The sequence below is a fragment of the Mustela erminea genome, chromosome 8 (genome assembly GCF_009829155.1).
Source record: "Mustela erminea isolate mMusErm1 chromosome 8, mMusErm1.Pri, whole genome shotgun sequence".
NCBI classification, from domain to species: domain Eukaryota; kingdom Metazoa; phylum Chordata; class Mammalia; order Carnivora; family Mustelidae; genus Mustela; species Mustela erminea.
The window spans coordinates 91,562,904-91,634,992 of NC_045621.1; the positions used below are offsets into that span (position 1 = coordinate 91,562,904).

General features: G+C 36.4%; 1 pseudogene; it reads left to right on the top strand.

Annotated features, from left to right (window-relative positions):
• Nucleotides 1-70,396: 70,396 nt before the first annotated feature.
• Nucleotides 70,397-71,303, top strand: LOC116597092 (annotated as a pseudogene).
• Nucleotides 71,304-72,089: the final 786 nt, after the last annotated feature.

Consider the following 72,089-nt stretch of genomic DNA (forward strand, 5'->3'; position numbering starts at 1 on the left):
CAAACTATATTTACATGCTAGATGAAATGAGTCAAGTTATGCTTATAGTGCTTGGGTAAAATTATTTTAATACCAGTTCAGCTTCTGCTAAGTCAGATGGGAACAAGGAAGGACAGAAGTAAAGAGGATCTCCAAATTAGGGGGCTTCCTTTTTAGGATTCTTAGAGTGTATTGGGTTACTTACATAACCAAGGGCCTTGAGGAACTTGGGAGACCTAAGAAAGGATTACCAATTGCAAAAGAAGAAATCATACTAACCTTTGGATAGTTTTGCTTAGGGCTGATCCTGTTCTTTTGTGTAACTTATCCAATTAAGTAAGAGATAATGCCTGTAAACTCGAGGTCATATATTTTTAAAAAATATACCTATAAGCTTTTGAAGTATTTTTAAGGATTTCACTCTAAAATTTTTGGTATATTGTAACTCAGGTAGTGCTTTTGACTGATGGAATTAGTAAGAACAAATGAAATAAAATAAACCCAGTCTTTCAACTCAGATTTTTACAGTTTCTTGAAAAGTACAAAACAGATTTCTTTATCCCTGGATTATATGATTAATTTAGTAACAATTAAAATTGAGGGCCCCTGGGTAGCTCAGTTGGTTGGGCATCTGCCTTCGGCTCAGGTCATGATCCTGGAGTCCTGGGATTGAGTCCTGCATCTGGCTCCCAGCTCCATGGGGAGTCTGATTCTACCTCTGACCTTCTCCCTTCTCATGCTCTCTCTCTCTCTCACTCTCTCAAATAAATAAATAAAATCTTAAAAATAATAATAATTAAAGTTGAATTTTTAAGCAACAACTTAAGGCATTAAAGCATCTCTATTTTCAGATGATGTGATTATATGATTAAAAACCTCAAAGACCTGTGTAAAACATACTGCAAGCAATGGTATAATTTAATTAAGATAGACAGATGAAAGTTGAATAAACTTCATACATATATATTTAAATGTGTATATATAAACAAAAACGATTTGAAGTTATAATGCATTAGAAGAACCAATTCATGATTACACACACACACACACACACACACACACACACACACACACACATACAGATATACCTAGGCATAAGCTTAGTAAGAAATTGCCAAAGCCTCGGTAAGAAAAACTATAAATCACTGTTGAAAGATTTAAAGGTACACTTGAAAAAATCCAAGATATGTTTTTGGACAGGACAGCTTAACATCATAAAGATGTCAGTTATTTTTAGGTTAATATATTTAATACAATTTCAATAAAAGTGCCATTATTATTTTTCTTTCCTGATGCTAGAAATGTTGTCTATAAAACTGATCTGAAGGAAAAAAATGAGAATAGACATGTAAATCTCACAAAAAGGAAAAGCACAATAAGAGGAACCTAATCCTACGATACATTAAATCATACTACAAAACTTCTATAATTAAAATAGTATAGCATTATAGCATAAGTACAAGGAAGAAATAGACTCAAGTACATATGAAAATGTAGTCTAAAATAATTTCATATAAATAGGGAAAAGGTGAACTCATATTTATTTAAAAACTGGTATTGACATAAGTGGATGATAATAGAGATAAAGAGAAAATTGGTCCCAGTTTCTATCATGCACACTAGAACAAATTCCAAATGTGACAGAGAGTTAAATCAAATCACAGCAGTATTAGAACAAAACATGGGTGAAAATCATAGCTTAGGCATAGGAGAAACTGCCAAACTATAATAATGCAAGACATAAAAGCATTAAGAGAAAATATTGATAATTTCACAGCATAAAATATTAAAAATGACAACAAACCTTTGCATGACAAAAACAAGTAAATAAAGAATACTTACCACGAGTGAAGTACAAATGACAAAATGGGAAAAATATTTGCAATTTATATTATGGACAAAGCTTAATAATCTTAATATATAAAGAACTCACACAGAAGAAAAACATTCTATAGGTCCTATAGAAAAATGGGTAAGAGCTTTAAATTGACAGATAATAAACAAGAAATAAAAATAGCCCTTATTTGCAAAGATGCTCAACATCACTGGATACTCAAAAGACAATTTAAAGCTATACTGAGATCCTATTTTCCACTTATGCTATAGTATGCAGCTGTTAAAAGATATGAGAAGGATCATTATATACTACTATGAAATTCTGTCACTGGAACTAAGATTGAGAGACTTGAGAGACATAGCCAGTCATTATAATGAACAGATCTTATTCATGAGTTGGCATAATCTGTTAAGTTCCAGATTAGTAAATATTTTAGGCTTTGTGTCATGCAATCTGTCACAACTATTCAACTCCGTCTTGGTAATGCAAAAACAGCCATAGATAATTTGTAAACAGATGGGCTGGATGTGACTGTGTTCCCCAACTTTACTTACAAAAACTTTACTTACAAAAATGGACAACAGCTGGATTCAGACTGCAGGCTATAGTTTGCTGACCTGAAAACTATTCAAATACATGAGACAAGCTGAACACTAACTGGATGGAAGAATAGGGACAGGATAACCAGAGTAAGCTCTTCTATTTGGAAAGGCACAGAACAGTTACTGGACCATACAAATTCTGAAAACCTATTGAGCAAGATCTTTCTGCTCTGAATGGGGACTATTCTAAGTTTACATACTGGTTTCTGTTCCTTTGAGTAGATTTTGTTTGTTATATTTTCTGACTGTTAGCTCTACCTTCTGGGAGTCATATCTTTTCCATTCTTCTTGGTAACATCTGAAAAATACTCTTCTTGGGAGCTAAGCAGACCTTCAGACTGTGCTGAATTGTCTATTGTTGGTGTGTGAACTCCTGGCTAAGGTTGGGAACTACTTTTCTAGAATCCTCTTCTCTGTACAGTTATGGGATAGAGCTGGCCAGTTAGATGAACTTTTATTCTGTGAAAGTTATAATGGTCAGACACGATGTGTAGCGAGGTGCCTGGTGGACTGCCTGTTCTCTCCTCCGGATCCAGTTCATCTTAGTTTCTGGCCATGCTGACCAACAGCTGCTTCAACCCACAAAAGCTTGGCTACAGGCCCACAGAAGCTTGTATGGAACTCTCCACAAGCTCTTCCCTTGCCAGGTCCTCTCTGGCAGTGAGTTACACAGTCTTCTTATATTTTCCTGCAAGTTCTAACTTGTCTCTGTGCCAGTGCTTCAGATGAAAGTCATTAGTAACTATTCCTCTGATCTTACAACTCCTGCTTCCAAGCCCTTCACTTTCCTAGGTCCACCTACATTTAAATAACTTGTAATTCTCGTATTTTATCCCTCATTCCTTGTAACACTCAACAGTTCCTCTGGTTTCCTGACTTAGCCTCAACTGATAGACTGTCCATTGAAAATTGAAGGCTAAGACCTTTTTATGTGTCAAATGGTCATTCTTTTTAGTTCTCTCCAATAAAGGGGCAGATAATATTTTGACTGATAATATAATCTATTTTATTTTACATCATCTCAAAAGGAACTTGGTATCAGTTTTATGCCTGTTTTCCAACTATATTTTAACTGACCAACTAGATTCTAAAACCCAGGATGCCAGATACTACCTTTTGTCCAATTAAAAAAGAAAAATCCTACTCTGAATTAAACATGAATTAAATTGAAAAATACTATACATCTTTTGAAAAACAATTATTCATCCAAGGAATTCCATTATAAGAAATTGCTGCCTGGTGATTAATATTAAATGTTAATATTAACATTTTTTTCCTAAAAAATGTTTGTCTATTGAGTATGGCATGACACCTAGTTTTTCACAGATTTTCTCTTTGGGAAAGAAAACAAACAAAAAAAAAATTCAAAATATGCAAATGCCTGAAGATATAGAGTTAGAAATGGAATGTTTATAAATTATATTTTATCCTCCAAGCTTAAATTCACAACTATACAAATGCTTAGCTATTTTACTGTTATTTGTGAATTTGCTTAAAAGGAAGCCTTTTAGTGTTTAGTTAGACAGTACAACTTTCAGTAGTATATACTATTTTATGGCAGATTCGGGAGCTGAACTATATTCATTTTTTTAATCTACTGAAACATTTGTTTGGTACTTATTTTTGCAAAAGGTGACATTAATTTGTGATAGGCTTTTAATTATACTTTTTTTTTTAAATATTACTACTTTTCCCAAGAAGCAAATTTTAAAATACCCAAGCCAAGCCATGAAAATAAGCCTGTGCCAAAATTCCAAAGTCAAAGTAGGGTGATTGAACAGGAAGAACTGTGCCTTTGAGTGAGGTACATTGAATAAGTAATCCCAAATCTTCCTTTGCTCCAGTAAAATAATCTATTTATTCCTTTGTCATGGCTTTGTTTTATTTTTAGATAGAATGTGCTTCCTGTCTCCTTGACTTTGTATTTTGCTATATTACTTATTTTAACCTAAAAGAAATTAGCAAATATGGTGAAAGCTTGCTAGATTGGTATCACTTTCTGAGCTTTTCTATCACCAGAAGGGCGTCCCTTGTTGTTCCTAGATGTTCCTCTAGCAGGTCCTTGCTGTACCTCTAGCATGTGAACTGGAATGAGACATGGAAATAGAGCTGCCCAGCCCACCTACAGGCACATGAGCCCAAAATACATGCTATGAAAGTTGTGTTTATAAGAATAGGAAGACAAAACAATTTATGTAACAGTTTTAGATTGATTTATAACAAGCACTTAAACATATGGCATATGGGCTTCTATTTATTTTTATTGTTATTACTATTTTTAATCTTGCCCTGGACTTTGCAAAAGTTAAAGGCTGGTCTGCAGTAAGATAAAATTCCATCATTCCAGACTTCTATTTGTAGTGTGCACACACTTTCTGCCTCTGTGGGTGTGTGCATGTGTGTGTGTATGTGTGCATGTGCATGCTAGGACTGTGTGGAGACCTCTAAAGTGCTGGTCCTAGAGGGAAACCTGGACTGTTTGTGGGGAGGAGAGGTGAAATAGTAAGGTCATTCCCAACATTCATGTTCATTTTGAAGGCATTGAGTTGTGGGTCTTTTAGTTGTGTTTTTGAAGGTTTTTAACACGTTGGAAGGAATTGGCCAGAACTATCACTTAAATCTTCGAATTTCAAAGAAAAATATAGTGAGTGCTATAGACTGTTTGTGTTCCCCCAGATTCATATGTGGAAACCTAATCCCTGACTTGATGGTATTTGGAATGGAACTCTTGGGAGGTGATTAAATCACTAGTATGGAGCACTCACAAATTGGATTAATGCTCTTATAAAAGAGGTCCTACAGAGCCCACATCCTTTCTGCCATGTGAGGCAGCTGCTGTGAGCCAGGGAGTAGGTTCTCCCGAGACACTGGATCAGCTATTGGACTTTCCAGCCTCCAGAACTGTGAGAAATAAATGTCGTTTATAAGCCACCCAGTATCTGGTATTTTTTATAGCAGCCCTGATGGACTAAACTAGCAAGTCTAAGGTGTCTCTTTTCCTTTCCCTATATAACAGCCACTCCTCTGAGGTGCCCCACTGCATGCTGTTCTTTGCCCTGATGTAGCTTCTGTTCTCTTTCAAAGTTAAGACCAATGTCTATTTAAATTTAAATTTGATTACTGAGTAGAAATGCTGGAAAACAGAAGACCTAATGAAATGTTTTATTCTAGGCCTTGAAGTCCTGGAGATTTTTTTAGTTCATTCTCTGTAAACAACAACAACAATATCAAAACTCCCAAAACCAAAACGTTCTCCTCTGCATCAGATAACCCCAGAATACAGACAAGGCAGATTTCCTCTCTTAGCCTAGAAAAATTCTTGATACTTAATTCTGGTTCTCTCTCTGATAGTTTTGGTGGAGCCATAACCCACTTAGCTGGATTTTAAGGATCACCTTCATTCTAGATACACATGTAATGTTAAGGATATTCCCAGAACATACACCAAAAGAAAAACAGGGGTGTGGGGGGAACACATTCACATTGCAGGATGATCACATATGCTTGAGCTTAGTCAAATTCGCAGTTTACCAAAGTCATTGAACAAATGAATTGCTTTTGCATACTGAAACTCTGATTTAAATTTTCAAGCCTCCATAATTTTAAAATCAATAAACATTTATTATTATTCCTACTTGTTCCTCCAAATAAATCACTGTATAATTTTACCTCCTAATTCTCAAAGGTGTAATATAAAAATATTGATTTTAGTAGTTTTTGTGTGCTTCTAAAAAGGATATTTATTTATACATACACAACCCTTTGGCATGATGCCTAAGGCAATGGAGATTATTGCTACAAATAATGTATGAAAAGCTTTAATTTTAAAAATCTTTTATAGAATATAACAGTCTTACAGAAAAGTACACACAAAGTTTTTGGGTTGATGGATTTTTGCAAAGTGAACATACATGAACACTCAGCCTCCAGATTCAAAAATGATAGAATATGCCAGTACCCCAGAAACTTCCCTCTTTCCCCTCCCAGTCACTATCCCCTGAAAAAGATAACTGAAGTCATATTTCTACACCATTGATGAATTTAGTTTGATATTGGACTTTATATAAGTTGAACCCCACAATAGGAAAACTGTTGTGCCTGCTCTAAAAAACAGCAGCAACAACAAAAAAAAAAAAAAAAAAAAAACCCAAATCCCCTCAACATTGTGCCTATGCATTTCACCCATGTTTTTGGATTTAGCAAGAATTTGTTCATTATTGTATAATATGCTTCCACATGAACATGCCACAATATCATCCATTTTCTGTTAATGGACATTTGTTTCCAGATTTTAGCTATTATGGAAATGGGATTATGAATATTCTTGTATATGTCCTTTGATGAACACACGAATGGATGCATAGCCAAGAATTGATGCTAGGTCAAAGAACATGCCTGTTTACAACTTTAGTTGGTACCACGGGGCAGTTTTCTAAAGTGATTGTATCAATTTATACTCCTAGTAGCAGTGCATTCTTATTTACTTCCTCAAATACTTCGTCAACACTTGTTTTTCTCCATCTTTTTCATTTTAGCCATTCTGGTGGCTATGTAGTGGTAGCTTATTTTGGTTTTAATATGCATCATTTTTTTTGATATTAATGATGTTGTACACATTATCATACACTTATTGGCTCTGGAGATCCCTTTCTCTGAAGGACTTGGTCAAGTCTTCTACCCAATCTTCTGTTGGAATATTTGTACTTATTTTAAAAAAAAATTGAGTTGCAGAAGTTTTTAAAGACTTAAACTTTTTAAAGACATTTTGAAAACATTTAAAAAATATCTGGAATTGAGTCTTTTATATATGCTACATATTTTTCTCCCACTCTGTGGTTTACCTTTTCTCTTTCTTAATGATGTTTCTTGATAAACAGGAATCCTTAATTTTAATATCGTAGTAATGTATCCAATTTTCCTTTACTAGTGCTTGTTATCTGTTTAAGACTTCTTTGCCTGACCCTAAGTGATGAAGATACTCTCTAATATTTTCTTTTTTTTAAAGACTTTTTTGTTGTTGTTGTTGTTGTTCATTTTGGAGAGATACAGAGACAGAGAATGAGAGAGCACAAGCAGGAGGAGAGGCAGAGGGAGAGGGAGAAGCAGAATCCTTGTTGAGCAGACAGCTGGACATGGGGCTCCATCCCAGGACCTGGAGATAATGACCTGAGTCAAAGGCAGATGATTAACCATCTGAGCCACCCAGGTACCCCTTTCCAATATTTTCTTTTAGAAGTATGTATAAGATAGCTTCTTTAAAAGAATTTTTTTAAAAATACTGTTTATTTGTCAGAGACAGGTCATGATCCCCTGGGAACATGACCTGAGCCGAAGGAAGAAGCTTAACTGACTAAGCCACACAGGCATCCCAAGACAGATTTACTTTTTAGAAATAACTTCCTTATTTAGTATAATAAAATAATACAGCCAAGTGCCAATAGTATCTTGCTAGGTTAAAGGTCCTTCAGTGAGCAAGCACAGAATAAATAAATGGCCAGAACTGAAAAGATGTGATATATATAGATAGATAGATAGATAGATAATGGTAATTTAATCAGATAGTTAATATGAATTGTGACCAAGAAGTTACTGACTTTTAAGTCTTAAAAAGCAAAAGCAGAAAACATAAGTCTAAATGCATGTCATTTTCTACAAAGTAGTTGAATTAACTAGCACTTTTCAAGTTATATTAACAGAAATCTAGCCTGTTTAAGCCCAAAGAGACATAAGGTGACTTGGGTATTTCATGGAATCTAAGGGGCATAGTATCAGATAGGCTTTGGGAACCAGTGGGAACTTAAGTGTGTCACTGCACAGCGACCCAGGTAATTCTCTCAGTTCCTATTTATCAGTTTTGCCTCTCAAGCATATCTTGTTCATTCTCCTCTCTTTCTGTAGAATGGAACCTTAGTCTGCTCATTTGGGCTGTTACAACAAATATAGACTGGGTAGCTTATAAACAGGAGGAGTGTATTCTTTACAGTTCTGGAGGCTAGAATTGCAAGATCAGTGTGACAGATTCTGGGGAGAACCCTCTTCTGGTTTGTGGATTGCTTACTTCTCTTTGTATCCTCACATGGCAGATAGAGAGCAAGAGAGTTATCTGGGGTCCTTTTATAAGATCACTAATACCATTCATGAGGGCTCCACAATCATGACCTTATCACCCTCCAAGGCCCACCACCTAATATTATCACATTCAGGATTAGAAATTCAACATATTGGGGATATATGCACGTTCAGTCTGTAACAAGTTGCTTCCCTGTTTCCCAGACCAGATATTAGAAAATAAATTCTAAGTGCTTGTAAATAGATTTCCTCCACTCAAGAGATCAGACAGATGTATCTGGAATCCCATATCCCTAGAGAGAGGTGCTCATTGGCTTTGTTTGGGCAAGTGTCCATTCCTAGTCCAATCAGTTATGACAGGATAACGCATAGGAGGCATGTGGCAGGAAATATCACATTTATTAATGTGATTTCTTAGAGCCTTCCCATTATAACCAAAGGGATATTTGAGTCTGGGGAGGAAGTTGTTTATCAATTCAAAAGGTGTCAGCTTCAGAAGACTCTGGTGAAAGCTAACTTGAGGATATAATATCGAGGATAATTTATTGATCATGTTAAGCAGGTTAGATCCTTGTTTTGTTTTGTAACTTTTTATCTTAAAATGATTATAGATTTACAGAAGAGTTGTACAGATAGTACACAGAACTCCTGAATACAGTTCATCCAGTCTCCCCTAAAGCTAACATCTTATATAGCTATGGCACATTTACTAAAACTAAGAATTAACATTATACATTATTATCTAAACTGTGGACTTTAACCTGGTTGCACCAGAGTTCCAAATAATGACCTTTTTCCATTCTAGGATCTGAACCAGGATACCACACAGTATATTTAGTCATCACGTTGCCATGTTCTTCTCCAATAAATGACAATTTCTCAGTATTCCCTTGTTCTTTGTTATCTTGGCTCTTTTGAAGAGTACTGGTCAAGAATTTGTAGAACGTCCATCAGTTTGGGTTTATTTATTATTTTCTCATGATTAGATTGAGGTTATGGGTGGAGAGAATACCAGAGAGGCAATATGTTCTTTGTTCATATAACGGTCATCTTAGCAGGGGAACAGGATAGAGACATGACTTATAACAGGATGTAAGCTTTCATCACTTGGTTAAGGTGGTGTCTGCCAGGTTTCATCACTGAGAAGTTACTATAAATTTGGAAGCAAATGTTAAAACCGGCACAGTAAATAATGAGTATTTCAGGGGCAATAGTTTGAAAGTGAGGGAAGTATCTTCTTACTTCATAAAGTTTCACCCATTTGAGCATTAATCTATGGATCTTGCTTGCAGCAGTTTTTGTGTCTAATGGTGATGTTCTTTTCCATTAGTCTTCATTTATGCTTTGCAATGATTTTGGAAAGTGTGTTTATTTCTTCTCCCTAGTTTATTAGTGGATTTAATCATTTATGTAGATCAGTATGGGCACATGGGTGTTTATTTTTTGGATCATAATCCAATACTAAATTTATTTATTGTGCTGTCCAAATTGTTCCAGTTTTGGCCATCTGAACTCTTTCAAATTGGCTTTTATGTCCTTTTGCCATGTACTCATTCTTTTCTTCTCCCTCTCAAGGCATTTTATTTTACATCTTTAAAAAAATGGCCAGATTCATCAGTATTTACCTTGTTCAAGTTCTAGAATCTTCCATTTCTCCAGGAAATCCTAGTTCCTTCTATTGGGGAATGGTATTTAGAAATTCAGATCTGGATCTTAGGCATGCTGATGGCTATGGGAGCATTACTGTTTCTAGGTCCTTTCTGCTCACAGAGTTAGGAAATATCTGTATGTATTTCAAGTCATGTGTGGACAGATATCTATAATTACTCCTAGTATCTATCTTCAAACATATAAAAATAAACATGAGTTCATACTGATATCTCTGACTCCAGTATTGTACCTCTGGATTTGTTTCAGTTTTCCCCTTTTACTCATTTGTAATTTTATTCTCCAACAGTAAGAAAACTCATGCCAGGTTCTTTTTCTGTGATATCATAATAAGTTGTTTCAGCTATGCTTTGAGGATTATCTCCATTTTACTGATGAGGAAACAGTTAACTTAATAAGCTTAAATGATTGTCTGTATGCACAAAGAAAAACGGTAGAGCCCGTGGATTCAATGTTACCTAAGTGTCATGATTACTCATCGACTTATGGTTAAGGATATATGCTTACTATGATAAAACTATCTTGTTCAAAGTATTTTTAGAGCTGGTCTTTTTAAATAACAACTTCACTGAGATATAATTCACATCTTATAAAATTCACCCATTTAATCCTTACAAGTCTTGGCTCTTTAGTATATTCACAGAGTTGTGCAATCATCACCATTATTTAATTTTAGAACATTTTCATCACCTTCCCATTCCCCCAAATCTACAGTCATTAGCACTAACTATCCATTACCCCTGACCTCAGGCCATGGCAACCACTAATCTGCCTATGTCTCAATAGATTTGCCATTTGGAGATATTTCAAGTAAATGGAACTATACAATGACTGACTTTTTCACTTAGCATAATGTTTTCAAGGTTCAAACATGTTGTAGCAAGAATCAGTACCGAATTTCTTTTTTTAAAAAATAGATTTTAAACTGAGGGTTCCTGGGGGGAGGTGGGTTGGGCGAAGGGGGGTGGGGTTATGGACATTGGGGAGGGTATGTGCTATGGTGAGTGCTATGAAGTGTGTAAACCTGGTGATTCACAGACCTATACCCCTGGGGATAAAAATATATTATATGTTTATAAAAAATAAAAAATTTTTTTAAAAGATAAAAAAATAGATTTTATTTTTTTAGAGCACTTTTAGGTTCACAGAAAAGAGGAACAGAAAGTACAGAGAGTTTTCATGTATCCCCTGCTCTACTCAGCCTCCACCACTATCAGCACCCTGCCCCAAACACGTACTTTTGCTATAATCAATGAATATACGTTGGCACATCGTTATTACCCAAAGTCCACAGTTTATGTTAGGGTTCACTCTTGTTATATATATTTTATGTATAATGACATGTATCCACCATTAAGTATCATACAGACTTGCTTCACCATCCTAAAAATCCTCTGTGCTCCACCTAGTCATCCCTCCATATCCCTGACTCCTATCAACCAGATCTTTTTACTTTCTCCATAGTTTTGTCTTTTACTAAACATAATCTTTTTGGACTCATATACTATGCATTTTTTTCAGGGTAGCTTCTTTCATTGAGTAATATGCATTTAATTTTCCTCCATGTGTTTGCATTGTTTGATTGTGTATTGCATTTTAGTGCTGAAAAATACTCCATTGTCTGGATGCACCACAGTTTACATCTCCTAAAGGACATTTTGGTTGCTTCCATGTTTTAGCAATTAAGAATAAAACTGGTAAAACATTCATGCACAGGTTTGTGTGTGGAGGTGTTTTCAGCTCCTTTGAGTCAATACCAAGGAGCATTATTGCTGAATCATATGAATCATTTTTTTTTAAATTATTTTTATTAACATATAATGTATTACTTGCCCCAGGGGTACAAGTCTGTGGATCATTAGGCTTACACATTTCACAGTACTCACCATAGCACGTACCCTCCCCAATATCCATAACCCAACCATCCTATCCCTACCTCCCGCCCACCAGCAACCCTCAGTTTGTTTTGTGAGATTAAGAGTCTCTTATGGTTTGTCTCCCTCCTGATCCCGTCTTGAAGAGTATGTTTAGTTTTGTAAGAAACTGTCAAATTATCTTCCAAAGTGGCTGTACCATTTTGCATTCATACCAACAATGTATGAGAGAGTTCCTGTTGCTCTACCAGCATTTGGTTTTGTCAGAATTTTGGATTTTGGCCATTTTAATAGATATCTCATTGCTTTAATTTGCAATTATTTTTTTTTTTTTTTTTTTTTTACTTTTTTTTTTATTTCCAGCATAACAGTATTCATTATTTTTGCACCACACCCCGTGCTCCATGCAATCCGTGCCCTCTATAATACCCACCACCTGGTACCCCAACCTCCCACCCCCCGTCCCTTCAAAACCCTCAGATTGTTTTTCAGAGTCCATAGTCTCTCATGGTTCACCTCCCCTTCCAATTTCCCCCAACTCCCTTCTCCACTCTAAGTCCCCATGTCCTCCATGCTATTTGTTATGCTCCACAAATAAGTGAAACCATATGATAATTGACTCTCTCTGCTTGACTTATTTCACTCAGCATAATCTCTTCCAGTCCCGTCCATGTTGCTACAAAAGTTGGGTATTCATCCTTTCTGATGGAGGCATAATACTCTATCCCCAGGGGTACAGGTCTGTGAATCACCAGGTTTACACACTTCATAGCACTCACCAAAGCACATACCCTCCCCAATGTCCATAATCCCACCCCCTTCTCCCAAACCCCCTCCCCCCAGCAACCCTCAGTTTGTTTTGTGAGATTAAAAGTCACTTATGGTTTGTCTCCCTCCCAATCCCATCTTGTTTCATTGATTCTTCTCCTACCCACTTAAGCCCCCATGTTGCATCACCACTTCCTCATATCAAGGAGATCATATGATAGTTGTCTTTCTCTGCTTGACTTATTTCGCTAAGCATGATACGCTCTAGTTGCATCCATGTTGTCGCAAATGGCAAGATTTCATTTCTTTTGATGGCTGCATAGTATTCCATTGTGTATATATACCACATCTTCTTGATCCATTCATCTGTTGATGGACATCTAGGTTCTTTCCATAGTTTGGCTATTGTGGACATTGCTGCTATAAACATTCGGGTGCACGTGCCCCTTTGGATCACTACGTTTGTATCCTTAGGGTAAATACCCAATAGTGCAATTGCTGGGTCATAGGGCAGTTCTATTTTCAACATTTTGAGGAACCTCCATGCTGTTTTCCAGAGTGGCTGCACCAGCTTGCATTCCCACCAACAGTGTAGGAGGGTTCCCCTTTCTCCGCATCCTCGCCAGCATCTGTCATTTCCTGACTTGTTTATTTTAGCCATTCTGACTGGTGTGAGGTGATATCTCATTGTGGTTTTGATTTGTATTTCCCTGATGCCGAGTGATATGGAGCACTTTTTCATGTGTCTGTTGGCCATCTGGATGTCTTCTTTGCAGAAATGTCTGTTCATGTCCTCTGCCCATTTCTTGATTGGATTATTTGGTCTTTGGGTGTTGAGTTTGCTAAGTTCTTTATAGATTCTGGACACTAGTCCTTTATCTGATATGTCATTTGCAAATATCTTCTCCCATTCTGTCAGTTGTCTTTTGATTTTGTTAACCGTTTCCTTTGCTGTGCAAAAGCTTTTGATCTTGATGAAATCCCAATAGTTCATTTTTGCCCTTGCTTCCCTTGCCTTTTGCGTTGTTCCTAGGAAGATGTTGCTGCGGTTGAGGTCAAAGAGGTTGCTGCCTGTGTTCTCCTCAAGGATTTTGATGGATTCCTTTCGCACATTGAGGTCCTTCATCCATTTTGAGTCTATTTTTGTGTGTGGTGTAAGGAAATGGTCCAATTTCATTTTTCTGCATGTGGCTGTCCAATTTTCCCAGCACCATTTATTGAAGAGGCTGTCTTTTTGCCATTGGACATTCTTTCCTGCTTTGTCGAAGATTAGTTGACCATAGAGTTGAGGGTCTATTTCTGGGCTCTCTATTCTGTTCCATTGATCTATGTGTCTGTTTTTGTGCCAGTACCATGCTGTCTTGATGACGACAGCTTTGTAATAGAGCTTGAAGTCCGGAATTGTGATGCCACCAACGTTGGCTTTCTTTTTCAATATCCCTTTGGCTATTCGAGGTCTTTTCTGGTTCCATATAAATTTTAGCATTATTTGTTCCATTTCTTTGAAAAAGATGGATGGTACTTTGATAGGAATTGCATTAAATGTGTAGATTGCTTTAGGTAGCATAGACATTTTCACAATATTTATTCTTCCAATCCAGGAGCATGGAACATTTTTCCATTTCTTTGTGTCTTCCTCAATTTCTTTCATGAGTACTTTATAGTTTTCTGAGTATAGATTCTGTGTCTCTTTGGTTAGGTTTATTCCTAGGTATCTTATGGTTTTGGGTGCAATTGTAAATGGGATTGACTCCTTAATTTCTCTTTCTTCTGTCTTGCTGTTGGTGTAGAGAAATGCAACTGATTTCTGTGCATTGATTTTATATCCTGACACTTTACTGAATTCCTGTATAAGTTCTAGCAGTTTTGGAGTGGAGTCTTTTGGGTTTTCCACATATAGTATCATATCATCTGCGAAGAGTGATAATTTGACTTCTTCTTTGCCGATTTGGATGCCTTTAATTTCCTTTTGTTGTCTGATTGCTGAGGCTAGGACTTCTAGTACTATGTTGAATAGCAGTGGTGATAATGGACATCCCTGCCGTGTTCCTGACCTTAGCGGAAAAGCTTTCAGTTTTTCTCCATTGAGAATGATATTTGCGGTGGGTTTTTCATAGATGGCTTTGATGATATTGAGGTATGTGCCCTCTATCCCTACACTTTGAAGAGTTTTGATCAGGAAGGGATGCTGTACTTTGTCAAATGCTTTTTCAGCATCTATTGAGAGTATCATATGGTTCTTGTTCTTTCTTTTATTGATGTGTTGTATCACATTGACTGATTTGCGGATGTTGAACCAACCTTGCAGCCCTGGAATAAATCCCACTTGGTCGTGGTGAATAATCTTTTTAATGTACTGTTGAATCCTATTGGCTAGTATTTTGTTGAGTATTTTCGCATCTGTGTTCATCAAGGATATCGGTCTATAGCTCTCTTTTTTGGTGGGATCCTTGTCTGGTTTTGGGATCAAGGTGATGCTGGCCTCATAAAATGAGTTTGGAAGTTTTCCTTCCATTTCTATTTTTTGGAACAGTTTCAGGAGAATAGGAATTAGTTCTTCTTTAAATGTTTGGTAGAATTCCCCCGGGAAGCCGTCTGGCCCTGGGCTTTTGTTTGTTTGGAGATTTTTAATGACTGTTTCAATCTCCTTACTGGTTATGGGTCTGTTCAGGCTTTCTATTTCTTCCTGGTTCAGTTGTGGTAGTTTATATGTTTCTAGGAATGCATCCATTTCTTCCAGATTGTCAAATTTATTGGCGTAGAGTTGCTCATAGTATGTTCTTATAATAGTTTGTATTTCTTTGGTGTTAGTTGTGATCTCTCCTCTTTCATTCATGATTTTATTTATTTGGGTCCTTTCTCTTTTCTTTTTGATAAGTCGGGCCAGGGGTTTATCAATTTTATTAATTCTTTCAAAGAACCAGCTCCTAGTTTCGTTGATTTGTTCTATTGTTTTTTTGGTTTCTATTTCATTGATTTCTGCTCTGATCTTTATGATTTCTCTTCTCCTGCTGGGCTTAGGGTTTCTTTCTTGTTCTTTCTCTAGCTCCTTTAAGTGTAGGGTTAGGTTGTGTACCTGAGATCTTTCTTGTTTCTTGAGAAAGGCTTGTACCGCTATATATTTTCCTCTCAGGACTGCCTTTGTTGTGTCCCACAGATTTTGAACCGTTGTATTTTCATTATCATTTGTTTCCATGATTTTTTTCAATTCTTCTTTAATTTCCTGGTTGACCCATTCATTCTTTAGAAGGATGCTGTTTAGTCTCCATGTATTTGGGTTCTTTCCAAACTTCCTTTTGTGGTTGAGTTCTAGCTTTAGAGCATTGTGGTCTGAAAATATGCAGGGAATGATCCCAATCTTTTGATACCGGTTGAGTCCTGATTTAGGACCGAGGATGTGATCTATTCTGGAGAATGTTCCATGTGCACTAGAGAAGAATGTGTATTCTGTTGCTTTGGGATGAAATATTCTGAATATATCTGTGATGTCCATCTGGTCCAGTGTGTCGTTTAAGGCCTTTATTTCCTTGCTGATCTTTTGCTTGGATGATCTGTCCATTTCAGTGAGGGGAGTGTTAAAGTCCCCTACTATTATTGTATTATTGTTGATGTGTTTCTTTGATTTTGTTATTAATTGGTTTATATAGTTGGCTGCTCCCACGTTGGGGGCATAGATATTTAAAATTGTTAGATCTTCTTGTTGGACAGACCCTTTGAGTATGATATAGTGTCCATCCTCATCTCTTATTATAGTCTTTGGCTTAAAATCTAATTGATCTGATATAAGGATTGCCACTCCTGCTTTCTTCTGATGTCCATTAGCATGGTAAATTCTTTTCCACCCCCTCACTTTAAATCTGGAGGTGTCTTCGGGCTTAAAATGAGTTTCTTGGAGGCAACATATAGATGGGTTTTGTTTCTTTATCCATTCTGATAGCCTGTGTCTTTTGACAGGGGCATTTAGCCCATTAACATTCAGGGTAACTATTGAGAGATATGAATTTAGTGCCATTGTATTGCCTGTAAGTTGACTGTTACTGTATATGGTCTCTGTTCCTTTCTGATCTACCACTTGTAGGCTCTCTCTTTGCTTAGAGGACCCCTTTCAATATTTCCTGTAGAGCTGGTTTGGTATTTGCAAATTCTTTCAGTTTTTGTTTGTCCTGGAAGCTTTTAATCTCTCCTTCTATTTTCAATGATAGCCTAGCTGGATATAGTATTCTTGGCTGCATGTTTTTCTCGTTTAGTGCTCTGAATATATCATGCCAGCTCTTTCTGGCCTGCCAGGTCTCTGTGGATAAGTCAGCTGCCAATCTAATATTTTTACCATTGTATGTTACAGACTTCTTTTCCCGGGCTGCTTTCAGGATTTTCTCTTTGTCACTGAGACTTGTAAATTTTACTATTAGGTGACGGGGTGTGGGCCTATTCCTATTGATTTTGAGGGGCGTTCTCTGAACCTCCTGAATTTTGATGCTCGTTCCCTTTGCCATATTGGGGAAATTCTCCCCAATAATTCTCTCCAGTATACCTTCTGCTCCCCTCTCTCTTTCTTCTTCTTCTGGAATCCCAATTATTCTAATGTTGTTTCGTCTTATGGTGTCACTTATCTCTCGAATTCTCCCCTCGTGGTCCAGTAGCTGTTTGTCCCTCTTTTGCTCAGCTTCTTTATTCTCTGTCATTTGGTCTTCTATATCACTAATTCTTTCTTCTGCCTCATTTATCCTAGCAGTGAGAGCCTCCATTTTTGATTGCACTTCATTAATAGCTTTTTTTATTTCAACTTGGTTAGATTTTAGTTCTTTTATTTCTCCAGAAAGGGCTTTTATATCTCTCGAGAGGGTTTCTCTAATATCTTCCATGCCTTTTTCGAGCCCGGCTAGAACCTTGAGAATTGTCATTCTGAACTCTAGATCTGACATATTACCAATGTCTGTATTGATTAGGTCCCTAGCCTTCGGTACTGCCTCTTGTTCTTTTTTTTGTGTTGAATTTTTCCGTCTTGTCATTTTGTCCAGATAAGAGTATATGAAGGCGCAAGTAAAATACTAAAAGGGTGGCAACAACCCCAGGAAAAAATGCTTTAACCAAATTAGAAGAGATCCAAAATCGTGAGGGGGGAGAAAGGGGATAAAAAGAGGTTCAAAAAGGAAGAAAAAAAAAAAAAAAAAAAAAGAAAAAAGAAAAGAAAAGAATTAAAAAATAAAAAAAAAGGAAAACACCTAAGAAAAATGTAAAAAAGAAAAAATATATATATTAGATAAACTAGTAAAAAATCGTTAAAAAAGAAAAAGGTAACAGTTAAAAAAAAAAAATTTTACCCGAAGGCGAGAAAAAAAAAAAATGAAAAAGAAAAAAATTAAATTAACTGCTAGACTAAAAAAAAATCACAGGGAAAAAGCCATGAGTTCCGTGCTTGGCTTTCTCCTCCTCCGAATTCTGCTGCTCTCCTTGGTATTGAAACCGCACTCCTTGGTAGGTGAACTTGGTCTCGGCTGGATTTCTTGTTGATCTTCTGGGGGAGGGGCCTGTTGTAGTGATTCTCAAGTGTCTTTGCCCCAGGCGGAATTACACCGCCCTTACCCGGGCCGGGGTGAGTAATCCGCTCGGGTTTGCTTTCAGGAGCTTTTGTTCCCTGAGCGCTTTCCGTAGAGTTCCGGAGGACGGGAATACAAATGGCGGCCTCCTGGTCTCCGGCCCGGAGGAGCCGAGAGCCCAGGGCCGCACTCCTCAGTGCGCCCTCCGAGAACAGCGCCCAGTTACTCCCGTCTGCCTGACCTCCGGCCGCGTTCCGAGCTCTCCGAGCCTGCGACCAGTTCAAGGTAACACCGAGCTGTGAGCTTACTGTCGGCTCTGTCTCTGTAGCCGGCTTTCCCGTTCCAAACAAAACAAAACAAAACACCCTTGCCTCAATTCTTAGAATTCTATCAAAATGCTTAAAGGCAAAGCCTGTTCATGATACTTTAACCTGTATGCTTTTAGATTTAGAGAATTTTTATAAGCTTGAAGAATTCTAACTTTTAAAAAAATTTTAAATTTTTTGATAACTTCAAATTTGAGGAATATTCCTGTGTAAAAAGTCTATACTTTTGACTAATATATAATTACAGCAGCTAAATTATTCCCTGACATTTCTGTCATTCATTCGATGTATTATACTGAGTGCATTCTATGTATCAGATTTTCAAACAGGCATATAGAGCCCTAAACACGTGTGTTCTCTGTTCTCATGAAGCTTTTAATCTAGCCATTATTTTCTGGCAAGACCATCTGACAACAGGTTAGGCTAGGTTTCTCAGGAAACCCAAGGTAGGGATATTTTTGGAAAGTGAGCATGTTTTTATTAAAAAGAAATCATAATAAATATTTTAAAATAATGAAATATTTATTGATACACATGAAATGTGAAAATTTCCCCGTCATTACCATCTCCTTGCGACAGTCCTGCTAGTTACTTAGAAGTAAAAGTAATTGACAATTTAGTGAGTATCCTCACAAATCTATTTCTATGCATTGAGAGACATAGAGTTCTATAGTTCACTTAAAACAGCTAACAGTGTATCACAGATATTATCTTGTGTCAGTCCAGTTAGATTTCCTCATTCCTTTTTAACAACTACTTAGTATTTTTTTCTATGTATTACAATTTACTTAACCATTGATGTACATTTTAAAACTTTGCAAAGTTTTTCCTTTTACATATAAACTGTAAACATCCATGTACAAGTTATTATTTGCTTATGTTAACTATAGTAATAAGACAGTAGATGGGAAGAGAAATACATAGGTGAAAATGTGCACATTAAAAATTTGTTCAGAGGGCACCTGGGTAGTTCAGCTGATTGTCTGCCTTCTGCTCAGATCATGATCCCAGGGTCCTGGGATTGAACCCCGTATCAGGCTCCCTGTTCCGTAGGGAGCCTGCTTCTCCCTCTGCCTGCTGCTCTGCCTGCTTGTGCTCTCTCTCTCTCTCTCTGTGTCAAATTAATAAAATCTTTAAAAAAAATTAAAAAGTAAGACAAAAATTTTTTAGACACTGCTAAATCTCTTCTTTCAAAGTTTGGACCAATTTATAGTTCCACAAGGTGTTACAGGTACATTTTTTAACCTCTGTGACAACACTGGATTTTATTCATCTTTGTTTTATAACAATCAGTTGGATAAAACAGGAGATACACACACACACACACACACACACACACACACACACACGCGCATACATATATTTACTTATTTATTTATTTTTTGAAAATTTATTGTTTTGTCCACATAATAATTATGTTAATAAACTCTCCAATACGTAAGACAGGATCTTAAACATCTTAACACTCCAATGCACAAAATAAACCCTATAATTTATGGGTGTTAAAATGCCTGCATAATCTAACTTTTTTTTATTTAAATTCAATTAGCCAACATCTAGTACATAATTACTTTCAGATGTAGTGTTCAATAATTTATCAATTGCATATAACACCCAGTACTCATCACAGACATGATATCTTTATATTTGTCTGAATTTTAGCATTATATGTAGACCATTAAATCTACCTGTCTTTGTTCCTTTCTTCCTTACTAACAACTACAAATATTAAAATATTATTGAATACAGTGAAGAAGGCAATTTCTCCAGTGTCATGCTCATTTCAACCCAATTCTTTTCTTTCTTTCTTCTTTCTTTCTTTCTTCTTTCTTTCTTTCTTTCTTTCTTTCTTTCTGTCTTTCTTTCTGTCTTTCTCTCCCTCTCTCTCTCTTTCTTTTTCTCTAAGGTTTTTATTTATTTATTTGTCAGAGAGAGAGAGCAAATCAGGGGAAGCAGCAGGCAGAGGGAGAAGTAGGCAGAGGGAGAAGCAGGCTCTCTGCTGAGCAAGGAGCCTGAAGCAAGACTCACTCCCAAGAGCCTGGAATCATGACCTGAGCAAAGGTAGCCACTTAATGGACTGACCCACCCGGGCATCCCAGGGAATCTATTTCTAATCCGAAAGTTACTTACACCAAGCTGATAGAACTGCGAAGTTCCTTTATGCAAAGTTACACATGTGATATCTTTCCATACAATCATCTGCTTTTAGAATTAGTCTTATTACTTTAAATTTATACATATTATAAAAGTGATGTACTTTGCTCCTGCAAAACAGCATCACATTGGGAATTAAAAGATTGGTGTTCCACTTTACACTCTGCCACACACTAACTCTGTGGTCTTGAATGTCTTTTAATCTTCTTGGAACTAAGGTCCAATAATTGTTTAAAAGAAGATGTTGGAAATGATTTTGAAAGTATTAAACTATTATCATTATAATCCCTCACATAACTTTTGGTAATTGGCACATGGTAGATAGTCAGTGTTTTAATGGAAGAATGAATTCAATAATATTTCTTGTAAGGTGCAGTTAAACGTCCCATAAGATAACCTACTGAATGATCTTGATGTTCTCATTCCTAGAGTGTTTGATGGAGAAAGAAAGGATCAAAATAGTGTGGTTAAATCAGTAAACATTAATTAAGCCTTCATATGTGTCACACCATGCTAGCTACTGGAATTCCGGGAAGAGGTAGGGAGAATGTTTGCTCATAGGTATTTGTGTCTGTTTTGATCCATAAAAGGAAACCCATACTATTTACTGATAGGTTTTCTGTTCCTCATATATTCTGTGAAATGTTAGGACTATTTAGAACCATTAGAATTATTGAGCTTTAAGTTCTGATCAACTGCATAAACAATTCTTATCAATTGGATTTGGTTTTAAACATTTATTTTAATTCAGTAAAGCCAGGTTCACAATGCACGAGTTAGTCAGTCCTTCTAAAACAGTGGGTTGTAACCAGGCTCTTCGTTGGAATTATCTGGGGAAATTTAACCACCACCAGTTCCTGGTTGTCTGCTTTGGTCCTGAGCATCAGTCTTTTTTTTAAACTCCACAAGTGATTCTAATATGTGCATGAATATGAATCGAGAACCACTGCTTTGAGGATTTTCTTGATATATTTATTCTGTGCCTTTCAGGAGAAACTAATTTCACATGCATATTTAAAATTCTTTTTTTTAGGGCACCTGGGTGGCTCAGTGGGTTAAGCCTCTGCCTTCGGCTCAGGTCATGATCTCGAGGTCCTGGGATCAGTCCTGCTCAGGCTCTCGGCTCAGTGGTGAGCCTGCATCCCCCGCCCCCCCGCCTGTCTCTCTGCCTCCTTGTGATCTCTGTCTGTCAAATAAATGAATAAAATATTTAAAAATCATTATAATTTTTTTTTTTTTATGAAGAGGATTGCATTCCTATTTGGTCTTTAATAACCAACAGTGATTAGTACTGCTGGTACCACAAGTGAATTCTGCCCCCTAAGCAGTGCAGCCTGGCAACCTAAAGCCCTTTGGTCAGGAGGTCTCTGAACATGTGCAATTTTTAAACTGGAAAACTCTTGGATCACAGTCCATTGGTCCTAATCCTGTTAGAACCCACTCCTCATAATGCAAGGAAAAAAATATTTTTTTTGGGCTGGCGTCTAGGAGGATCATTGGTCTTCAGTGGTTCCCTGAAATTTAATGCAACATTTTCTATGTAGGTATTAGTGGGTATTTTTGGAAGGGAAGTTCTCTACTTTAAATCAGATATTCAAAGGAGACTGTGAACTTATCTAGAAATGTTGAAAGAACCATGGCTTATTAATATAAAAACATGGAATACCTCGTGTTTGGAGAAGAAAGTGCTTAGGTTTGATGTCTCCCTAAAAACCAGTCTGATAAGAGTTAGGAGGGTGGTTCTTGACACTCCAGAAAAAATTTGAGAATGCCTCCTACTTCTTCCCACTGCGTTTCTAAGAATGACTCCACGGCAGAGGAAGGTGAATGTGAAAGGCTTCAATATATCCAAGTATCTTTCTTTTCTGGAAATGAGTCATTACAGTTTCTTCTTATTGCACTTTCTGTTCCTTCAGAATTTAAAGAAAACTTTTTTCATTTCCCGCATTTTGAAACTTTGCCTTATACTTATTGTTGTTTGGTATTATAACTATGTATATTAGTTTTTTATTGTCTATTTTGTTCATAGCTAAGCGCCATGTGGTATGGATGCTGTCTTATTACAATTACTCTGTTTTTTACTGATGCTGTTTAGGATGGTGCTTGACATGTATTAGGTGCTCATGAAAGGTTTGCCAAATGAAACATAAATCAATATCCACTTCTTTACTTGACTCTGTGGAAATTATTACAATGTCCTTTCACTGTCTCCATTCATGGATATTTGTAGCCAAGACAATTCCAAAAGGTATAATTCAGTTTATAGTCTAAACAAATAAATACATATGGCAGCATAACTAGCATATAATCATGGCCTCCTGAATGATTAATTCCTTGATTAATTGAGTAACAGAGACCCCTTGACTTCATTCTCAAGTTTATGTGTAAAGGCTGATGGGAAGTACAGTGAGGTTTGTAGGAAAAAACCCAAACAAACAAACAAACAAAAACATTGACATGGCAGTCCAGATACTTGCAATCTAGATTTATCTCTGCAACCATGAGACCTTGGAGCAAATCACTTCATATATGAATGAGAGGGTTGAAGCAGCTGATTAATAAGGTCCTTTCCACACTTAAGATCTCAGGTATGTTTGCTTCCCAAGGTAACAATGGTTATAATAAATACAAGGAATTGACATGTAAGATTCACAACTCTTGGAAATCTTTAAAATGGTAGTGAATAACAAAAGAATTTAGCTTTCTGTGTTTGGGCTCACTGATAAGCTGTGTGTCTTTTATAATTTAGTTTTTAGAGTCTTTTATGATTTAGTTTTCAAAATACCCAGATTTTTGATAGGCTGAGCTCCCATTTTCTAATAATTCCTTAAGTATGCCCAACCTCTCTGGGATACTGTACAAATTACTACTTTTGTTTTAATAGAATTTGGTCACTGGCACTCTCAAGAGTTGGGCTAGATGTCCTGTATGCCCTTTTAGAGGTTGTCAGACCACTCTGAGCTTACCTATATTCTAAAGAGCCCACATCATTTCCCACACCACACTGTCTGTTTCTCACTAGAGAGACTATGAGCTCTAAAGAGTATGCTAGTCCATAGTAGATGTTCCTTCAATTTTGGTTAAATGAATGAATAAGTGAATGGAACATTTGTATGGTTACAGTTAAATAAGCCAATAAACCAAAGGGTTTTTTTTTCTTTATTTAAATTGGAATAATTCATTTCCAAAGAACACTATTACACTGAGATTATTCTTTATTTTCAAACATTCACTCCTCATGAGCATCAAAACTTGACACTGAAGTTCAAATGCAATGGGACCATACGGTGTAATTCTATACTTCCTTGGGAAAGCACAGACTCACAGTGTCTGATAAAAATCTCACCACATGTTAGAGCTAGAAGAAACCTTGACTATAACATACTCATTTTGGTGGTAAGGAAATGGCAGCACGAGAGTAAAACTAACTTGCTCAGACTTCTTGATAAGGAGTCCATAAATCCGAGCCCATAATCCGAGCTTTCTCATTTCCCTCTTGTCTTTTCACCCTCCTGCACTACACAGACTCAATCTTTTGTACTTGGATTCAGAACAAAATTAGAAATACCTGTTGCTTTCTCTGTTTTCTGCCTTTCAGCCCGGCCACCCTGTGAACTGAATACCTGCAGTAGTGTCCTCTCCTTCATGCACCTCACAACCTTTCAAGGCAGTTTACTTGCTGCACTAGATGGGTTACCTCTCACCTCTTTACTTCTTTGTTCAGCCTTTGAATGGACTTGCAATTCAGGAAATTGACAGGGAGCATGAAAGGATTAGAAAGGCAGCAGACAGAGTGCGGAGAGGAGGGAAGCTGGAAATGGCCTGGAGGCAGCCACTACTCTGTGGCCTAAGCCCACAGATGCATTGCTTAATTTTAAAGAGGTTTATACTCACATTCTCATGAATATTCTCATATGCCAGTAATATCATACAGTTGCAGAACACGTTGCAAACATTGGAGAGAGGTAATAGAGGGCGTGAGATGGCCTGGATTTAAGTATTATTAAGATTACAAGAGTAAAATTTATTGTAAATAATTTACTATAAAACAATCTGTAGGTTTTGGGTAGGTTTTTGAAATTCTCTACCTGATCTAAAAATGGAGTGTATGAGTTGTCTAGGACCGTCTTTCCCTCTGACTGTGTGTAGTTTTTCCTCTGCGTGTGCACATGTTTCTTTCCAAATTTCCTCTTCTTAAAAGGACATCAGTCATATTACATTAAAAAACACTCTAAAGACCACACATTAACTGAATTATTATTTTAAAGACCTTTTCTCCAAATATGGTTACTTTGTGATATACTGGAAGTTGGGACTTCAACATATGAATTACACAGTTCAGCCTATAACATGGAACATATTTTATAATCCTTTTAGGGTTTGTCTTGAAGATCCAATGACTTTTCTATGTGAAGTGCTTTTCAGACTTTAATTTGCTATATAAATGAAGAGCCTGACATTTAGCAATAGGAATGTTTAAATCTTTATTTTTAGAATCCACAAGCTGGATGGTTAAATGTTCAGTTTTATAGATTTATTACAGGGTCATAATATTTGAGTATTAATACACTTCTCTATGTTGTGGTATATATATTTTTTCCTTTCTTGGTATGTCATGCACCCTTTTCTCTCCCCATCTCCCACCTGTCAAACAAACCTCCTGCTATGGGTTGCATAAGGTTGACAGAGTAGAGAGAGAGGGATCTCCCCACATTTTGCCATCCTGAAAGCAGAGACACAGTGAGTGCACACAAAGACTGGATGGACAGGGCCTTGACAACTCCACAGGCATTTCTGGTCCGCAGTGTGGCACGGAAATAGCAGCAGGGAGAGTTGCAAGACCTGCAGGTCAAAGTGGACAACAAACATGAGCAAAGTTGCTGTGGAAACCTTATAATCTGAGAGCCAGCAACCAGACAGAATGAAAGCTATCACAGAATCTCTGTATGGAAAATGGACATCCTGGAACTGTATCACAGCAGTAAACTGCTGGTACCTTCCCTGTGGGATAGTTTGGGGAGGGGTTATTTACAAAAGGAATGATTACAGATGTGTGAGTGCAGTGTAGAGCCCAGGAACAGGGAGTTAGCAGCAGCAGGCTGGTAGGAATCCAGGGCTAGCACTGTTAGTGCTGCTAGGCCTGAAGGGATGAAGGGAGGCAAATATTAGAAACCAGAAGAGAAGAAATCATATGGAGAAAAGACTGATTCTGATTGGATGTGTTACACTCAATTCAGGCTCCAGGACAAAGAGTTGGGGTTGAGATATTGAGAATGAATCTGGACGGAGCAAGTGGGAGATTTTCCAGAGGCAGAGTTTTGGCAGGAGACATGTCCCAAAACTTTGGCATAATCCTGAGGAAAGGGAGCAATGTGGGCATGAACTGGTTAACACTGAGTTTCTACCACTGTAGCAGAATGGGGACCCGAAATAGAAAGAAAACTGAATTATAGAAAAAGACATATGTTATACTTCTTTTAAAACATGAGATTTGGACTGAAATTTGTATCCATCTCATACAATCCATAAATCCAGTGTTATATATACCATACATATGTGTATCCATACACACACACACACACACACACAGAGTATGTGGGTTCTATCTCCACCAAATGACAATGTAAATGACATTTACATTTGGGTATAAAGTAGACAAAAAAGTGCTGGCAAAGAGAAAGGAAGACTGAGATGAGTAAGAAATCAGTAGGAGTGCATTAAGTCAGAAATATCAAGCTAGGAATGGGATTTGGAATGGCAGGAGCCACTGGTATTATGAGCTGGAGACCTCTTGACTGACACTGAGCCTTTATGGGGAGCAGGAGAGCAGCTCCTCCTTCTTGTCGCGGATGAGGCCAGGAGACAGAGCAGCAAGTATGAGCTAGGAGAAGACAGGAAGGAGGACCTGGGTCCCTGTGGCACAAAAGGAAGATTGATTTTCTGCTTTCTTACTCTCACTTCCAGTATTCTTGCAGGCTGGCTGTGCCTCTGAGTCCTAAGTAATCTCTTTCAACCTAGTTTGAGTGAGGGCTCAGTTCGATGAGTATTTACTGTAAATTTTACAGTTATTTTTTACAGTTTATTTGAAGTTTTGAAACTGAATCCCCACTCTTCATGACACAGAAAATGAAATCTAAAACTTTTGATCAAATTTATTTGACTGATTATTCAGTCACTTCATGTTGGAAATTGTCACAGTCAGGATTGTTTTTACTTTCTTTTCCTTCCTCCTTCTGGATTAAGGCTCTCAGGACCTTAGGCTATGGTCATTGATGGTGTTAGTAATGAGGGAAGGTCCATTGCTAGTATAATGTTTCACATAGTATTTGTATCCTTTAAGTTATAGCTAGTATTATCTGGTCTTAATATTGCCCTCATTGACCCTGGTGATTATCTAACCTTCTGCAGAATCGTTGACATCCTTTGCAGCAGGGTTCTTTCATCCCAACCATGAGATTCCTACCTCCTCATCCTTTCAACTTCACATGCACATTTACCCTTGAAGAGTATAAAAACTCCAAATTATAGTATATGCTATATGCAGTCTGCCAATGTTAAAATAGTACTTCAGAAAAGGAAATGATTTAGAGAGAGAGAGATTATTTTTTTACACCTAAGGGTACTTTCAACAAATATGATTTTGATTCAGAGAGATTTAGGTTCACATTTTATTCTGGCTACTTAGTAATTGTGTGGTATTGGACAGGTTAGTTAAAATTGCTGAATGTATTTCTATTAATTGTAAAATTAAGAATGTATTTCTATAATTGTAAAATTAAGAAAACAATGTCTACCTCTGTTGGGGGTAGGGAAGGGAGAAGGGATACAATGACCTGGAATACTGTAAATGCTTGATAAATGTTACCTGGATTTTATCTCATTCCATTAATGACATAGGCTTATTGTGGGCACAGTGAGAAGAAAGGAATGACCATGAATTAAATACAGACTTTTGAGGGTGCCTGGGTGGCTCAGTCAGTTAAGCAGTTGATTCTTAATTTTGGCTCAGGTTATGATCTCCGAGTCCAGAGACTGAGTCCTGCGTTAGGAGTGGAGCCTGCTTAAGATTCTCCCTCTTCCTCTGTCCCTTCCCCACCCTGCTCACACACATGGGCTTGCATGCTCTCCCTCTCCCTCTCTCAAAAATAAATAGCTAAATAACTAAAATGTAGACTCTTTTCAGTTACTCGTTATTTTCCTTTGTGCCTCCTCCTTTCTTGCCTTGGCAATCTCCTAACCCCAGTGGGTGCGGGCAATAATTATGGGTGAGAGTTGCCTTGGGGATCTTTAATCACAGCTCCTCTTTCAAAAGCAAATCAGGTACAATGGGTAATATCTTTGATTAACTTTGGTAACTTGTAAAAACTTATAACTTTATTATGTGTAAAAGTATACATCATAATGGAGACATTGTAGATCAATGAGACAGAGATGGATTATTTAATAAATCTTATTTAGACAATTGTTTAGCAACTTGGGGAAAATTAAATTTGGATTCTCATTTAACAGTATTAAACCAAATTATGTTTTATCAAGATTAAAAAGGCAATTTTAGAATATTAAAGTTAATTTGAACTAATAGAAATAAAAGGTGATTATTTTCCAATTTCTGGATGAGAAAGGAAAATTTATAAAGGAAAAGAATAATAGATTTTACTCTAGAAAATAAAAAAGTTTCTCAATGTAAAGATTATTATGAACAAATTTAAAAATAAAGAAATGAACAAGGTATTTAAGTGCACATATGACAAATTATTAATAGCCCTAACATTTAAGGCAGTTATAAAAATTGATACGATTCTAATATGTTAATGGGCAAAAGACACAAACAGATAATTTATTTAAAAGGTACAAATGATTAATGCATGCTTTAAAAAGTATAATGTTACTAAAAGATAACATTTTCATCTACCACATTTAAAAATAAGAAAACACCTAATTTTGATGAGGATCACTTCTCATATAATACTAATGAGAGTTTTAATTGGTTTGCCACTTTGGAGAATAATTTGACAATATGTATGAAAATCCTTAAAAATACTTGCGTTGTTTAACCAAGAAATCCAAATCAGGGTATATATGATAAGAAAATATTCTAAAACTTAGAAAAACTTCATTCTAATAACTTTTATCATGTGACTGGCTTAAACTCATGTTGTGTAATTCATTTCTCACCAAAACTCCCAACTAACTGGGCCAGAATTTGAATATCTGCTTCAGTTTCCATTTGGACTCTTCATTATAATTTTTAACCTACGCAAAGGTATCTTTCATTATATAATAATAAAAATTAGAAATATGTAAAAAATCTATTAATAATGTAATAGTAAAATGAACCGTGGTTAACCCCATACAATAATACCATACAACTAGCAAAGTGTTTATTCTCAATCACTTTCTTTATTTTTAATTTTATTTATTTATTTTTAAAATTCAATTAATTAACATACAGTGTATTATTAATTTCAGAGGTAGAGTTTAATGATTCATCAGTCTTATATAATACCCAGAGCTCATTACATCAAGTGCCCTTCTTTTTTTTTTTTTTTATTTATTTTTATTTCCAGCATAACAGTATTCATTATTTTTGCCCCACACCCCGTGCTCCATGCAATCCGTGCCCTCTATAATACAGGGAACAACATCAAGTGCCCTTCTTAATGCCATCACCCAGTTAACCCAGCCTCTCACTCACCTCTCCTCCAGCAACCATCAATTTCTTTCCTATAGTTAAGACTCTCTTACGGTTTGTCTCCCTCTCTGATTTTATCTTATTTATTTTTCCCTCCCTTCTCGGTATCATCCTCAGTTTTGTTTCTTAAATTCCACATATGAGTGAAATCATAGGATACTTTTCTTTCTCTGATTGACTTACTTCACTTAGTAAGTTTCATCCTCTAGTTTCATCCATGTTGTTGCAAATGGTAAGATTCATTTTTTGATGGCTGGGTAATATTCCATGATATATAGTATTCCATGATACGTACCATGGAATGAAAAAAAAAAATATATATATATATATATGCCACATATTCTTTACCCTTTTATCTGTCGATAGACTTGTGGGCTTTTTCCACATTTTGGCTTTTGTGGACATTGCTGCAATAAACATTGGGTGCAGGTGCCTTTTTGGGTCACTATGTTTGTATCTTTGGGTAAATACTTGGTAGTGCAATTGCTGGGTCATAGGGTAGTTCTACTTTTAAGTTCTTAAGGGACTGCCATATCTGTACCATTTTCCAGAGTGGTTGTACCAACTTGCATTCCCACCAACAGTACAAAGGGGTTCCCCTTTCTCCACATCCTCACCAACATCTCTTGTTTCCTGACTTGTTGATTTTAGCCATTCTGACTGGTGTGAGGTGCTATCTCATTGTGGTTTTGACTTGTATTTCTGTGTTGTCGAGTGATGTTGAATACTTTTTCCATAATCTCAATCATTTTATGTAAAACAAATTGGTATATTTCTGTGATTTTGACTGTTTAAAGGAGATAGATACAAGGAAGGCATACCAGTTAATAATAGTTGCCTTTGACTTGTAAGATTATACTGATCCTTTTCTTTTTTGTCTTTATACTTTTTCTGGTTGTCTCAAAATTTTACAGTCAAAATAGATTATCTTATATTCAGAAAAAAGTAAAGTAAATTTGAATTAAAATGTTTTTGGAGGTTTTTAGTTTCTTAAGGCATAATAGGGAAGGTATTGTCTTCATTGGTTTAAAATCTTACTAACATACTCTGTCAAAAGAAGAATGCTCTAAAAGTTGCAAATCCAATGAAAAGAGACAGTTGTCCTGAGGTTAGTTATTATTAGCAAAATCAGATAAAATCTATTATCTGTTAGTGTCTTATAAATAAATAAGAATATCTGTATCAACACTCTAGAATGAAGACTTGATTTAGCTCTTGAAAATACATGGATTGAGAATCAAGTTATAAATCCAATAAAGTTTCCAACATTATAAAAAAAATAGTTTATCTTAGTAATGACTTTCCCTGTGAGTATATATGATCTTTAGGAAATTAAATATCTCAATGAATTGGTCAAGAGTTTCTTTCTAAGACTTACAAGGCAAAACAAGGATAAATATTTTTTAGGTTCTAGCATTAAAACCAGCACAACCTGATTTTTTTTTAAAAAGCAATTTCCATAGAAGTATCATCTTTTTTGAGCCCCATCTAGCTTTAGAAAATAAGGTTTTCCATAATACATTTAGAACAAAGACAGTGATTTTATATTTATTTTTATTTCCCTGGTTACAATCCCCTTAATTCCGTAATTAACATTGTAATGATTTGATTATGATCAGTTTGTGAGAATATTAACCACTCTTGGATTCTTCTCACCTCATTAACTAGCAAACTAGGCACTGAGTATCTACAATAACCAGTTTCTCATGGACTGTTGCTTAGTATTACCAAATCTTTTTAGTTTTATGAAGCCATTTCTATTAGAGAGTGAATAGATTTTCTATTTTTTTCCTTTTTAGCATATGTCGGGATCACACTAAAATAAATATGACTTTATCACCTAGCTCCCAAATATTTTCCCCTAAGAAACAGTAGCACCTAGTCAATGTTTAAGGTAACATTGGGTTAAAAATTGAGCCAGGTGGTGGGTATTATGGAGGGTACGTGTTGCATGGAGCACTGGATGTGGTGCATAAACAATGAATTTTTGAACACTGAAAAATAAAATAAAACAAAATTTAAAAAAAATTGTTTTTTAAATCAATGTTCTGAATAAGTGGAACTAGTTTTGCTAAAACTGCTCATTTAACCTGGTATCTTGCTAACGAAAGTGTCAGAAAGAAAAAAAAGAAGTTGAAATTTAAAAAATAATAGTGGTAGCTTGGATTTAATTATTAAGGAGTAATAATATTGAATTGATTAATAAGTTGGAAAGATTATGATTAGGGAAACAGACCACATTCAGCCAATTTGAGAGTGTACTTGTTCTCAGGAGCCTGATAAATGTTTATAGTCTGAGTGAGTTGGAATCCACTAGCATTTCCAAAATACCTGGAAGGGATATACATGAAAGAGAAAGTATTCTATCTTATACCTATATTTAAGATAAATAACTATTTAGACAATAAAAAAGAGGTAGGTCATCATTTACAACACGATTTTCTCAGCATTACAGTTTTCACTGTTTTTCCTCCTTTCTACAAAAATAAAGATAATTGACGCTTATTTCCTGTGAATTCCGAAGTGATTTCTCTTCTTCCACTTTTCTAGTGGATTATCTTTTTCTTTTTGTTTGTAGAAACTTTTCATGTAATACAGCTATTACTTTTTTAGGTTTGTTTCAAATGCCTTCTCTTTGTTACTTTATGTAACTTTAACTTGTGGATCTCTTATATTGGTTTTACCCTCCCCCTCTATACAACCAACTAGATTTTACAGGATAACCGTAAGGGAAAGAATTAAATTTTACTTCTTTTTTTCCAGAAACTTAAATTGGAGCTCAGAAAAATTAAATGATTTAATTAAGCCAATAGACCAATGTTTCTTAAAATTTCTCCTATGGATCATTAGATATGAGGCAGGTATAATGATACACACATATACATGGTTTAGTGGTCAAATTAGTTTAGGAAAGACTGCATATTATTTGAGCCCTCAGTAATTAACAATACGTATTATATACCAAAGATGGAAATCTTTTTGCAGCAAAGTGATCTATTAACAATCTATTAAGCTTATTTTAGTGGATAGTTTCATTTGCTTTGTTCTTACATCTTTCTTTTCCTTTGTTTGAGGGGGGTTTTTATTTTATTTTTGCTTCTTGAGTTAAACACCTGATAATAAGCCTTATTTGTTTTTCAATAAATGCCTTTTAGGTTATAAATTTCCTTCTAAAAACCTCTTGAGTTGTAGACCACAAGCTCTAAAATGATGCAATTCACTGCTGTATAGTTTTAAATATTTTGATTTTTGCTTTGGGATTTCAGGTTTACTCCATAAATTTCTGAAGATGTTTTAATAAGTATCATTACTCTGTGTGTTCCCAGCAAGCCACAGTTAATTCACCTCTTAGATATAAAATGGCATGGCATATAGTAGGTACTTCATAAAAGTTGGGTTAAGTGAACTGAATCTTTTTTGAAATCACTCAGACTATGACAGAAATGAGGCTCAAATATTTATCTCTTCACTTTTTTAGTTAGGTTTATTGAGGAATAATTTACATACAATAAAATTTATTTCATTTATAAACTTGACATGTGTATGCATGTAACCACTGCCATAATTAAGATATAGACGATTCACATCCCCACAGAATTCCTCTGTTTCTTTTGTAGTCAGTGTCTCCCTCCCACCTCCAGGCACCCATTGAACTCTTCTTGTCATCATAGTTTTGCCTTTCGAGAAGGTCATATACATAGAAGCATATAGCAGGTAGCCTTTGCATCGCTCTTCTTTCACTCAAAGCACTTAAGATTCCTCCATGTTGTTACATTTTATTCCTTTTTATTGGTGAGTAATATTCCCCCAGATGGCTATAGCATAGTTTGTTATCCATGCACCAGCTGATGGATGTTTAGGTTGTTTCTATTTAGGTTGTTTTAGCTATTATGCATGAAGCTTCTATCAACATTCATTTACAGATTTTTGAGGATATAAGATTTTACTTCTTTGGACAAATACGTAGGGTAAAATTGCTAGCTGTTCTGATAATTGTATGTTAGTGGTGGGGGTTGGGGTGGTGGTGGAAGAGGAGGTTGTGGACTCTCTGATGTCCTGGCACAGGAGAGGGTTTCCTGACTCTTCTAGCAGTGACAGCACACCTCTAATGGCATTGACATAAGATTGTGGGGCTGACCCCAATATTATTTCCTGACCCTCCTCCAGAGGTAATGGAATTTTTCTTCTATATTTTCCCATCAGAAGTGGATCTTTACCTATGCCTGGTAGAGGCAGAGTTTTCTCCGCCCCTCTCACAGAGGCTTAGAGTTTTGCTACTTATGAGAGGGTAGTCTGAGCAGGGTAGTCAGGGTTCATTCTTTTCCCCACAACTGCAGTTGCTCCTCCCCTGCTGCCATATACCACCCAGCGGACCCTCTCAGGTTATCTACTGTGCTACCATCCTTTTTAGGAGCACCAGCTGGAGATCATGATGAAGAGTCTGGGAGAAAGTATCAGGTCTGCCGTATGTGGGGCTGCCAGGGGTTTTATACGGGCACACTTCCCACACTCAACATTTATGAATTCTTTAAAGGTTCAGCTGATTTTTTTTTTTTAAACTCAGTTGTAGGGTGGTCCCATTCTCTGCTACCTATGAGCCAGTCCATGGGTGCTCGATTCAATTTAATTTCATTCAAATATAAAATTAAATTAAAAGCAATTCAAGGGGCGCCTGGGTGGCTCAGTGGGTTAAAGCCTCTGCTTCCGCTCAGGTCATGGTCCCAGGGTCCTGGGATGGAGCCCCACCTTGGGCTTTCTGCTCAGCAGGGAGCCTGCTTCCTCCTCTTCTCTGCTTCTCTGCCTACTTGTAATCTTTGTCTGTCAAATTAAAAAAAAAAAAAGGCAATTCAACACAGTTTAATTCCTTGTATAGCTTTTCTGTTGGAGCATCGATGGAGGGAAAGCTGGATGATTAGGAGGATCAAAATCTGAATCCAAACAGATGTGATTCTCAAACTAGCCTTCCACAGAACACTGGGATTTTGCTACAAAATTTTACTAAGTTGGTATTTTCCCAAATATTCAGAAAATAGTTAAGTTTACAGGTTGGATTTTCTGAATTCTAAATTTTTACGTCATAATTTGTTATTATTGTAAAACTTTGGTAACTGCTGCTGATTGTTTGCTCAGTGGTACTTGCAGCTGGGTTAATAATGAGGATGAAAAAGGCAAATTGGACACTCAATCAAGCCCTTTCATCACTTTATAAGGTAATTGGGTTCATCTTATATGGTTTTAACTTGATAAAATATTTCCCTGAAAATTTTTGGGTATTTTGGGAGTACGAAAACCCATATTATCTTAGAGATGCTTGAAAAATTTGTATTCTCTGTAGGAACTCAGAGTAGCTTTGTAGAGAAATACTGCAAAGCAATGGGGATGATGTAGCCAAGAATTAAGATCAGTAAAAGATATTTGATCTCAATCTTCTGTTATTTCTGTTACTGTGCAAATTTTTACCACAGTGGCTCATGTTATTTAAAGTCATTTGAAAAGCCAGGATTTCATCAAAGCCTATTTAAAGGGAAGACATGTTGAGCCTGAATACAAAGCTTATACTTAATCATGGGGGAGAGGGCAGGGGTGTTTCAATAAATTTAATTTATGGCAATTTTTGTCTTCTAAAAGGATATGGGAACACTTCCAGGACTGATTTGAAAATAGCTGAAACATATCCTGAAGAATTTTCAACTTTTGTAAAATTCAATGAGGGAAATAAATTATAATTCTGTAAGGGATATGATGCTTGTACTTATTAGAGTTGAAGGCATTCTGGGACTTAAGACCCCTCTCCAAACCTGAAAAATATTTATATATTTAAATGTATATAATGTAAATATAATTTGTTTGGGGTAGGGAGGATAGGTGAAATAGATGGAGGAGAGTAAGAGGTACAAACTTCCAGTTGTAAAATTATATATGATATATATAATTTTGAAATATATATAATTTACATATGATTATATAAATACATTAAAATATATAGTATAATTATATAGGTATATCAATAAATATATATAACTTCATTGGTACATGCATATATTTTCTAGTAATATTTTCTTCTAGAAAATGTGTTTCTAATTTATAAAATGGAAGTAAATATGTCAATATATCATGGCATTCCAAGAGGACTATGATTTCCAAATATTATATCACATGTAAGTGTTTGAGCTGGCTTTGTTGAGTACTCACATGACCTACTTTGGATATTGGGACATCATTTTTAATAACAATTTGGCCCTGGAATGTGATTGTATTTTGATTTCCTCATCTGTAAAATGGGAATAGTAAGAGTGCCTCCTTTGTAGGATTGTTACGAGGAGTAAATGAGGCATTGCTTGTAAACTACTTGTTTCAATGCCGGGTTATAGTAAGTGTTCATCAGAGTTTAGCTATTATAAATATCTAAAGCATAGAAGTGGTCATGGGATTGTTTTGCTGGCCTGTAGAAGAGCTACACATCTCTGTAGAGATAACCGCTATTTCGAATAGAGGGGACAACAGTCATCATGTTCCCTGGCCTATAACTTATAGCATTTGTTGTAAGAATTAACTGAGATAATGCTCATTAATCCACATTGCTCCTTTAAAATACTCTTCACACCTATTATTTTGGGTTTACAAGTTAATAACTATTCACAATAAGAAACAAACTGTCTTTGTTATTTTATAAAGTACTGTCGGTTTTTAGTTTACATTTTTTATTGTTTTAATTCTCATAGGTTTCTTTTTTTTAACAACAGATTTTTTAACTTTAAATTTCAGATATCTCTTTCTATAATGTCTTTCACATCTGACAAGCATGGACATCAATGTGGTGTGTTAACTCAGTTCAGGTTATAGGAAGTCCTTGTCAAGACATCAGGACGGCGAGGGGTTTTGGGTTATCGTCTTTCTCTGTAGAACCAGCAGAGGGAGCGCCAGTCTCTCCCTAGCTAAACAATCATGGTGACTTTTAAACATATGGTGGGACTTTCATGATTAAATTTAAAAAGATGGTGTTTGAATGAAGATGTAAAATTCAAATTGTGAATGTCCATTAATTATTTTAATAAAGCTGGCAAGTTTAAACTGATTCAAAGTGGAAATGTTCTTTTCAAGACTACAGGTATTATAGAGTGAAACTGGGAGCTACTGAGTAACTTTACCACAATGTAATTTAGAATATATTAGTTTTCATTGGAAGTAGAAGAAAGGGGGAAACTGAGACTGTCTGGAATCAATAAATATTAATTGCATATTTTCTATGTTTCAGGTCATAAGCTAAATTATGAAGCTATAGAGATGAATCAGACTCTGTCTAGGGAGGCAGATAGAGAGGGACAGTTTGGGAAAATTACTGGAAAATGTCTAATTTTTAAAAAACAATTTTAAATAGAATGTTGTTGAAAGAATGAATTATAGTATGTATGTTAATAATATAAAATTAACATTTTTATATGGCACTTTAGAGTTATGGTGCTTCCACATGCATTACTCATTTAATTAGACTTAGGAGGGCTTTAAAGTTTCACAAATAGTAATTGCAAAGCTAGGTCTCTGCAAATCCTAGACCTTCACCATTGCTTTGTATGCACTATGTAAAGTTTTTATAGTTTGTACTTTTATTAAGCATTCTCTGCTTAAAAAAAATTCTTAGAAAATGAACATCCTCCTATAGTGTTGGGCAATAATCCCTTTTAGAAGTTATTTCCCCACTCATTGGAAATTATTAAATACTTGTGTTTAGAAGAAGATCAAGAAGGTAACCATGGGAAATAAAACTAAATATACAGCAAAAGCCTAACAAGAGTTTTTTTGAGGTCATTAGACAAATCTTAATTGAAGAAAGTGCAGGGTCAGGCCATTCAGAAAATGTCATATATATTGAGAAGAAATGATCCAAGAAAATTAGTAGTAAGCCTGATAGAACATCTGGGATAATATAACATATACATCTGTCTTCAAAAACTTAAAACTTAACTTTCTGGATTGCGCAGTGGACCTAAAATATAGACCTAAGTTCTCGACTAGAAAAAAGTAACCCAATTAATTAATTTTGAGTTTTAAACTTTGGTGATAAAGCAAGCCTTTGTTTATTAAAGAAATAAAGTGAATGGGTATTATCATACTTCGGTGCCATAAAGAGGCACCCAGATCTTTTCACAACCAGACTCATTCTTACCAGGGAGGGACAAGAACACCAAATTGATCAAATACAAATGAAGCTTGTAAGGTTATGAGAAATTTGATTTGAGAATAAAAAACTATAACTAACCCCGTTTTGTATTAGATACAAGCTATTTCAACTTTCTCAAGACAAGATATAGCCTTTGACCCTATCAATCCTTTTTCCTTTTAGGGGGCTTAAAACAACCACTTTGTTATCTCTCTCAGTTCTGTTGGCTGACTGGGCTCAGCTGGGAGGGTTCTATTCGGGGGTTTGCTCGGGATTTTTTTTTTTTTTTTTTAAATCCAAAATGAAAACAAAAACAAAGAAACACTTTCATCCATTTCTTTCATCTCCTGCAGCCACCTCACCTCAGCTCAGGCAACTGCCTATCTGTTCTCTGTTTGTAGGAGTTAGTTTTTTTAGATTCTACATATTAGTAAAATCATATGCTACATTTCTTCTCTTATTTCATTTAGGATAATGCCTTCAAAGCCTATCCATGTCACAAGTGGCAGGAATGCCTGCCCTGCTCAGAGGGGTAGTATTTGCTTTCTTCTTCTGTTCTGTCCCCAAATGAAATGGGTTTTCACCAGTGCCCTTAGGTGACAGTTTTCACTGCTCTTCCCCCTGAAGATTAAGGCTTTTAAGGACATCTAGGTGATGGTTGAGCCAGGATTTTGGCGGCACCCCCCCATACCAGCACCCCAAGAAAAGTTTTCTCAGGATTCTTCCTGATCTTCCCTGTGAGAGTCTGGTGGGGTTCTTGGAGTCAAAGTCTGCAAGAGTATGTGAAGTCCCTATAGATGAGATTCTTAGAGGCTTATCACTCCCATGCTAGCTCATCCTCATTGTCTAGAAATTTGAAAAATATTTTAGCTGCAATTTTCCAGCTAAGATGGCATCTAGTGTTGTCTGCCTCAAGTCAGTAAATGCTTGGTTTTGTTTCTCCCTGAAAATACTCGGTCTTCCCAGACTTCAGGTTACATGGTGGCTCTGCATCCTCAGTTCCTTAATGTGTTTAAGAAAAGTTATTAATTTGCAGTTTGTATAGCTTTGTCCTTACTCTAAGACTGGAGCAACACTCTATCTCTTTACACTTCTGAGCTGAAAATACTTATTTTAATTTTACTCATCATTTGTGCCAATTTTTGTCACCACCACCATGTTTCTCAGGATTTACTATACATAAGAATCAACTGGGAAGTATGTTAATAATATATATTTCTATATCCTACTCCAGAAATTGTGATTCACTAGTCTCAGGTAGACAAAAAGAGCTTACATATGGAAAAAGCTTCCCAGGGTTTCCCCACGCTAAAAAAGACTTTGGAAGGCAGTATCTTCTCGAAGGTAAACTCTCCCTGAGAGATGGTAGTTTGCTTATTTTTATTTTTATTTTTCTAAAAGATTTTATTTATTTATTTGAGAGAGAGAGCAAGAGAGAGCATGACATGCACACAAAAACTGGGGGGAAGGGCAGAGGGAGAAGTAGACTTCTGGATGAGCAGGGAGTTCAGCATGGGGCTTGATCCCAGACCCTGAGATCATAACCTGAGCCAAAGGCAAGTTGCTTAACTGACTGAACCACCCAGGTGCCCCGCTTGCTCATCTTTGTATTTCCAATTGTGTCCTTAAATATGTTAACCTCTCAATAAATATGCAAAACATGCATTGAATTTAAATTACTTGGATAGGAGCAGAGGTGGGAAGAAACATCCCTTGATGAAATATCCTATGTTTATGAAACCTATCCATAATTCAAAGTTCAGCTGAAGTTCCAAATCTTCCCACCATCTTCTCAGAGTACATAGCTTTGGAGGAGTTTGGAGGCAGTGAGTCAAGAAACCTGCTTTTAGCTTCTAGTTTTAGCATTTAGTTTTGTCATTAATTAGTTATACGACTTAGCTAAAGCACTTAAACTTTTCTGCAATTAATTTTTGGCTTTGATTAACAAAATAAAAAATGAGAAAGACTTGGTTCATAAACATGAATAATTATGAAAATCACTTGGGAAGGTGTTTTTTTTTACTCAAATTGTATGACTATATGCACACACACACATTATATATACATTCATACACATGCATATATGCACACACATACAATAAGCATATTGTGTACATTATATATACTGCATATATATGCAGATTCCAGTGCCTCCATCCACAGATGTTGAGTCAGTAATCTGAAGTTTGTGGTATTTTTTTTAAACCTCTTTAGATGATTCTAAAGATCGGTGATGTTTGGAAACCAATTAGATACTTTGAAAATTCTCAAGTCCAAGCATCTGTCTCCCTTTATTCAACTCCATCTGATGGTCATGCACTACCAAGAAGTAATGACTAAAACTATAACATACTTAAGTTTCATTTGTATTATCATCCCCAATACACTGCAATATGCTTAGTGATAGAAAACACATTATATTTTTCTCTTGAATAGAGTTCCTAACACAGTTTACAGAATCCTGCAAGCAAATTAGTAAATTTTTGTTGATTGTTAGATTAATGTAGCCAGAAGTTAGAAGGCAGGGAAGAGAGGGGAGTTAGAGATGGGTGGGAAGACATAGCTGTCTTGGTCTTAGCTGTGTGAATAGAGTATCTTGGCAGAGGGGTTTTAAATAGATTGGATAGGTGACAAAGGAGAATTGGCAGAGAAGAAGGTGGCAGTAGTCAAGGTAACTAAGCAGTTGATGAGCATCTGAGTGGAGTTTCTGGAATGTGGAGGAGGAAATGACACATGTGAGTATGTGAGGGAGAAGTATGTGAGAGGAAGGGAAAGCTAATGAGGGGAGGCCGCTGCATTTCTAAGGGCTAATGATAGTTTTCAGAGAGAGAGAGAAAAAAGCCCAAAGTTGCAAATGAGTAAACATGTGTAGTGCAAAAACTCCAAAAAGCTTTAATTCCTGGAGCTCATAGAAATTTAATTTTTATATGTAGGGCATCTATCCTGGAGATCAGCTGGGTTCTGCAGCCATCTTTGTGAGTATGAGACATGAACTTCAGCTGTGTAAAGCTAGTAAGATTTGGAAATCAATAGCAAAGCCTAAACCTATCCTGTACTCCCCAATAAGAAAACCTTAATATAAGTTATATGGGATGTTGATATTGATCCTGATGGATCTGTCAATTTGAGTTATTTTTAAAATAAGACACCAGGTATCTGAATAAATTTGCCTGTTGAATGGATCAGTGTAATGCAATTATTGCTAATTATGAAGAGCATTTATCAAAATGAAAAAGTTGACTTTTAAAATTTGACTTAACCATTAGGTATGAGAAGTAAATGCTGGTTGGCTCATCAGGAGAGGCCATGTTTACTACCAAGTAAGAAGATGAAATTTTTATTGACTTCATTGATTTTATCAGTAGAATAACATCAGGATGTGTATTCTATAAGATCCATAAGATCTTTAAAAATAAGGTTTGTGACCTAACACTGAAGTCTCACTGCAAGGACTGAGTGAGCAAAAATCAACGATTTTGAGTGATCTTGTTCAGCAATTACTATGGTGTCTATGTTTCCTTGCAAAGGAGAATCAGTGTTCAGTTGTTATGCCCAAGAAATGTATTCCTTTTAAAAGGTGTGCTATATTGGGGCACCTGGGTGGCTCAGTGGGTTAAAGCCTCTGCCTTTGGCTCAGGTCATGATCCCAGAGTCCTGGGATCAAGCCCCGCATTAGGCTCTCTGCTCCACGGGGCTCTCTGCCTGCCTCTCTGCTTACTTGTGATTTCTCTCTGTCAAAAAAATAAATAAAATCTTAAAAAAAAAAATAAAAGGTGTGCTATATTGTATAGTTGCAGCCCAGGGATGACTGATCCTCTGAAGACAAGGTAGTCATCAGAGAAGACTAGCTACAGACTAAAAGGTTCAGGTCTGAGAGGCAGAGTGCTGTCATTAGTGTAACAGAGTGTTTGAGGGGGTGCAAACTTTAACTTTAAATACGTGCAGGAGCAAAGATGTGAAGCCCTCAAAACAGAAGTAGGTGTCCCAGCATCAAAAATTATGGAACCCAGAGAGGAGATTCCGTTGGGAGTCAAACCACTCCCTTAGCCTCCTTGTTCCAAGTTTATCATAAATTTTATGTGAGATAAATAGATTTCAAAACCTCCTATATATCCTTTCTAGTTTATGTATTTAAAATGTATCTAGGTAGCATTATCAAGTATGGAGTTACTTGATCTCAGTCAATTGTTTTTTTTTTTTTTTTTTTTTTTTGGTCAACTCTATAAAGTTTTGAATAAAAGCACCTCTCCAGGTACTACTGAAGGCAGATACTGGAATTGGGAATAACTTACTCAGTACTCATGGTTAAGGTTGTGAGGCTGAAGTCATATAGAGTAGACACTACTGTGTTACTGTTGCCTAATAACTATGAACCATTTTTTTAAAAGATTTTATCTATTTATTTGACAGAGAGAGATCACAAGTAGGCAGAGAGGCAGACAGAGAGAGTGGGAAGCGCTCCGCTGAGCAGAGAGCCTGATGCAGGGCTCGATCCCAGGACCCGGGGATGATGACCTGAGCTGAAGCTAGAGGCCCTAACCCACTGAGCCACCCAGGTGCCCCGACCAGGAGCCATTCTTAATTTTACCATGACTTTTGGGGGGAATTTCTTCTTTTCATTAGTGGGCAATTTGAGTAGAATGTCAGTTAATGTGTCTTTCATGACCAAGCTGAAAGCCAGGCAAAGAACTCAAGCTGATTCATCTTGCTGAGAATCTTGAGTTGAATCAAGAAAAAAGTTATTTGAAGCTCATTTACTCCAGCATTTGGAGCCAGGAGCCAGTTGAGGTGTTGAGCCCCTTGGTTTGTGGTTCTTCCTGTTCTTTCTTAAAGTCTAACTTTTTCTTTTCTGTCTTTTGACAAATAAAATTATAATATATTTAAAGTATACAACATGTTTACTTGATATATGTATGTATTGTGAAGCAATTCCCATAATTAACATAGACATCACCTAATAGAATTGCCTTTTTTTTTTTTTTTGGTGAGAATAATTAAGATTTACTCTGTTAACATATTTCAAGTATACAGTACAGTGTTATTAACTATACTCATCATGTTGTACCTTAGACCCTCAGAACTTATTCACACAGAACTTACACAAACTGAAAGTTTGTATCCTTTTATTAGCTTCAAAGCCTACTTTGCCAGTTTCCCCTTTATTCCATCAACACTTCATATACTTCCAATAAATTATATATATAATTTACTTATATATTAAATATATTAAATGTACATTAATATATTGAATATATATTAAATGAATATATAAGTATATATTGATTAAATCAATATATTATTTATATATTTATTTATATATAATTTATCTATATATAAAAGATGTGTTTATTTGTTATTTTAGAAAGAGATAGGAGAGAAGGGGGAGAGGGGCAGAGGGAGAGGGAGAGAGAGTATCTCAAGCAGACTCCTCACTAAGCATGCAGCCCGATGTGGGGCTCGATCTCACAACCCTAAGATCATGACCTGAGCTGAGATCATTACCTGAGTCAAAATCAAGAGTTGGACAATCAACTGACTGAGGCACCCACTTGTCCTGAATAAATTATATTTTTAAGTTCACCAACATTTACCTTTGGTGTTTGAACTCTTTGCAAATATAGGGCAAACTCTTTTAGTAAATATAGTGGTAATTCTCAGAGGAGAAGAATTTATCTCAGCTGGTACTTCATATTATAAAGGCCAATAGGAGAGGAAAAAGGAAGAAGATAAACATCAGACACAGTTTTATTATTTGTGGGCCCTACAAATACTCCTTGCTGGCAATGCTAATTCAGTGGGGACCAACTCACATTAGGTCCATCCTTCTAATGTTCGTGGGATCAAGTGCTGCAAATATATGAGGAGATCCAATGAGCATTAGTTTGCCTTTAGTCACATAGTTTATGTAGATTATGGAGCCAATGAAGGTAAAAAGAGGAGGAGCAATCAGGTCCCATAGACAAGCAGGCTATAGAGATCATGAAGCAGGAAATAGAGACTCAAGATATAAGAGTAGGAATTAAAAAGGGCAGGCACCTAGGTGCATATAAAATGTATTCAATATGATATAAAATGTAGGCAAGAGTCCAAAGAAGACCACCTGAGCCATGTGATGTGGATCTAAACAAAGGCATAGATACTGGAGTGCCTTTTCCCCCATTTGAATTCATACTCCTCCACTTATTAGCATTGTGACCTAGGCAAGTTACATAGATTCTCATCTCTTGGTGCCTCTGTTTCCTCGTGCATAAAATAGGAACAATCGTAATACTTACAAGTATTTGCTGAGGATTAAATGAATTAATACAAATACAACACTTAGAACAGTGCTTGGTGCGTTTAATAAATATGATATATAAATAATAGTAAGTGTTAAATAAGTATGAACTATTAACAGTTATTGGTAAATACAGTTGGGGTTCAACAGTCAGCTTCTGTTCAGACACTTGACTCAGAGTGTGGGAAGGAGGAATGAAGAGCACTTAGCTGGAATCAGCAGTGAGTGGGTGAGGATCCAGGAATGCTTCCTCCCAAATGCAAGCCTGAATTTAGAGACAAATAACTGTGGCATGATGCACCCTGCAGAGAAACTTCCTGAACCCACATGGAAGAGACCTAGATATGATTCTCATCCATTTCCCCCCTTTTACTTTCATTACAAAAAAAAAAAAAAAAAAAAAAAAAAAAAAATCTGCTCATCTATAGTGGCAGGCAAATCTTTAACCTCTTTGTTCTGTCATCCATAAAATAGGCACATTCTCTGTAGGAAGTGAAATTATCTGTATGAAAGCATTTTGTACAGTTATAGAAAGTTTGTATTGTTTAGGACTTCCCAGTTGCAAGTGATAGAAACTCAACTGAAACGAGCTAAGAAAGTAATTAATAGGCTGATGAAACTGGACAGGATGCTGGGTAGTTTCATAGGACTGAAGGACATGCAGTAGGGACCTGGTCCTTGGAGACTGGAACTAGGTATTCAAAGTTACCCGGATATTTTATTTCTCATTCCTAAGACTACTTTGCGGCACAACTCCAGAGCAAACTGTTCACATGGTATTCCAGAGGAATTTCATGTAAGGCACAAGGCAATGTATAGGTAAATATGCACTTGGGAGATGTGACAAAGCTTCATCTCTGATTTTGCTTCTCTTTGTACCATATTCTCTTCGATACCAGGTAGGTTTCCTCCATAAGGCTTGGAAATATGGCCACAAACAGCTATAGCTTATATCCTCCCAAAATAGTAACAGAAAGAAAACATAATCTTTTCTGTAAGTTTAAGTAGAAAATTTCCAAGAAGGACTCTGTTTGGCCTGAAATGGGTCACATGCCTATTACTAAACCACTGTGGCCTAGGGGTGGGGTCCTCTGATTACAGGAGCCTGGATCATGTACTCACCTTTGTTATTATACCTGGGAAGTATGGGGAGCATTTGGAATTGAAAACCCAAAGAAGGGAAATACGAAAGACAAGCTAGAGTTACCATAGTCCACCGTAAACAAAAGCATTATTATTTTCTGATGTTTGAGATTATTCACCAACCTTCTAGCCAACATTAATGTGAAGAGATTGTTGTGCAGTAGTAGTAGTTATATACCTATGTGATATGTATTAAGCCAAGATTTTCCAATTGGGAAAATAGACTTGCTGAATTCAGATACTTCACTACAGCTGTACTATTTTTCTTCACCATTACCCATTTGGAGCATTCTAATACCGCCATGAATGAGAAATTACTTTCCCTTATACTATCTTCATGTGGGCATGCTTTTTTACAATCCTGAAAAGAACTGGTAACTATCTCCCATTACTAAATGGGAAGTAGAGGAAAGTAGGAATTCAACGTGCATTCATTTGCTTAGTAAGTCTCCTGAGTGTGCTCACAATACCAAGAGTCAGTGTGGCTTCAGGAAGAAAGCGTGCGTTTATCAGATGTTCTCGCTGAGGCGCATAAGAAAATAGTACAGGGACTGTGGAAATGATATGTGGATATGTTTCTGGAAATTTAAACAGGAGTATTATTCAGTGCGCATAAGACTTGGGCTGGGAATTGATAACCCTTCGGGGGCTGCTGGAAAGATCAGATATGTATAGATGAATAATAGCATACATAAAAACTGAAGGTGAACTGGTAGTCAATCCAAGTTTAATGTAACAGTAAAGAGTGCCTCCTCTTCCCCCTGTTTTTCACTCATCATTTCTAAGTTTCCGTTTTAAAGACCATTCTTTCTAATCTCTATGCAACCTTTTTGATAGAGTTTTACTCTTTCATTTTCTTTATGTCTGGAACTTTTATGGCTATTATGATCTCCACCTTATAGATAAGGAAACTGAAGCATAGAGAGGTTAAGAAACTTGAGCAATCATAGGGGAAGGGAGGGAAAAATGAAACGAGATGAAATCAGAGAGAGAGACAAACCATAAGAGACATACTCTCAGGAAACAAACTGAGGGTTGCTGGAGGGGAGGGTGATGGGAGGGTTGGGGTGGTTATGTATTGTGGAGAGCGAATTGTGTAAGATTGATGAATCACAGGCCTGTACCCCTGCAACAATGCATTATATGTTAATTTTTTTTTTTTTTTTAAATGAAACTTGACCAAACTTACAAAGCTCGTTCCTGGCAGAGCTAGGACATGGACCAAGATAGGCTGGCTCCCAAGCATAAGCTATTCTACCTTGCTGCATTCTCACTAATTCAAGGTAAATGTTTGAAATCTGGTACATAGCCAGATTCTCCTTTTGCGGGAGAGTTTTTGTGTGATCAGGTAAGATAGATGTATTCATCCATTTGTTAACTATAGCAACAAGATTATAATTTTTTTTTGAAAATGGATGTGTTCTGAATACAGGTTTAATTTGAGTGCTGGAACTATCTCATTCTCTTACCAGTTGTGTGAATACAGGTATACTCAGATTCTTCACTTGAAACAAAGGGAACATACTACGTGCTTGACATGACTCGCAAATTATTGGGAGAAAGAGAGATGGAAAGTGTGAATTGAGGAGGCATTAAGAAAATTTGCACCATGAAAATGGAGCAAATTGAAACCAACACCAGCTTCTCACGACCTTTTGCCATCTCATTTTCCTAGTTCTGTCCTGTCTAATTTAGATTATAAACTCTTCAGTGAGAAACCATCACCTCTTTATATTGAGTACTATGACTGGTGTCACTATTTAATAAAAACACAAGAAGCAGCTGGAAAGGTTTAAAATTACATCTACAAACCGAGGTGAAATTTATATTGACTTAAAACTTTAATTCATTACGGCAAAGTTAAGATAAGGGCATGGATTTATTTTCTTCAATTTCCTAAACCAGTGTAATGTAACATTTAAGAGAGTGTGGTCCAGACTCAGATTTCCTATGTCACAATTCTGCCTTGGCTTCTTAACAATTATACAATATTTTGAACAAACTATATTTTATAGATTCCATGGAATATAGTATTTTACATTTTTTACATCTTGGAAATTGAGATTACTTATAAAATGAATGGTATTTTATGATCACCATTGCCCACGTGGAAGCTTAAGATACAGCTAGCATTGCCTGAGCATGTACGTGTGTGTGTGCGCGCACACACACACACTCTGTCATTATTGTTCATGTTGTCATCAGTTTACCTGAGTTATGGGCATTGGTGTTAATATGCATAATGAGTTAATTTGCTGTTATTCAGAAAAATTAAACAATGTGTTTGGCTTTAAGACAAAAAGTTATTGTATATGCAGAAACAGAACAGTGGGGCTTAAATTTGATATTTGTGAAGCAACTATATTCATCATTAGAGGAACGATTGTTATGCCAGGTTTTCTTGCAAAGAAAAAGAGTTCTTTGTGTTATCTAAGAAAGGAAAATACCCTCAGGTACCTGAAACTGTGTTCCTTTTGTTAATGAGGTGCAGCAAAAGGATTGCTTAACATATACCAAGTCATGCAACTGAAAGCAGGGGAAATTCCAAATCTCTTGGTATATTGAGAAAAAATTGCTAAGCAGTGAGAGGCTGGTATGACAGAAATGCACTTTCAACAAGTATAAAATAAAAATTTGAAGTGACAAAAAATGTTGTATCAGAGTTTATTTGACAGTATTTCCCCTTCTTATTCATTTGTATATTTAAAAAATCATAATGTGCTCATGACTTCCCTGAAATGGTGAAATATAGAATATCTCATAGGTTGTGTGAGGAATAAATAAAATAACAAAGGTATAGTGTTATTGCTGTGCTTGGCACATAGTAAGAGTATAATACATGTTGGCCATTATTACCATCAAATTACAAAGGCCTTTCATTTTCATATCTGCTCTCTAATAGATCAATGGGGATTAGAAACAATTCAAGAGGGATACATTTCATTTGAAAATAAAATGCAGTTTTGTGGTCTCAGGGGGAGCTTTGGAAAGGTTAAAAGGCAATATTAGGTGTTTCACAAGTGAAGGGATGAGTGAAGTGAAGCCTTTTCACAGCGTAGCCAAAATGGGACGACTTTTCCTGTCTGACTGGAAGTTACTCTGGTACTACCTTAAGAAATTGCTGCCTGGCAACACGATAGACACAGCTTCAGCTGTGTTTCCTTAGCCAAGAAAATTGGAGACATTTCTATGTACCACCTTACTGTTTTATTCAAAAGTGTAGTGTTAATTTCAGTGTACCACTTCACAAAAAAATTCATAGCTTTAGAATTTGTGATTTTAGCAGCTATTTGGAGCTGCAAGCATATTTAAGGGTTTTATTGAAAAGTTCTTAAGTAAACAAATGTGGGCCTCAGCTCAGTGAATTTACACAATGTTCAAGTACACAGCTGAATTTAACCTCTGAATTTTAATTCTCATCTAACTTAAGCTCTTGCCTTCCTCAAAACATGAAAGGAAGACTTTATAAAAGTCATGAGTGATGCTAATTGAGATGTGATTTTTTTTTCAGAATCTATTTCCTGGTTAGGAAATCAACATTTTGAGATACTTTACCAAAATGTCTTTTAGATTGTGTTCAGAAGTCTCTACTAAAAGTTAATTTATTTTATTTTATTTTATTTTTACGAATTAACTTTTGAAGTCTAAAATATCACTTGAATATTTTTGACTTTTATTTATCAAGATAACTAAAGACAGAAAAATGGAGTAAGGGCATGTCATACACCAGTTCTCTTTATACATTTTTTAAGTTAATGTTTGTGAAGGATAAGCAAAGATTGTGTGTACTTGATTTTTACCACTTTTGTTATTTCAAGAGTATGAAGATGATAACACATGATATTTGTGGTCCTGAAATGAAAAATCTCTCTTAAGGCCTGAGTAATTATGAACCTTTTGTTGCAAAAATAATTCTGAGCTTATTCATTTGGCCAAATTATTTTGTCTTGTTTTTGTATTATAATTTTGATTGCTGAACGATCTAGAAATATCCAGACACATAGTAACAGTGTCACAAGACAGTTCTTCCAGTTATAAAGTTACCAGTCATGATGCACCTCTGGACTAGTGGAATTGTGTGTGTGGGTGTGTGTGATTAGAAGTTAAGTGTTCATTCATTATCTTAGCAAGGTTATCCTTTTACAGTGGGGAGGGGAAAAAAGTGCTATTCCGGGACTCTTTTCTTAAAAATTTTTTTTAAAGACTTATTTATTTATTTCACAGAGAGAGAGAAAGAGAGGGCAGGGTAAAGGGGTAGAGGGAGAGAGAGGATTTCAAGCATACTTTCCTCTGAACACAGAGTCCAATGGCAGGTTTGGTTTCAAGGCCCTATGATCATGACCTTAGCCAAAATCAAGAGTTGGATGCACAACCAACAGCCATGCAGATGCCCCTGCTCTGGGACTTCTTTGTTGAATTAAATTGGTTCCTCAATGTCCAAATAAGGAATGTCTTTTTAGTATAAACTACTTAAGAAGAATCTTCTATTTTTCAACTTTGGCTTTTTTTCTTTGAAGGATCAGATAGATAAATGAGGAAAGGACATGACTGTTCTTTAATGTTCAGTTCTTTAATTTGTACTGCTGGTCTCTGAAGATAGAAAATATATATTTTTTTCATTTTATACTTCCTCTAAATTTTATTTAAGCAAAAAAGAAAGGAAAAGGAAGGTTGGTACAAAACTCTAGTCAGTGGTGGTAGAACTTTCCTCAAAATGTTGCCTTTCATTATTATCTATTTTGTATGAAGTACTTTGACTAGTGTTAGATAAATTACAAAAGGGAAGGGAATTTTAAGAAAACAACAATTCAAGTATTTTATTGTCTCTTTCTATTTGATGGTCTACTCTATTTTTGGAAATCCCTTTTAAGCTCTGGGATTGTAAAACAATTACCTTTCAAACCACTGAAGTGAAACCTGAATATACTTAACACCTCATCTGGCTTCTAGGGTGTAAATTAACCTTGTCTGCAGGCCATCAAGAACATTTAATGTTCTTTATTTGTGAATCATCAACAGTCTAAAATCTGACTAAGTATAATAAAAGATAAGCTATGCAATATAATTTTTTGAATGCAATTAGGAGGCAATGCATTATTTTAATGATTTTATTACAATGTGCAATACACTTTTCCCTGATCCCCAAGTCAATCCTTTTATGCATTAATTCCTTTTCAGAAGCGCCCCCCCCACCAACAATGTAAGGAATCAGTATCCACCCATCTGCTATCATTTCAAATGCACACCTATTGACAGAAAATCCAGGGGCCCCAAAATGTTCCCCCATCAGCCCACAGATCTTCCAGGAAGAAGACAGCAGTAGGAACAGAACGGCACATCAGTAAGGGAGGGGTGGTCTAAAAATCTCTGCCACAGAAAGGTCCTACCAAGAAAATCTAGTGGAATGCTTGAGCAATGCATGGATTTGACATTAGAATAAAGATATGACTGGCCTTCTCTATTAACTGAAATTTTAAAACTTTTTGTCTCTTTCCTTTCTTCTTCTTTCTCTCCTTCCTCTGTCTTTTTCTACTTCTGGTTTCTTTTTCTATGTTGGTCTTCTACTATCCCTCCTCCTAACCTCTCTTTATGCATTCTCCAAGCACATTTAATCTATGGCACATCAATATACACTTCATTTCTATTTTCTTTCTCCAGCTCTGATCTTTTTTAACCTCCAATCTGCCATTCCCACCTGCCCATTGGACACTTGCAGCTATGATTCTTTAAATACTTGAGATTCCTCTTGTTGTCTGTTGAGCTTATCAGAGGAATGGTATTCCTCATTCTTCAAAGCAGCTCTTGATCTTCTCTTTCCTATTGTCAATGAATTTTCTTCACCAATCTTTCAGTTACCTTAGCCTCAAAACTTGAAGTAAACCTTGAGTTGTCTTCCTACTTCCAAACAAGGATGAGTCCTCCTGCCTCTTCCTTTGTTAGTTATATCTTTAGATCTACCTTTTTATTTTCAGTTCTAATATCAAGTAGTAGACACTTGCCATCACTCTTCTAAATTGGTCTTCTCCTTTCCTTTCTCTGGTCCTTACTAAGCTGTTCTCCAAGTCAAGATATCTATAAAACCACAAGATTCCCAACATAGCACAAGAATAATTTCTTCTATTCATCAAAAGCCTTAGATGACAGCCAGGAGTAGGCGACATAATTAGAGAGATGAAAACAAAGTTGACTACATATAATACTAGATATCAATATATATTATAAATAATTTATACTACAAAATATCAAATATAATTCAGACACTGTGGTACTTAAGCAAGGTAGATACATAGATTTGGAGTAGATGAAAAAATTGCAAAGCAGTCTAGTATGATAAAAGAATCTAAGTACAGACATAACAAAGAATCTAGAAATGGGCATACATTATATAGTTCCTTGATTAATGAGAAAGATAATGTCGCAGTACAGTGGGGAAGGATGGCCTTTCAATAGGTGGTGCTGGATCAATTGAATATCCATGTGAGAAAAAAAGTAGATGTTGACCCCTCTCTCACATTGTAAAATATCATTTTAGATGGGACATAGATCTAAATGTGAGAGATAAAATAACCAAAGGGACACACGTGAAAAAATAATTAAAAAGAAAACTACTAATAAATCTGATTGTGTCAAAATTAGGGAACATAAAGAAGTGAAAATGCACACCACCAAGTGAAAGAAGATGTTTACAATACAGGTATCTGGCATTGGAGTAGTATAACATATATGACAAACTCCCACAAAATCATAAAATAAAATAAGAAAAAAAAGGTAACTTAGTAGAAAAAGAGGCAAAGACTGTAATAGGTAATGAAAGAGCATTTATAAATGGCCAATATACATATGAAGAAATGACACATTTTACTAGAGACTGAGACTCAAACTAGAACCTAAGTGAAAGACTACTACACACCAAGCAGAATAGCAAACACTTTAAAACTCAAATAATACCAGTACTGGGAGAAATGTGGAACAGGTAGAACTTTTATAATCCCTGTTAGAAATGCAGAATTTACATAAATGCTTTGAAAGACTGTTTGATAGTTATTAAGTAAAGCTGAGTATGTGCATACTCTCTGATCCAGCAATTTCACTTGTATGCAAATATCCAAGAGAAATGTGTAAACAAGCACATTAAAAGATATGTACAAGAATACTCATAGCAGCTCTCTTCATAACAGTCTCAAATTGGGAAGCTACCTCAGTGTCCACCAAAAAGTAAATAATAAATACATTTTATTTCACTTATTAATAAACACACACATTTCCCCAACACTTTGGAAAGCATTTGCTTCCTTAAATACTCTTTCTTTGTACTTTCTTTGCATCTCCCTAAATTTCTATGCATGATGGGTCCAGTGAAATTCTATGCTCTTGGGGCATCCCAAACACTATACTTAAAAAGGGCCACAAGAAACAGTAGAAACTTTTTGTCAAGCTTACACACATGCTCCATTGTACCATTAGACTTCACTTACAAAACAGAAGTTCAGAAATAAAATTATTAAGAATTTCAACAGGAGAGCAATAATGTAAGCATGGACCCTTCTGAGTGAGGGGCATTCTCCTGAACCCAGCCTCATGCTAATTATCCTTCAATAAAGAGTTTTTTAAAAGCAAAGTAAACAAATATCTTTGCTGGCTTCTTCATTGTTGAACAAAGTCAAAATCCCTTGGGCTAAAATAGCTTTGGAAAGTTTTGGTTTGAACTCCAGTTTGCTCATCTTTCCTCTCCCTCTCTACACATCAACTAATTCTCCCTCAACACTGACCCATCTCAAAACCTGAGATTCATCTTTTACCCCTTTCTCAACAACTCAAAGCAGGTCTGGTTGCCTTAGTCTCACAAATGTATCCACTTTCCGACAGAGATTCATCACACTAAAATAAGCCCCACATGGGTCAGTCAGCTAAACTCCAGATCCTTGATTTTTGGCTCAGGTCATGATCTCAGTGCTGTGACATCAAGCCCAGTCTCAGGTTCTGTGCTGGGTGTGGAGCCTGCTTTAGATTCTTTCCCTCTCCCTCTGTGCGCAACCCCCAGCGGCTACAATCTCTCCCTCTCAAAAACAAACACAAAATAATAAGTCCATGGTCCCCAGGCTCCTATAATGGGTGTCTAATTCAATAAGCCAGATGGATGCTACTGAACAAGAGGAAAGTCAAAATCAAACAGCCTAAGTCTAAGGCTGCAGGGAAGTTTCTGTAGGGAAGTTTCTATTTCCTCCGTGATCCCCCAAAGTCATTCTTTGAATAGTAGTCATTGTACCTTTTACGAAATGCCAATCAGTCCTGCTCAATTTCTACAGGGACTTGCCACTCTAGAGAATGAAATCCAGACCTTTCACTCTGAGTGGGGAGGTCCTTCTCACGTACCTCTCCATCCTCATTGGTCTCTCCTGCTCTCTCCTCCCCAGACTCCCTGACCCACTCAGGGCTGATACCTGGCTTTTAAATTTGCCTAATTTCTCCTGTTAGAAAGCACATTGTTGCACAGCTATTATCTTCCTGTCAGGATGCAGATCAAGAGTCCCCTCCTTGAAGAAGCCTTTGCTTACCCCAAAATATAAAATCTCTCTTTTCCACCAGTTCTGGTCATTGTTAACATAGCATCAAACTTTTTCCTTCCTAGCACTTACTGCCACGTGCAGCGATTCAGTTGATGATTTTGCACATTTATTTAATGTCTACGTCCATTCTGTAGGGTATAAGCTCCTGGCTGAACTGTTCAGGGCCAAGGACAACGTTTGGCACATAGTACATGCTTGAAACTATTACAGCTCATCATTTGCTTTTGGAAGGGTGATTGAAAGGGTGATTGAAAGCTCTCCTCGTTCTCTTGGTTAGTTTTCACTTTACTATTATTATTAGTAGTAGTAATTATTATTATTATCCCATCGCTACTTCTCAGCCAGCTAGCACGTTTTTGTTTTGGTGAGGGAATGGACAGATAAGATAGGAAAATCCTATAACATAGGAAACTAGGCTTATAGCTGGGGCTGGAGCATGGGAAAATGGAGAGGAGATACATATGTTCTGGAGAGGAAAAAAGATATATATTTTTTCCCCTGGGAAAGAGAAAAGTATTATTTAAAGTGTGTTTTGGAGACTTCTGTTGTCTGAGGTGCCATCTAATCCTTTTTTCCTTCTCCTCAGAAAACCATCAATAAAGTCTACATGACTCATGAAGTATTTTGCAGGTTTTGGGGGGAAGGGAGAATTGTTCCATCATGCTAATATGGGGTTTGTGTACAAGACAGGTGTAGGGAGCCTCAACAGCCTGCTCTCTATCAGGTGACACCTCTCCTTCTACCAACATGGACTAAGTTCGTTTAAATGTAAAAAAAACCAAAAAAACAAAAAAACTAACTTCCTTTGTCTATTCAGTTTGTTTGTAATATTATTGCCAAACTTCTTTCCTAGGCAGCCTACCATCGAACATAATTTATGCATAAGAGCAAGTGCAGGAGTCTTACTTCTTTTAAAGTCCAGCTCTGTTCTCATTTTCTCTTATTCTGTCTTGCCTGTATTCTGAAAATAGGCTTTGACCTATGGTATGGAATGTGGTTGCTAAAGCCTTGGAAAATATAATGAAGACACCAGATTTAGATCTTCTTATTTTAGAAGTCTCATTTGATAGGGAACCTTTCCCTCCTAATACCTATGTTGCAAATCCAGCAAAGGATTCTGATTAGTTTCCCTTGGGATATGTGCCAAATTCTGAATTAATTACTGTGTTGAGGGAAATGGCTTCTAGAATTGATCAAGCCTATATCATATGCTGGATTGAATGACTATGAAGTAGAATCCATTAACAGAAGGCAGTGCTCACAAAAAGTGTCCGACAATCAAAACAATAGATTTCATAGTCTCCTAGAGTCCTCTTCTTTGGCTCAGAAGATCTAGAAACCAGGATACTAATGGCATAGACAACCAAACAGTTTCTTATCAACAGCCTTCTAAAATTCTTGGAATTCCCAGAATCAGCTTTAGGTTAAAGCATAATTTTGAGGGTGGATTTGCACATTATATAGCTGTAAGGGATCATGAGAAAGAGGAAGCTAACCAGAGCAAGAAAGGCCTGGGTTTAGATCCTGGTTCTGATACCTTCTCTGTGACCTTGTGCAAATTATATCTTGGGGCTTGAGTCTCTCATTTGTGAAGGATTTTTGCATGGAGTAAGTACTTTAAATTAAAAATTCCATGCATATATGATGTATTGAGTTTCTTACTCTTAGTCCCCAAATCACCAGGACTTCACTTTTCTGATGCATAACATTTTGGTGTCTCTTGGGATCAGAGGACTGCAACTCCCAAGGATGAGTTTAGATGCTGAAGTGTAGATAACCCTGTCCTGTTGGGAACCTTGGGTTTTCCTATTCAAGCCAGGAAGGAGAATTAGCAGAACATTGAGACTAGCACAAGTCAGGGTGGGAAGAGTCTGCTCTGAAACCAGAGTTGCCAGGGATCTTCTGTAAGCAGTCAGGTATTTTCTACCTTGATACTGACGAAACTCCCATAATGCTTTTTACAATCCTTTCTGCCTCTATTTCTTGTTTGAAGGGCTTAGTACTCTGGAGGTTTAAAGGTAGCTCCTGGTTATATACTATTATATTTTTTGGTTACAGTGCTTCTGCCTATCACTTCCCAATTAGATCATCAAATCTTCAAGAATAAACATTCATTCATTCACTAAAACTAAATGAGAAACAGTATGTGTAGACCAAGACCACAATGTCTAGGTTCATGTGGCAATTTGCCACTAAACAGCTGTGCAACCCTAGGCAAGTTACTTATCCTTTCCATGCCTCAGTCTTTTCCTCTGTAAAATGGGGATAGTCATCACATCTGACTCGTATGGTTATTTGGAGAGACACAAGTTTTTCAATATCAGGTTGCAGGCCCTCAGTGCATGCTGCCTATTATTAAGGCAGCACTTACTATGTGGCAGGTGCGGTACCATATTTACATCATCTAAGTTATTCCTCATAACACCTCATGATATTGTTAATACTTCCTCCCCCAATGTACAGATGACAAATCTGAGAGGTGAAGCTCTTTGCCCAAGGTGACACAGCTAGAAAATGGTGTGACTCATGTTTTCAAGATCTTACATTGCCTCCTCACCTGGGGAGTCTCTGACTTCAGGGCCGGCACCCAGATGCTCCTTCACAGGACCATGTGTGTGGAGCAGATTGGTGCTCATGGAGCTTCCAGATTTGATTACCGTCTTAGCACCAGCCCAGGGTTTTTCCTGGAGCTAACTTATATCATAGTTTCACAAAACTGAGCCGAATGTGGAGGCTGTGTTGAACCATTTTTTTTCCTCCTTGTCATTTAAGGTCAGGATTGGGTACAGCATGTTGAAATATATATTGTTCACAGCCTTTTTCTGTTCACTGAACTTTCCAATTAGTGTCCACTTAAATGGATGCCGGGGAGAATTTCTTACAAGTCATGGTGTCATGTTGAATTGTGGTGATTATGAAGGCTACAGTGACAGGAAAGACCGAAGATATTTTTTCTCTCCTCATGCTGCTTGGCAAAAACTGGCTGTGAAAAATAAGCCTCAAGTTAAGAATTCCCTGATATAAAAGGACATTAAGCCTTTTTTTTCCCCTCGTTCTTGCCATTTTTGTTGTTGTTGTTAAAAGTCCTTCTAATTTAAATGTTCCATTTCCTTGAGTTTTGTTTTTAAGATTATAGTTGTATATGGCGCCCTCAGGGTAATGTTATATTGATTATCAAATGTCTCCAGTGCATTTCTGCTCTTGGTCTATTTAAGTATAGAACAAAATATCATTCATTCTAAATGTCATTTGCTGTGAGCTATTTTCTTGTACCCAGGTGCTTTTTTTTCTTCTTTTGTTTATCTTATTTTGCATACACTTTCACTTTTTATGAAATTGGTTATAATATGAAATTATGCTGTGTACTGAGGGTGAATTTGAACATTAGGACTGATATTTTATTTTGTGACAGAAAGATTAGGGCATTTTGTCCCCCTTTTATTCTCAAAAAAAAAAAATGCCCCAGTCAATGAATAATTTAAGTCCTTGAATTCTGAAGAACATATTTGAGTATTTCATGGTACAGGCATCTTTATTTTATGTTTCCTTCCCTGAGGCAGGAGAGGTACCAGGTATTATAATATGAACTCAATCAGTCATGTCCTTTCCCCGAGCTGCATGGTGATGAGAGTCTCACCTCTAAGAGAATTTAATTCACGGACAGGAAGGGAATTCAAGGAAGGCTGCTGTCACCCTTATTCAATCTCCATTGCATTTTACTTAAGTCTAGCAACACAGGCTTTCAGCTTTGCTCCTGCTAAAACCAAGAGGGACAGTTTTCCTATGAAAATACAGTTGTCTCTGGAGTTTTTCTGGGGAGCACCAGGTTGTGATCAGGGGTTTGGAACAGGTTGTCTGCCTAATTCCCTCCCAGCTCTGTTAACAGATCAGTGGTAGGAGTGGGGTAAGGGAGTATTTCTAACTGTACTTTGGTTCTGGTCTTCGATCAATTTTATTGAGAACTATTATGGCATTCTGGCTATCTCAGTAAAAAGGAACATGTACAGATTACAGAAAAGTGGTGAGTTTACTTATCAGCAATTCAGAATATAAAGGAAGCAGAGGATAATTTATGTTGAACTATGTACCCTCCAAAGTTTCAAGGCCATTTCAGGGTGTGACAAATGACTGCTGTAGCTTGTATGACTTTTAGAAATGTGTTGGGCTTCTAGGGGCACCTGGGTAGTCAGTGGGTTAAAGCCTCTGTCTTTGTTAGGCTCGGGTCATGATATCAGGGTCCTGGTATCCAGTCCCGCATCGGGTTCTCTGCTCGGCAGGGAGCCTGCTTCTTCCTCTCTCTCTCTCTCTCTCTCTCTCTCTGCCTGGCTCTCTGCCTACTTGTGATCTCTGTCAAATAAATAAATAAAATCTTAAAAAAAAAACAAACGAAGAACTCTGTTGGGCTTCTTTGTAAATTGGCTGTTTGGAATTTAGAAGCCTAATAGTCCATACAAATATTTTTTTCAAGTTTTTATTTAAATTCCAATTAGTTAACATCTGGCATAACACTAGTCCGACGTCCAGTCTAGTCATTCGTTCCTTACATTCAGTGCTCATCACAAGAATTACCCTTCTTAATGCCCACCACCCACTCCATAGAAACATTATTAAAAATACTGACATAATTCCCAAGCTAGCCCATTAAAATCTATTTAACTCCCAATGCAATTGTAGTGTGGTATAATCGTACGACGAAACCAACAACCACTTATGTTTAGAAATGGATTTGGAGTTCCATTTACCTCCACTGTGGCCCTGGTTTCACGATCCGTTATTTTCCCTCCACTTCCACCAACTCCACCAGTTCCCCAACTTGCCACAAAGAGATATTTACTTCCCCATCTCACGCCTTGGAACTCTGGTTTTTGCTTTGGTCTTTCTCAGTTCTTTTCAAATGTTCAATGTTCTATCTTTCTATCAGTTCAAGGCCCTAATTCTGTGTGTGTGCATGTGTGTGTGTGTGTGTGTGTGTGTGTGTGTGATATTAAACTGAAATCAGTGCATCTACATTAAGATTTTTAAATCTTTATTCATAATTAATATTGGCCTAAAGAATAAATCTATTCATAAATGGGAACTTGTTAAAATAAAAATTATACAATTACCACCAATCTAAACCCAAATGACAAAAACAAGGACCTCGTTTTTGCTGGCACTCTAGCTGAAATGCTCCTTCATCCATACTTCTATTGGCTAACTCCTGTTTGTCCTTCAGTGTGGGTATCAAATTTCTGTAAAAACTTCCATGGTTCTTCCTTCTCATGCTTCAAGTTTATGTTAGGTCTCTGCATTTTCAAACTGTCCAAAACCTCTGAGAGTATATTTAGTCTAAAGGAGAGAGGATGACCAGTTTAGTTTCTACATTCACATGGACAGACAACTGCTGTTTCCGTTGGCCCTTGGTGGCACTTATTCCTGATGAATGCCAGCCTTACAGAGATGTTGGGAGCATGCTCTTCCACAGCCCTGACAATGATGGTGAGATTCTTTCAGGGACTTCCATGTGTTTTTGAAGAAGGGTGCCACCACAAGTGCCAGTGCTAAGCTCAGTCACGGCTGCCCCTTTCTTGGGTCCCAAGACTGAATCCTAGGTCTCAGTCTCTTAGTTCACATGGATGGCCCCCTTCCTGAGAAATGAGGTCCCACAGACACTGGATCAAGATTGATCTGTGCTATACCTCGTAGATCCAGACTACTCTCTTTCTTCTTTCTCCAGGGACTTATTTCTAGTGGTTGAGCAGTATATTAGTCTCTCAGGGCCACTGTAACAAATTAGCACAAACTGGATGTCTTAAAATAAGAGAAATTTATTCTCTCTCAGTTGGGGACCCTGGAAGTTTAAAATAAAGGTGGCTACAGGGCTAATGCTCCCTTCTAAGGCTCTAGGGAATAATCCTTTCTTGCCTCTGGCAGTTTCTGATTGTTGACAGCAGTCCTGAATATTCCTTGGCTTGTAGATCTACCACTCCAATCTTCGCTTCTATCTTCAAATGACTTTTAACCCTCTGTGTCTATGTCCATGTGTCCAAACTTCTCTCCTCTTATAAAGACACCAGTCATATTGAATTTAGGGGCCTATCTTAATTTATTGTGACCTCATCCTAACTAGCTTACACCTGAAAAGATCTCATTCCCAAATAAGACCACAGTCACAGGTTCATGGTGAACATGAATTTTGGGGAGACTATTCAACCCCAAATAAGCAGCTTCACCTTAAATGTTCAAAATACAAATGCTCTATAATTGTTTTCCTCACAAATTGGCAATAACTTTCCATACTCCTATAGAAGGTTACTACTAGTAGTTACAAGATGATTTATTCTCATAAAGAGATTGCCCAAAATGGCTGGGGAGGTAAGGAGGCAACTAGAGTACAAAATTTAAGGGGGCACTCATTTTCTGTGTCACGCAGGTACAGGGTTATATTTACATGAGTCTTAAGTTTTGGGTATAGGTCTCTTCTTGCTTTACTGAAGTCCCAACCCTGTTCCCCAAGGCAATACAAGGCATACACCCATGAAAAATGGCAGTTGGGGTGAGCAACATTCCTGGCTACTTTGTGAACAGAAAGAGAAAAAAGTCTATGGTTATCATTGGTGGCATATCACCCTGAGACATAATAATAACAAATGATGCGGTAATTCCTCTGTATAAGTACTAAACTAAGGTCTTTTATGTCATTTATTTATTATAATCCTAAAAATGTATTAATATTGCTCCTCTTCTGCAGTTGATAGATGCAGAAACATAACTGCAGTTCTCTTTCATTTCATAACACTTTGACCACCATAGTACCTGACACAGCGGGTGTTCAAAAAAAGTTTGAATGAGAAATCCTGGGATATTTTGAAGAAACTTGTTTAGCTGATAATTAATCATAGTGGTTCTTTTTGTATTTGCCTGCTCAGGCTGCTGTAACAAAATACCCTAGTCTGAGTGGCTTAAAGAAACTTATCTTGTCATAATTCTAGAGACTGGGGAGTCCAAGATCAAGATGCTGTGTGATTCAGTTTCTGGTGAGCACTTTTTTCTTGGTTTATAAATGGTCATTTTCTCACTATGTACTGATATGGTCTTTCCTTGTTAAGAAGCAGGGAGAATGAGAGAGAGAGAGAAAGAGTTCTCTGGTGTCTCTTCTTATAAGGACACTAATCCTGTTGGGTTGGGGCCCTATATTTATGATTTAATTTAACTTTAATTCCTTACTTCAAATACAGCTAGAAGGGAACTAGGGCTTCAACATATAAATTTTGCAGGGACACAAACATGGAGTCTTAGTGCTCTGTGTCATATGTTTTTATGGACACTAGCAGGTAAAGATGAATGAGACATCATCCTGTTCTTACGGAGCTTAGAATCCATTGCAGTGTTCCCAACTTGAGAAACAGGGAAGGAATATTACCTATTACCTATGGAACTTCTCCCAAACTAACAGGCAGTCACTTTATGAACCACTAGATTTCTCATCTTATAGCTTGCTTACCCCAGAGAAGTACGTCATTTCCTGAGCTCCAAGCAACCTTAGTTAGGTCGGCATAAGCAACCTTAGTTAAGCGACCCAAACCATGAAAATGCTGTTATGCAAATCTCCCTCCTTGTCCAATAACTGAGCTGTGCCTAAGGGCTATGTAACAACCTCAAATTGTGCTACTTCCTTAAAAGAAAAAGAGAGAGAGAGAGGTATTTCAGAATATCCTTCCGCTGAAATCCCTCTGCATTAATTAGACTTAATTGTGTAAAGTGATTTGATGATTAATTTAAAAACTAATAAATTATTAATATTCTAATAAATAATAATATTCAATATATGCTAATGATGACTCACATTTATAAACTATTCAATTTTTTAACACCACTTCTATAATTTATTACAAAACCTAATGAAAAACATTATCTCCAAGGAACCCCACATTTTGATTGTGGTTTCATTTTATCCCTGATTCACTCTTTTTGCAAAGGAACTAGTAAGTTTATTATACTGAATAAGTCACAGAGAGACAGAGATAGACGTGGAACTTATTCCATGGGTCTAAGAATCTTTCTCTTCAGATCTAGGATCTGGAGGAAATGGCCTTCCCGAGTTCCCATTTAGCTTCCTAGAATCATAAACAATTCTTTAGACTGTAAGGTTTATAGACTACAATATGCCAGCATCTAACACAATGCCTAGCACAGAGAAGATGCTTAAAAAATATTTGTTGAATGACTGAATAAACAAATAGCAAATCTGCTCTTTAGCTGTCTTCTTTCTTTATCCTGCTATTTCTCCAGTGTTGGTGTGAAATGGGCCGTTCTCCCAGTAGAAGAAATAGAAATTGTTCAATGGCTTTAGAAGAGGACCTAAAAATGATTCTTTTCATTATATAGGGAGATCTAAAATGTGTGTTAATAAATATGTATATGCATATTATAAGCATATGTATATGCTATATACATATAAAAAGAAAACAACTATTATATATAATATATTGAAAATTAAATTTGTTCATTTAGCGTTAACCTTTTATTTTATTATAGATTGTTATCTATTAAAAATAAAGTTGTAGAATGCTGTCCCAGCATGTTTTCCCAGAAAAATAACTCCCTAACTACTGGACAGAAATAAAATGTTTTAGTGGAAAATAGTATGCTAGTACTGAAAAGACTTTTCATTTTTGGGGGGCTGGGAGGGTGGAGAATATAATTGGTTCAGATGTTAATACACTGCCAACTTGCAAGCAATAAACAACTTTATTTGCTTCCAAAATGTGCCTTTATTATGTAGCAGATTCAACCCATATTTAATTAGCTTACTAAATATTTCTTCTTGTAATGGTGTTAGAAAGATAATAATATCCTTAAGGAGTTTTCCTCAGGCAGGAAATATTTGCAGGAAAACATACATAGTTATAACATGCTTTTTAATAATTGGACAGGATTTTCCCATCACTCACTCCCTAGGTCCAAGAAATATTTTAAATAGAACCACAGACTGACTTTACCTTAGACTGAACATCTATTGATAAGAAGACATGCTAGAAACTAGAAAGGCAAAAATTGTTTTGTTGCCAATCAGTGATGTTTCAATTTAAGCTTAAGTTGTTTGGTACATAAAGTGCCTCAGTTACTGCTAGTGATTGATGGGGGTTGTTTTTCAAATGCTAAACTGTAAAACTATTTTATATAGCTGAACGATATGGTAATTTTTTTCTCACTGATTCGGAAAAAAAGTAGTTTAAAAAATAAACTCTGAACTTGCAGAGTTATTTCTGTGGAAATGAAGAAAACAACTTAGGATATTAAGTATTAAAAAATTCACACTGAATCTTGAAGCAATTGTAAAAATGTATTCATATTCCTAGGTGGTGCATTTTCTTTCTTTCTCTTTCTTTCTTTTCTTTTCTTCTTCTTTTTTTTTTTTTTTATAATGAGATGCACCAAGTTTATTTGGGGTAGGTAAAATTCCCCCTTTTCAAATGTATGCTGGGAGGAAGATTGTCTTCTATGTCAATGTTGAAAAGGCTAGCAAAAGCAATTTTGTGTTTTGAGAGATCTTTCAGCTTCACTGTGACTATATAGAGAATGAGAGGAAGATGATGGTTGTGATTTGACTGGAATTGCCATTGTTTGCTGGGGGAGCAGTAGTGATTGTTATTCCTTGGTAAAACTGGAGAGAATTAAATCCTGGTTCCTGTCCTCCTACCTTCTGTTCTGATTTTCCCAGGCTAGAATGCAGAACTCAGGAAACCATTTATACTATTTCAGACTCCAGTATCTTGTGTCTTAGAAGAGCTGTGTCCTTAAAGACTTGTTTTGGAGGAAGCATTGATAAAAAGCAGAAATAAGATAGAAGGGAGAGCTGGGGCTTGATGCATTGGAGAATGCCTGCCAAATCCTTCAAATTCAATTGTTTACCAATATTGTGCTGGCCAAACAGACTACTTGGTGGCATGATTTTTGACCCCTGGGCTGGCTACTTGCAACCTTTCATAGAGGGGCATGGGACAAATATTCAAGCAACCAATTCCAATACAATGTAATATGTGCTGTAGTAAATACAAGTCTAAGATGAACTAACTGCTATGGAAGCAGAGAAGAGACAATGGTTAGTTTTTTCTGAGGATATTGGACATGATCTCAGGAAAAATGTGACATATGGACTTTGTTTCTGTTTTGAAACTAATATTTATTGAGGCTGACTGTGTCAGACAGTAGGCATGTATTATCACATATGATAGAAAGGAAGGACTGGTTATTCCAGAAGGAGGGAAGAGCCTGAGCAAAAGGCAGGGTAATTTCAATACGTGTTTTTCCTGCAAATGCTATTGACATTTTGGGGAGAGTAGAGAACACAAAGTTGAAGTCATGTTGCAAATGTTTTTACCGTCATTCTACACAGAGCTTGGTCACTTAGCACTCTCTGGAAGTAATTGCATTACCTGGGGAGAGAGTGTGGAGGAAGAAGACAAATGTGCAGAGGGCAGGACTTTGAAAAGTAGGCAGAAGGCAGAGGAAAATAACCCATTTTGGACTGACTGAGAAGGAACAGTTTGCAGGGTAGAAGGGAAACCAAGAGATGGTTTAGCTAATCTAGCTTCTATTAAAAGCTCCATGGAACAAGAGTTGCCTATTCAGCCCCCAGCTTTTCTGGCCTTCCCAGTCCAGGTACCAGGCGTGAATGAAAATTCTGTCTTGGGCTTTCCTGGGCTCATGTGATAGCTCTGATCCATGAGTTCATCAAGAGCACGACATCCTTGTCTCACTGCCTTACTCTTTCTAGGATATTGTCTTCATCATTATCATTCAAGGTGGTGGTATGATGTTCCTGGCAAGCAGATGGAAGAAGGAAGGAAGAAGAAATAAGGAACATGTGTCAGCTGTTTTTTAGGTTCCTACAAACTTATGGTAGTTCCTATACAAAAATTATAAATATGTCTCATTAGTCAGAACTTCTTCACAAGGCCATATATACCTATAAGAAGACTGAGAAATGTAATATTTATTCAGAGAAACCATGTATCCCATAAAAAATTTCAATTATTATTAAAGATAGACAGCAGTGGTTTCTCTTATATCGGGGAAAACAGGATTTCCTTGAACTATCTAAGTTCAAATATTCTTAGAAAAGAGTGAGGCTATAAGGGAATTTTAGCAGTTTTTAGATAAAAAATTTAAAAAGAAAGCACACACACAATCTCATCATTATCCCAAATCATAAGAATATTTGTTGCCCATCTATCATGATAAAACTTCCTAATATTTCCAGATGTTTCTCTCCCTAAATATATCTGAAGTTCTCCAGGGGAGTACATAATGTTCACAAACCATTTCCTACCATTTCTGTCATGCTGCTTCCTTCTGAGTGAATAGAAACTAATGCCCTCCTAGAAGGCAGACACCATATTGACCTCTGTTTCTGAAACCTCCATTCCACCATTAGTAGCTAAAAATCTACTACTGATGGCTCTGTATTCCTTCCTGCCTTGGATTTGATTTGTCCTGGAAACAATAGCTCCATGAGTGGCAAAAATCTTTTTCAATTCAGAGCAGTTCACTCTGCCATGGCCCATAAAGTACACCCATATTACCAAAATTAATTGTGCTAGTAGTAATTGAATTTTCAGTGGTCTATGTGGAGAGAACTAGAACTTTCAGGTCACCCATAGCTTTGATAAAGAGACATACTCCTGCTTTCAAAATCCTTCTATCTTCTATGCTATGCTATGCCCAGGTATCTTATTGCTCTTAGTTGGATTCCAGGTCCTTGCCAGTTCACTGATTTATTTTAATATCTTTACATGTCAATGGAGAAGGGTCATGGACTTATATTCATTTCTCCCTTTTCTCATAAGTCTTATTTGTTATGTATTCATTTGTTTTCACAAATAATTGCACAGAAGAAGACAGGCTGCTAACCTGACAGCAACCAATGATGAAATGAATGCATCTGGTTATACTGGGAAAGGCATGATAGAACTCCATAGGTAACCAGAGTTTAAGTCCCATGCCCATTCTGTGCCCTATGACACTAGTCATAGAGAGAAGAGTTAACACTAGTTAGAGCAAGGGTCTAAGAAAGAGCAGTCAGCAAGAAGTAGTGTGGCCAGGGAAGGAAAGGTCTGTGATGGGGTGAGTTGTGATGGATGCAGACAATGGACTGGAGAAACATCTCTTTTGTTTGGTTTATGCGTCATGAGGAAAGGGATGGCATTTAGGAATGGGGGGGGGGGGTCATCAGAAATTAGAAATTAGAAATACGGGTGACAGAAATATTGGGAGGGCTCCTGAATTTGATTCCCTTTTTTGTTTCCCCAAGGCCAGTAATATAGAAGCATTTTGAAACTATTCTCCAAAGTGCTTTTAATGATTACAATTCATAATTATTCCATAATTATTAATATCAGTTCTAAAGAAATGACAGTTTTCTTGTGCTTTAAAAAACTATGCTATGAACTACTTTTGAATATATTAGCTTTATTCTGGAGTGATGTTAGAAATTCTCCCACCTTCAAATATTTTTTTTTTATCAGTGTCCATTGTGTATGTCTTGAGTCTTTAGAATTTTAACCTTTTAATAGGGGTTAATAGCAGAGAAATTAATTACATTGTATTATGGAATAAAGGCATTGAACACGATTTCATTATTACTTCCACACATGGTGGAATGATGAACAACAAAACCTACATCTTATTTTGTGGATAGAGAAGAAGGAAGAGGAGAGTATTAGCAGAACAAGGTAACCAAAACCATTATGGACAACTAGTGATTGCTAGCATGATCACTACAACTGGGGGAGGGTTTCTCAACAGGAACTCCAAGTGCAACAATAGGAAATCCAGTATTCCCTGAGAGGATATATCTCAGTACAAGCAGACAGTCCTGGGAGAAGTGGCTCTAAGAAGGGGAACAAAGGATATAGGTATAAGAACTAGAGTTCTGAGATGGATTTGTAAGGGCAAGGCACTAGGGGGTCCTTGAAGGATACTATAGGAGAGACTTAAGTATACAGAATAAAGTAAGAAGGATAACATCAGGGCTTGAAAGAATCATGACTTGAATTCATCTGTAAAGTTCTCCATAGGTTCTAGAGGGAGTTATCAAGTACAGGGAACTGGAGCGCATTCCAATTCCTGAACCTAGGGGATTCAGTTTTGCTTGAATGGAATTACTCTATATTCACTGCTACTTAACCATAAGCATTCTTAGACTTAAAACTGACAACACATTCTCCAGCGTCTCTTCCCTCGCTATGCAATTGTACAACTGTGCTGAAAAAAGACTAATGATTATACTATACTATAAGTATTATTTGATTGTAATACCATGCTAAATACATCATACCTATTTCCTTATTTAATTCTTAACTCTTAAAAGTATTTACATATTAGGAAACTGAAAGAGAGGAATTGGGATTTGGGTCATCTTTCTGAAGGCTCTTAGCACTTGAAGTTTTTATATCTAAAAGAACTATTTGGCCTGCCCTCCCAAAAGTGGGGTAGTTTCTTACCCTACGTCCCTTATAATCATTCACTTAATGAATTGTTTGACATTTGACATTTTTGAGACCTCCTTCCTTCCTTTCATCTTGATTATATCTCATTAATAATTTACAGAAGGACGTTCCCTAGTACAGCTGTGCTTTTGGACATCTCCTATGGGAGATGATTCAACACTACAGATAATTATATAGCCTTCAGCTTCCCTTAGACCTTGTCTTAAATCAAATTTTTCATTATATCAGATGTATGTCCTCAGGAAAGCCACTCATCTTCTCTAAGCCATTTTCCTCAAATAGGCATTTTCATAAAATAGAGATAATAAAATAGAGTTATTTTGAGGATTAAATGAGATTGTGTGTATAAGGAGACATGATCCCTGCTTCATGAAGCTTAAAGTCTAGTATGGGTGCATAAACAGACAAGCCAATAAAACCAAAGCAAAAATGAAAACTACCCGTAAGAAATATTTTAACAATCCAAATAAAACTATGTCTAGCATTGAAAAGAAAATTAACAAATTATTATGTTTTATCAAAAATAACACTTTTATTTGAGGCATAAAGGTGGCAAGGTATATGATAGATTTTCCTCCTACTTGATCTTAAACATTGGGAAGTTCTTGAAGACTTAAGAAAAAGGAGCATCATGAGATTTTCATTTTAAACTGGTCATTCGGGCAGCCCTGTGCAGAGTGGATGGAGGAGGGAGGAGGGCAACAACGGACGAGTGCTGGGAGGCCGGGTAAGCAATCTGAATGATAAGAGGATATGAATGGAGTTAAGTAATATTTTGGAAGTCAAATTAACAAGACTTTAAAATGGACTAAACATAGGAGTCAAGGAGAAGTGGTAAGATATGAAAGACAATTCTCAGATTTCTGGCGTTAGCCGTAGAGAGTTTGAGAAATCTAGAGATGGAGCAAATTTAGTATGAGAAAAGGAAGATCCAGAGATCAGTTTTTGAGAGGCTACAATTCAGGAACATTTGAGCTATTTAAGCAGATGTATAGAATAGTCAGCAGGCCCTCATGTCTGAGGTCTGTACTGGGCAAGTACATTCAGGAAGCACTAAATCTGTATGATTTCGTAGCTATGGCAAAGCATGAGATCACTGGAGAAGTATGTAGAGAAAAGGGTGGAAAAATTAGCCATAAATATACCCAATATTTGAAGGTAGAGGAGCTATTAAAAGAATAAAAAGACGTTGAGAGTGAAAAAAATAGAAAATGAAGATTTATTGTCTGTATGGCACAATTTTATACTTCCACAGATATTTTAATTTTCTACTTTTTCTTATCTAGTAGCATTACTTTTCTAATGAGATGAACATTTCTAGGTAGAGATTATGATTCTTCTTCCTTTGGTGCTTTATATTGCAAGAGTCCAAGAAATATTTTTGATTGATTCGAGAAAAAGAGATGATAAAATAAAGATTCTAACTTAGAACACTGAAAGTCATCTTTCCTTACATATCAAATGCTTACGGTCTTTAATGGACCATTAAGAAGGTTTTAACTCATGTCTTTGCATAAGTGAGAAGGAAACTTTTCATAGCAAAACCATTTTATTCCTTGTCTACTTAAATCAGATATCTTATTTGTTAGTCGATTAAGGCCATTCAATTGCAATAAAGACTCTAAATCAGAGGTTGACAAAATAGGCAAGTATCTGATTATGTTTCTGGACTTATTCAATGGCTAATCAAAACTATAATCTTTACTTGATTACATGTAAGAAGGATAACACTTCAGTTTTGTATCAGTTAATCATGAAACCAAAAAAAAAAAATCTGTTAAAATACTTCATAGCCTTTATACCACCTACCCACAGGTACAGTAATTACTGAAAGGCAAAGAGAAGAGTGGGGAGAAAGTTTATTTCTAAGAGAATTTTAGTTTTAATACTTACTTAAATTATGGCTGCATGATTGTCGAGAGAGAGATCTACAGAGTAAATGAAAGAGTTTTGGTGGAAGGTGGCACTTAAGTTCAAAAGTAAGAAATCTAGGTAGTTGTGTTTATCATCTGACTGTGGTGATGCTCTGATTTTCCATGTACTTAACTGGGGAACTGGACATTCATTCGATGAGACTTTTGACGAAACAAAAACAAAAACAATGCCTCCCTCCAAAAAAAACACCAGCAAATCTTGTTCTTTGGGTAACAGCTGTTGTATTGCTTTGGGTGGATTCATGTAAGTATTTATGTATGTATGTATGTATGTAAGTATCTATGTATGTATGTATGTATTTGAAAGAAAGAAAAAGCATGAGGGGGGAGGGGTAGAGGCAGACGTACAGAGAGAAATTCCGGCAGATTCCAGCTGAAAGCTGAGCCACCCTGAGATCATGACCTGAGCTCATATCAATGCTTGACCAACTGAGCCACCCAGCTGCCTCTTTATTGGAGGTCTTTGAACAGTGCATGTATAGCTTCCAAAAAATTTGTATGTATATATTCATTCTTTCATTCAGTCAACAGATATTTATTGAAGATTTATAAGTATTGATATATGCATAAGTATATATGTATATACATATCATGGCATGTATTATATATGACACAAATATATGTGTATGTGCAATGTATTATGTACATTGTACGTACATATATGTACATGTAATATATTATAATTATACGATATATGTGTGTGCATTCATAAACACATATGTTCCCTAAGATAACCAGAAACTACTAAAAATGATTTTCAGTTATTTAGATTATCTGCACACCAAAAATTTTTTAGGGAGACAGTTTAAATAGTTTTTTCTCTATTTTATTTATTTTCAATCTTATCATTTATTTACTTATTTTTCTTTCTCCAGATTTTTATTTAAGTTCCAATTAGTTAAGTATACAGTGTAATGTTAGTTTCAGATGTAGAATTCAGTGATTCATCACTTACAAAATTACCTTCCATCCTTTTTTCCCCATCTCTCCTTTCATTTCCAAATTTCTGAGTGATACAAGATATAATAGACACTAGTGTCTAACTAACTTACAGAATATGCCTCTATTTTTCATTTTAAATATGATTTAAAAAAATATATTTGCTGTAATAGGCACATGATAGTGGTTCTGGATCCAGAATATCTGAGTACAACTTCCTAGCTGACAAACTTGAACAAGTTTTTCTGAGTCTTTGTGACTGAGTCTCCTTGTCTGCAAGATAGAGATAATAATAGTGTTGATTCTGAAGGGTTGTGAAGACTAATGAGTCTTTTTTCCAATGTTACCCAGGGAGGGGTCCTATGGCATTGTTGCATTGTTTTGAGTTCCCGTTGTAACTTAAAGGGAAATTCTCACAATGTCTGGAGCCCTTGATGTCCTGCAAATGAAGGAGGAGGGTGTCCTCAAAAGTCTTGCAGCAGGAATCCCCTTAGGTGGCACCAAACTTGACTTCCAAACAGAAGTGTACATTTACAAAAGAAAAAGTAATGGCATCTACACCATGTATTTGAAGAGAACCAGGGAGATGCTTCTGTTGGCAGTTCCTACAGTTGTTGCATTCAAAACCCAGCTGACGTTAGTGTCATATCATCCAAGAATACTGGCCAGCGAGCTGTGCTGAAATTTGCTGCTGCTACTGGAGTCACTCCTACTGTTGACAGCATTATTCCTGGTACCTTTACTAACCAGATCCTGACAGCCTTCCTTGAACTGGGACTCTGGTGGTTCCTGATCCCAGAGCTGACCACCACCCTCTCACAGAGGTGGTCCTATGTTAACTTGTCTAGCACTGCTGTTTAACACAGACTCTCCTCTGTGCTATGTGGACATTGCTATCTCTTGTAACAATAAGGGAGCTACCTCAGTAGGTCTGATGTGGTGGATGCTGGTCCCAGAAGTTCTACACATGTATGGCACCATTTCCTGTGAAAAACCATGGGAGGTCAGGCCTGATCTCTACTTGTACAGAAATCCTAAAGAAATTGAAAAAGAAGAGCAGGCTTCTGCTGAAAAGCCTGTGACCAAGGAGGAATGTCTGGGTGAAATGGAGGGCTCCACCTCCTGAGTTCACTGCTACTCAACCTGAAGTCACAGATTGGCCCTTGGTGCCTACTCAGCAGTTCCTTACTGAAGACTGGAACGCCCAGCTGGCCGCTGAAGACTGGTCTGCATCTTCGGCTGCTCAGGCCATTGAAAGGGTAGGAACAAGGACTGAGTGGTTTTAAGCCGCTCTTCTACAAATGCAAACAAAATGGAGTATGGTTGGCAGAAAATGAACAGTGTCTAAAAACAAAACAAACAACAACAAAACACATATAAAGTGACTAGAACAGAAACTAAGGGCTCAGTGCATCAATACATGTTAGCCATTGCTATTTTCCTTCTAATCTCATTTGTTAAAGATCTTTTTTGGTGTCATTTTAAAATATGTAATATGAGTTCAAATTTCATAATTGCTCTTGTAAATCTCTGCTTCCTTTCTACCTGGTCTGCATTTTTGTCTTTGGAAAAATTCTGCCTTAAAAGAGCCAGTTTTCCTACTTATAAATTCACCTAATTACCACTTTGCCTAAAATAAAGCCCCCTTGGGAGTTTTTATATTAATATAAAATATTATATTATTATTATTATTCTATTAATATTATATATTAATATAAAATATTATATTAATGGATATTAATAGATATTCATTTTGCCATATTTAAAATTATATACAGTCCTTTAAATTAATGTACCTAAATATTTACTATAACAAATAGCTGTGACAAAAAAAAAATCACATTTATAGCATTTTGTGCTTTAGGAGTCTGTTCTATATCCCTTCAGTGATTCTTCCTATTTTTGTCCATTTTCATGACTTAAAAACTCTTTTTCCTAAAAAAATATTGCATTAATATAGCACATTTCTAATACTAACTATTATGTGAAGTATTTCATATAAATTATATAGTTTCCAAGATGCTTGACATATAATTTATGATATAGCTTTTATAAAATAATAGACAAAATGG